The sequence below is a fragment of the Nestor notabilis genome, unplaced genomic scaffold (assembly GCF_000696875.1).
Source record: "Nestor notabilis isolate BGI_N333 unplaced genomic scaffold, ASM69687v1 scaffold14575, whole genome shotgun sequence".
Classification (NCBI taxonomy): domain Eukaryota; kingdom Metazoa; phylum Chordata; class Aves; order Psittaciformes; family Psittacidae; genus Nestor; species Nestor notabilis.
The window spans coordinates 12,741-69,970 of record NW_009928943.1 but is presented as its reverse complement, the minus strand read 5'-3'; the positions used below and the strand labels follow the sequence as shown (position 1 = coordinate 69,970).

The 57,230-nt window shown below is 42.8% G+C and overlaps 1 protein-coding gene across 1 annotated transcript; it reads left to right on the top strand.

The window, feature by feature from the left end:
* The first annotated feature begins 3,015 nt into the window (after positions 1–3,015).
* E2F7 (E2F transcription factor 7) lies at positions 3,016–16,958 on the top strand. The gene is made up of 11 exons (XM_010014766.1): positions 3,016–3,285; positions 5,684–5,852; positions 7,770–8,054; positions 8,688–8,846; positions 9,900–10,046; positions 10,817–11,008; positions 11,643–11,727; positions 12,370–12,889; positions 13,759–14,029; positions 15,239–15,663; positions 16,782–16,958. The coding sequence occupies exons 1-11, from the start codon at positions 3,034–3,036 to the stop codon at positions 16,956–16,958; spliced, it is 2,682 nt and encodes an 893-aa protein (XP_010013068.1). The 5' UTR covers positions 3,016–3,033.
* Positions 16,959–57,230: the final 40,272 nt, after the last annotated feature.

The window sequence follows — 57,230 nt, the reverse complement described above, 5'->3', positions numbered from 1 at the left end:
GGGGCTGGATCGTGTCCCTCTCGGTCCTGCTGGCCGCATTTGGAGTGCTGCCCACTGGACCACGGCACCTGGTCCAGCCTTGCTGTGTTGTGCCTGTCTTACTTGTCGGCACTTGGAGCACAAGGGGGTGTCCAACACTACCGTTAAGGTAACAAGAGAAGCCAGTAAAACAATCATGAGCCACCCCACCGTTGACAGTAAGTGAAGTGGTTACACTGGCATCATTCCCAGGGAGGCAGTTTCTAGCTTTTGCTTACGTAGAACTCACTACTAGGTGATCTCAAGCATCCCAGTAGCTACTGTTGGGTAAGGTGGAGGAGGCTTTTATACAGACTCACCCTTCAAAACCTGACCAAAACCAGGCCTGACATGACATGGGAATCATACGGTCCTGTAATCTAGTGTTTGAGCTTACTGATGCACATGCCCACTGTGCTTGCCTTCTGGACTGTATGCATACAGTGGTGTTCCCAGGTCAAAAGACTGAGCAGTGCCACCCTGCAAGGAGCAAGCTCACTGTCCCCCTCCTACCCCACCAGCCAGGAGACAAGGTGTCTAGCCACTGACATATCTTGCTCAGTAACATCTCTTGAACAGGACCTGATTCATGACCTGCTGTCCATGCTCAATCAGGAGCCCTGCAAAGATCACATAATTGTCAGATTCAGCTCCTGTTACCTCAGAGATTTGTTTGAATTCCTCTTTACATACTAAGTTCATTAAGCCAGCCTTTCCTCCCCCTTTGTATTTGAAAGCCATCTCTGCTTGGATCAAGGTGAATCTCACACTTCTGCCAACTGCCCTTTAGGTTCTGTGGAATACAGCTGGGAGTTCATAGAGCATTGCAGCTACTGAGAAGGGATAAAAGCATTTCTTACCTTAGCAGGCAGTCATGACATTCAGGAAGTAAACATCTGCAAGGCTGATAGTAGACGTGTGCTTCTTATATAGAGCCACTTCTTTTTTCGTTGTGATATTTGCACAAACATGAACATTTAAGGTAGGGGAACAGCAAGTTGCTTCAGCTGCCCTCACTGCAGTTCCATTAGTACCAGGCATAGTGAGCAGGAACTTGCGGGGAAGGTAGACTTTCTCCATTACAGTTTAAGTGTTGATTCACTGCCAAATGTAAAATTGCAAGAATATATTGAGTGCCAACACTATGTGAATGTATATTCCAAAAAGTACCATGGCCTCTAAGTTGACCCCTATTTATCACAGTGTAGTATGTTGCAACTGGCTACCTGTTAATTGTAAAAGGAGATATATTTATGACATCCTTTTGGGTAATTCATAGGTGAATGTATGCAGAAGTGTTCTTCATCAGCGCTCAGAGCATAAAGCTTTTGATGTGCCAAATTATTTTCCGGTTTGAATGCTACAGAACTGCTCGTAGTAAAAGCCACTTCAGTTGTTACTAGAACATGTCTGCTTCCTAGCTAGACTGTACCTGATGATATTTGGAATCACTTGTTTAAGTATCTTTATCAGCTGATAGCTGAATTGTTCCAAATAAAAGGCAAAACTTGGGAAAGTTTTTATAGCAAACCAGTAGTAACTTAACATTTTCTTTTGGGCTATATTCCATTTCACAGTTGACCGTCTTGCCATACAAAATGAAATACATAATATCCAGCCTCAAAATTGTCATGTTAGATTTTTAAAACTCATTTTGAAAAAAATAAAAGTGGTAATCTTAGTTGGAGCAAGAAGACTTGCTCAGTTTGAGACACCACAGATAAAAGGCACAGCTAGACTGAAGAGCTAACAACTTCAAACCTGATTAATAATTTAAAAGCAGTTAGCTTTAGTTCCAATTCCAGCAAGTTACAAGCTCTGCTAGCTTTCTGGTGATAATCTGTCTGCTTTGCTTTTTCTCACTTCACTCAAGGTGCCTGCAATCATTTTATGGGCCTAATCTAAAAAATCTAAAAGCCACTGAGTAATATTAGCTGGAGTTCCAAAAAACTTACAGTGTCCTGTTTCTAGGATATTAAGGAGAGTAAGTTATAGCTGGACTATCCAGGAACAGAACATCTCCCTGGGCAGAAAGACACAGTACAACTTTCTGCATGGGCATTTCTGGAAGCCTTGCTCTGTGCCAGTTTTAGAATACCTGGATCTCAATTTTTTTATATCCTGTGAAGAAAGCCAGTGTAACATCCTGTCTGCTTCATTCCTTTAGTCTTCACAAGCTATTTACAGTAACAGGCTAGAGAGAAGTAGTGTCACTTGTTGCTCAAAAATGGATGTCTTGGCTCAAAGATACCCTTGATGCTTTCTTCAGACAGTCCCTTGAGATTATTTGATCTGTAGTGATAATTCTTGCAGTAAGAGGAAGGGGTAAAATTGGACCCAAAGATGAAATATGAAGAAAGTTTGATTGCAGCTAGGGACTGGAGGGAGTTGGTCTTCATTCAAAGAATAATAAAAATCAGGCTTTTCCTTCTAGCAGCTCTTAGCTTACAGTCAATGAATAGTTATGGAGATTTTTCTTTGTTGTTTCAAGCAGCAGATAGTGCAGATGCAAAGCTTGCTTTACTTACATGTGAAGTTACAGCCACTTCAGTTTGACATTTTGTGACAGTGTAAGCTGCATCGCCGGCATGACTTTTCATTGGGGACTTCTTAGGCAGAACATCGTGTTTTCTTGCTAAGTGTAACATGACCAATGCATTATCTCAGTTTTGATCCGATTTGGTGATTTATGTTTGTGGGCAATGCTGTCTTATAATAACAGTCAGAGTTTAAAAGCTTTATAGGCCACAAATTTGACTGGTTGACCTCAGGTTCTGTAATTCAGGGCAGTATCTCTTACACACTGCCTCAAGTACAGTAGCATGTTGACTGCTTTACTCCTTCCAACAGAGGCAGAAGAGCCATGCTAAATATAGCTATGAATGCCAAGGCATGAGTCACTACAGTTACCTTCATAAGAACAATTAAATTGATTGTTAGACTGTTTCTTTCCTGTTGTGTCTAAAGAGCTTTTTTTTTTTTTTTTAACAGGAAAACATATTTGATCGATCCAGGATGGCCCCAAAGACTCCCATTAAGAATGAACCAGTTGATTTATCAAAGCAAAAAGGCTGCACCCCAGAAAGAAATCCAATTACACCTGTTAAGCTCATTGACAGACCTCAGCCTGATCCCTGGACCCCTACTGCTAACCTGAAGATGCTTATTAGTGCTGCTAGCCCTGACATGAGGGACCGAGAAAAGAAGAAAGAGCTTTTCAGACCCATAGAAAACAGTGAGCAGACTGACACACCTGATTCATTACAGGTGAGACTCAAAACCTGATTACCTTATGTTCAGTTAGGACTCAGACCTTCCTTAAGTTGTGCCTCATTTTTCCTCTAACTGGTCCTTTGTTTCCTATGGAAGACTGCAGAATTGTAAAACATTCCCAAGGACAGTTGCCTGCACAGCACTGGCTGAGCAGCAGGACTTTCGAAGACTAAAAGTAATTGTTTTACTAGTAACTGACCTGAGACCCTTCAAAAGCCTGAATTTTACTTAAAGGACAGTGAAAGAAGTAGAGCTTAAATGGGTCATTTTCCCCAACTTAAGTACTTTTGACACTATTTTCTGAACTGTATTAGAAAGAAAATTGCTAGGTCATTTTTTAACCAGACAGGCAGCGTTTTCAAGAGCATTTTGACAATGAGAGGGCATAGTTTTCAATGTATTTTTGAAATCTTATACCATGTCCACAACAGGCCCACAGGTTGATGAGCTGAAATCTTTCTCCCTTTTTCCACCCCAGCCCCAAATTAGTAGTCAGCCAGCATGGTCAAGTGTTAATAGAATTTTTACTTGCCAAAACTCAGGCAGTGTAGGGGCTGATCCCTGTCCTCACTTTAGGAAAGCTATCCATGGAGAGGATGATTGTAGAATCATAGAATGGTTTGGGTTGGAAAGGACCTTAAGATTATCTAGTTCCAACCCCCCCTGCCATGAGCAGGGACACCTCACACTAAACTATGTCGCCCAAGGCTCTGTTCAACCTGGTCTTGAACACCTCCAGGGTTGAAGCATTCGCAACTTCCCTGGGCAACCCATTCCAGTGCCTCACCACCCTCACTGTGAAGAACTTCTTCCTTATATCTAATCTAAACTTCCCCTGTTTAAGTTTGAAGCCATTACCCCTTGTCCTACCACTACAGTCCCTAGCGAAGAGTCCCTCCCCAGCATCCTTGTAGGCCCTGTTCAGATACTGGAAGGCTGCTGTGAGGTCTCCACGCAGTTTTTTCTTCTCCAGGCTGAACAGCCCCAGTTTTCTCAGCCTTTCTTCATGATGTCAGGTTGTAATAAGCATCATTAGTTTTCTTCCCTCAGACTTATTTTCATTCCAGCCACTGGCTGTCCTTTTCCTGGTTTGTTTCTTCTAGAATATCCTTCCTTGGTGATTTAAGTAAAAAAAAGATAGTTCTGGGGTGCTCCTATTGACAAGCATCATTTGATAGGTACAGATCGCTCTCTGCAAGTGTAGATTTTACAGGACCTACAGTGGCAGTGGTCTGGAGAATTCTCCAATTTAGTCATAAAGGAACAAACAGTTCTAAAGATAATTCGTAACATAGCTTCCAGTAAGTAAGGAAATAGTGAGTGTTAAAAGTTAGTTCATTACCACTGAAAGCCCACTAAGGTCATACGGCATTTTGAGGTGGCTACTATGAAGAGTTCAAGTATTTCCTAGTTAATAAAACTTATACTTAATTTTACCCACTTAACTTGCAAAAGATGCAAGAGTGTTACTGTAAGGTACCACTATTTCCATACCATATAAAGCTCTTAAGAATTCAATCAGAGCAACAGCCTGCCACAAGGTCACTTGCAACCATGAAAGGACAGTTAAGATCTCATAAGCAAGGAAACATGGGTTTCAACAGCTGCCGCCACTCTCAGCTTTTCTTTACCAGACGACATGATTATTTCTTTTTCTCCTTTTTTGGACACAGAGTCAAAACCTCAAAGTTACCAGTGCAGAAAAAGCCTCTATCATTCTCATTTTGTAATAAATAAACATACCTCTTCATGCATTCTTTCCATCACAGTTTTGCTGGGGTCTTTTTCTCTGCAGGGGAAGAAAGACCATATTCTGGCCATCCTACAAAGTTCACTTAAGCTGACATCTTGACTGAGTTTAAGGTTTAGACCTTAAGGCACTGGGACTTGCAGTCTCTTAGCAGCATGCCCAACACCCCAGCCTCCAGTTTCTTAAAGTTATAGAGGCACTGTAAAGGGCAGTAAAATCTCTTGAAAGAAGTTTTGCAGGAGCTCTTTGATGGCTTGTACATCTTCTGGTTTATTAGATCCAGAGGTGTCTGAGGGAATATTCCTCCTCCTCTCAAAAAGAAATATTCCTTCCAAGTAGGATCATGTCATCTGCTAGTCTTGTGTGTTTGGTCTCATTGTTTTGGTTTTTTTTCCCTGAAGCATAACCATTATTTTATGATCTCACAGATAAGATTTTCTGTAGATATCTTGTGCGATGGATTAAAAAGAGCTTGCAAGCGGAACGTGTCACCCAAGTGCTCTGTGCTTGCAAGGAGTCCATGTTCTTTTCCTTACTAGAAAATCCAAGCTTAAATACTGCTAACATCTGAAATATGCCTCGCTTGGCTATGCCTTGCATCTAAAACTCTGCACTAAAGGTTTAACATTTATTTTTTAACAGTATGATATGGTAGACGACAGCACTGTTGATGAATTTGAAAAACAGAGGCCCAGCAGAAAACAGAAAAGCTTAGGACTCTTGTGCCAAAAATTTCTAGCTCGCTATCCAAGTTACCCGTTGTCAACAGAAAAAACTACTATTTCTTTGGATGAAGTGGCTTCAATTCTTGGTATGTATACCTGCAAAAATGGGATAACTGAGCACCTGGGGTAACCCAACAGGAGGGCCATTAAAAGGTCATCCTTCTTACAGAGTACATGCAAGGACTGCCTTTCCCTGGGTCTGGATGCTCTTCTAATCATACTAATAAAGAGCTGGAAATTACTAATATTGTTAAGTGTCTTTACTGCTTGATAACTCTACCATCTTAAAATCTCCTTTCTGACAGTACTTTATACTAAGTGGATCTATCCTCCAGCTGTTTACCAACTCTGTTGCTTGCTTAAATTTTCAATTTGCTGAACACGGAAGGAGTATGAGCTACAAACTTCCTGAAGGAGGACTTACGAACAACATCTTTTGTCAGAACAGAATGTTTGGGGAAGCAATTGCAAACTAGTCACTGTAGGAAATCAGTTGGCTTTACTGTCTGACTTTAGTAACATGCCTGACATTATATATTCCAGGATCTCATGGTTCATCAAGGTTATCTTAGCTTTAAATATTGTCTTGTGAGGGCAGGTTACCAGGAGACCTGCAAGAGTAGAATGAGAAAATGTGTTGTATTGAGGTGACAGGAAGGTACCAAGTAGCCTATTTGCTGGGTCTGCTGTTAGGGTTGGTCTTAGCTAAAAGATTAATGAAATATCTGAGAGAAGGAATGAAACTTGGGAGAGAGGTCTCAGCCAGGTCACACCAATAAGGAAAAGATCCAGGTCCTTGGAGAGGTTTTCTCTTAGCTAAGCAGGACTTCACAGGACTGAACTTAAACTAAATAAATATTGTATGTACATTTAGAACTCAAATATTTAACAGGAAAGAGGTAGCAAAAATGAAATGTGTCTGTTTTGGAAAGAAAAGGAGCAGAGGAGTGATGTTCTCTGTGACCCTGCTAAGGAAGTCCTTAAAATACTCATTTATTTGCCTTGGTAATGGGAAGTGGGAATAGGAGAGAATTCAGATGAAGTAAATAGTTAAATTATTTTTTAAATAAATTGTTCTTTTAGATCTTGCAGTCACTCCTTTCTGTGTTTGCATGATATGCCTGTGCTGCAGCCTTGTACAGCTGAACATGAGTAGTGCTTTATTTTGTGTTGGAAGCAGAATTACCTTGCTTTCCTAAATACTAGAAATGTTGTTTTTAAAACCTACTGTTGTGTATTTTACCTCCCAGAAGGGGCTGTGCTTATTCTCCTCCCTTTGCTTTTCACTTCCTTGCTTGCCCATATTCACTTGCTTCAGAGACCACAAATTTATTCACTGCTGATGTTGCTGCTCTCTGTGTAACAAATGATGGCTGTAATACAGCTTTCACTACACATTTATATTGCTTTATTCACTGAAGACCTATGGAAAGACCACAAAGAAGGTTATGCTTCTGGTGCCTTACAGACACCAGGATACGTGTAGCACTATTGTTTTTCTGGAGCATGTTTCACTCCAAGAGCTCTACACACTTGGAAATACTCCTGAATTGTTTATCCTAATATCCGTTTGAGGCTGGTAAGTATTATCCATATTCTCCAGATGGGTAAACAGATGCATCAAGGCCTCACCTTCCACAGGGAAGTCTTTCAAAACCTTTCCCCTGGGCTAGCACTTGTTCTGCTCAGCTAATGTTAACCATTACGGGATTTGTGGTACAGATGTTGTCACCAGCATATAGTGCACTGTGTTATATGTAACAGCCATGCTTCGAACAGTGCTAGACACAAGATACTCGGGACAGTGAGCAGAGCCACCAGCCTGTTCATATTCAGTCACCAACCTTGCTCACATCAGTCAGGCTGAACCTGAGTTGGACATATTTCATAGATTTCCCATTGGTGCAGACCCAGACAGCACTGAGGACTTCTTCTGCTGAAGAACACATTAGAACTCGATGAGCATCTGTGTCTTTTTTATTCTCCCCCCAACCTTAAAACAGGAGTTGAGCGGAGACGAATTTACGACATAGTGAACGTCCTGGAGTCATTGCACTTGGTTAGCCGTGTGGCCAAGAACCAGTACTGCTGGCATGGCCGGCACAACCTCAGTCAAACTCTGAAAACACTTCAGGAAGCAGGAGAGCTGCAGTATGGAGAGCTAATGACCTTCTTCCAGCAAAAGGAGCAGGACTTGGAGTACAAATTTGGAGAACAGAAAAAGGAAACTATTCCAGAGTCTCGAGACAGACCCTTAATGGACTTCTCAGAAGCAGATTGCGCCTCTGGTAAGATAACTGATGTGTGTCATGTGATACACAGACACAGGTCTCTTTCTCCAGTTTACTATGTGGCTTCTTCCCTTGCTTTGCTTTTAAATTAAATAATAAAAAATATTCTTTGCAAAAAGGTGCTGAATTCATCACGTAGGTGACAGAATTCTTCTATCCTGTCCCCAGCATAGGTCTCAGAACAGATTTTTTCCTCTGTCCAATAGACTGGCAGGAATTTCTGCCAGACATCCTGTTTTTTTCCCCACCTGTACCTGACTGTAAATACTTTATCCTGACTGAAGGTACCATCTTCCATTTGTCCACTGTTTGCAAGCTGCCCATATAATACCTACTTAAAAAGTCCATTGGAGTCACATAATTATAGCGGTGCAGAACTGTGTAACATAACATGGAATCACCTTTGGAATCTGACGTTCTAAAAGCTATCTCTGTAAGTTTTATTTTTTTATTGCCTTTCGAAGAGAGAATTCTGTCTGCACTACTCAGTTATTTGCTGCCTTTCAAAAGATTTCTGCTTCCTGACAAGGAAATGCTTTACCCTTTTTGTGTGTGAGAAACCTACTTGCTAGTTTTCTGGCTGTGATGGATGACATATGCTAAGAGGCTTGGGTATTATTTGTAACACAGCATCTGCAAACAGCAGAAAGGACAAGTCGTTGCGGATTATGAGCCAAAAGTTTGTCATGCTGTTCCTTGTCTCCAAGACCAAGATAGTCACTCTGGACATCGCAGCAAAGATACTGATAGAAGAAACCCAGGATACAGTGGACCACAGCAAGTTTAAAAGTAAGCTGGCTGCTGAGAGGCAAATCAATCAGTCAGTGAGTAAAGGAAACCGAGGCATGTTTGAACTGACACCAGTTCAAGAGCAAGAGCAAGGCAGTAGCAAGAGCAGGTCAGGAATCTTCTGCTGAAATATGGTTTGGGGTTTTTCTTAATTGAAAATGGCAGTTTGTGAAATCAGAGCTTGGAGTGGGGAAGAGTCAATTTGACAATTATCTCCAAGTTTTGTCTTCAGAATGAAGAAAAATCTTCTTTTGTTTGGATATTTTTTTCATACTTTAATCCTCTTTCCTGTGCTGTTCTAAATGATGGTTCAGGACTTGTTGAAATGAAACATGTTGTTTAATTTAATGGAATTAATTCTCTTCTCTGCAGAAATGTGTTAATTCTCCTTTTTACCCCAGAAATCTTTCAGAGCTGGATGGTATTGTTTGCTTTTCAGTTAGTGAGGATTTGTAATTTGATCCCTTGGACAACATGAAAAAACTCAGCTTTATTTTACTCTTGTAAAATAAAGACTTTCAAGTCTTTAAAGTACTTAACAAAAAAAAGTACTTGCACTTCAGTCTTAAAATTCTGCTCCAAATGCTGGGAGGGATGCGAGGAGCTTAGCTGGACAACCTGTGGGTATCATATTCGGTTTAAATGTTATTTATTGGAGTCACAGAGATTTTTCTAAGTGGGTTACAGAGAGCTGATCCTCTTGTGATCAGCTGTGCTCTCATGTGCCTCTTGCCCCCAAGTGCTTGTTTTCATCCCATGTGGAGGTATCTGCCATTCCTGGGCAAGCTGATGATACAGTCACTCCCTAACCCATTTGCTTGAACCTGAGCAGCTAAGATGCATGAGCAGCTAAAATCTGAAGAAGCAGTGACAAGCAGGTGGCAGCTGGCATGGCAGGCTTCATAGGAGGTTGCTTAAGTCTGTTGCAGTTTGATTTTACCCAGCTCAACTATGAAAGCTGTCATGCTATTCTGGAATGAAATTACCATGTAAATATGTACTGTATGTGCTGTAAAAGTAACTGTCCTGACTATTTCTGCCCCTTTCTGTTAGCAAAGGTACGAAGACTGTATGATATTGCCAATGTTCTCACCAGCCTAGGCTTGATCAAAAAAGTTCATGTCACAGAGGAACGAGGACGCAAACCTGCCTTCAAGTGGATTGGGCCTGTGGAATTCCCTGGCAAGACCACTAACTTGGGTAGTGCACATCTCTCTTCTTTTTGACAACCCCTTCCCAGGGTAAAAAGTTGCTTTCCATTTGTAAAATTCGTTGTCCACCCTGTGATGGTTAGCTGCTGGCCAGTTCAACATTTGCCCTTGTTAGACTTTAGGCCTAAGGGCTGGAACTGTGGACATATGTTGAAGAACACTGTCTTGCTGATATTTTTACACCAACTTACATAACTATGAGTTGTAGAACAATGGCAGATAATGCCTACATCTCCAAATCTGGGTCCACAGCTTTTCTGGGTTGCAAAATCTCAGTAATTCTGTCATAATTAGACAGTGAATTATTTCCTTCATAAGGCGACTTACCAAGGTAGAGCAGGGCTGTTTCTTGCATGCATACCTTAGTACAAAAAGTTTGCCTGCAAAGGAGGTGGTGGGTCAGAGCATCTCTGAAAACTGCATGGCTAAGAGCCAGAGCAAAAGGAAGCCTTTTGCTAATAATATTTGGGTCAGGCCAGTGCCAGGACCAAGTAAAAGTAAAGGACAGTGTTAACGCCATCTTTTTCCTCCTGGTTACGCACACTAGAGTGTAGCTGCTGCTGCAGCTGCCATTGAGCGGAAAGGAAGAAAGCCCTTATCTTGTCTCCAGTGCATACTGAGCTTAGGTCTGCTTCCATGTTGTGGGGTTTGAGATGAACTAGAGGTTACCTCTTATCACCAAGTTTGGTAACATGGCAGAAGCCTAAATTATGAGCTGTGTTCCGGGAAGGACTATTGTACAAAATCATGTTCCTACAGGTGAGCTGAGAGGGCATAGCCCAACATCTGATCCTCTGCTAGGGACACAAGGAGCCTGTGCCACATATCAGATCTGTGCTACTGGAAGACAAAGGTTTACACGTCACACTTCATTTAACAGTGCAGAGTCCTGTGAAGAGACCAGAAGGAAGGTCACTTCTGAGCCCAGCAGCCCACATCAAGAGAGGCAAGGTAATTACTAATGAAGCATGTTCTTTTGTATCCCGCTGGATCTGCCCAAATGTGGGCCTACCAATGTAAGGCATTTGATTGGGTGAGTCAGCCTAATTAAATATGAGAATGATGCTTGGGAAGTGCTTATATTTCTCCTGTTCATGTGATGAGGCTTCTGGTTTGGACCCTTCAGTTATGTGCCTAAAGTTAGTTGAGATTAATCTGTGCCATACTGCCTTGAATCTGCAGTTTGTCTTCTGGTAAATGTTTCTGTTCTCCACTAACTGCAACTATACTACAGTTTCTTCTGTTAAAATTTGTGCATCTTTCTTTAGACACACAAAAGCTTGCTTTATTTTATGGTTTCTAATATAGTGGAATTTACTGTAACAATCTAATGGATAGCTGTTAAAAAAGACAAAGCAATTACAGGGCTTTTCACAGTTCCCTCTTGTAGGAAATGATGATGTCGAGCACCTCTCCAGTGGGACTGAGTTCTGAGTGTCTTGCAGATTCTGGCTCTAGGTCATTAGTGGACGTTATAAAAAAGTGCCAGGGTAGAAAAATTATACCAATTATTTTATATGGCCAGTATCAAAATATGCTTGGTAAACAGATCTGTTATTAATTGAATGCTCCTTTGTTCTTTCAGCCTATATTGTGAATTCAGATGAATATTGCTCTAAAATGATAAATCTAGCGGCTGTCTGCAGGCAGAAAATAGAGGAAGATACTAGGTAGGTTGGTCTTAACTCCTGTCCAGTTTCGGATTTGTGCTTCTCATGTTTAGTTCAAGGCTAGATTCCATTGATGTGCCTGAGATAGAAAATAACTACACGGTCTCATTATTACAATCTTATTGCTGATAGGTCTCAGCATGGCTTTCTTTTATTTTTTTTTAATTGGCCAATTTATACTCATCTGTATACTAATTTATACTCATCTGTATTATACTCATCTGTACTTGTACTAACTGCTTCAGCAGTTCTTCATCTCATGTGTGTTTATGTGGGTCATCCTTGCCTCCTTTACCCTGTTGCCTAGGTAGGCTGAGCAGATCATAATTCTCTGCAAGGGCCTTTCTGTCATATCAGTGCGTCTTCTCTACACCTAATTTGAATTAATTTCTGAATGGTTGATTCTAGTTAAGTGCAACCAAAAGCATTATTGTTCTGCCCAAAACCTGATAAGTCTGCTTCTCTGTAATTAGAAATAGTAAAAAGTGGTCCTTCTTGTAAACTGTGTAATGTAGGGGTTGGGGGGGCAGAATTCTTTCACATTTATGTCCAATAATGTACCTGTTTGCTTTCAAGGATAAAATAGGGGGGTAATTTTGGACTAAATGTTTTTACTCTTTTCATTACTTTTTTTTTTTTTAGGAATGAAGTTTGTGCCACAGAACCAATATTGAAATCGTCAAGGAACCCAAGTGTAACCTCACCTCTCTCCCTTCTTTCAGTTCCTGGGGACTCTGATTTTTGTGTTAACCCTTTGTCTCAGGCAGTGTTCCCTGTGGTTCAGGCAGATGTGCCAAGCCTCTCACTGCCAAATGGCATCAGCAGCCAAGAACCGCATCCTTCCACGCTAGCAGCCTCCAAAACAGAAAATGGAAAACCTACCTTGCTCCCCAACCAACCGTTCCTCTGCTTCCCATCTTCATCCCTTTTTATGTTGTGTGGTGGTCTTCAGGAAAATAACTTGAGGGAGAGCCTGCCCAGTGCAGGAGATGTGGGAAACAGGAATGCAGAAGCTCAGGCTGCCGTACCTTCAGCTCTCTGCCAGAAACGCAGCTCCCACAAGTGCACATCACCCTCTGCACCTGTAGATGATGAAGAGCCAGCTGCTAAAAAGCAGACCGTGGAAGAGAGTGATCTGCCTCTCTCACTTGTGGTACCCAAGGTAAAGAAGCAAATTTCATTATCATGTAGGCTTCCTGTTACCAACAGGAAAAGGAAAGACTTTTGCCCAAGACAGTGTTTTCAGAAGTGAAAATTCACTGCACCACTATTGTTACAGGTACAAATTCTGGCTCCCACATGTTAATAAAATTGTAAGAGGGCTGTGTCAGGAAGTATAGGCATTAACTGGGAGATGTTTTCACGCTACCAGGGGAAATTGGAGTGTCATTGCTTTGGAAAGGGATGTGATGCTCAGCTGTTCTTTAGAATTGGTGTCCTGATCATTGTCTTCAACAAAGCAACCTGCCCATGGGGAAGAAATCAGTCTATTACTCGTCATCTTCCCCTTGGGCTTTCCCAATTAACAGCAGCATTGCTTATGCCACTGAGCAAATGTGATTTGTACTTCCCACTACTCTCCAGCCTGAGTCCCTCTCTCTCAAGCCTTGTTGCCCACAGCAGGCGTGGGGGGAAGGATGATGGTAAAGGTGAAGTGCAGCTATCTCAGGGTTCTCCTAACTCCTGAAAATAGGGGTCAGGCTCAAGGTCATATCAATGTTTGAATATGAGCCAATCAAAACAGGTGTTTTTCTTTATCAGTAAAAAATCAATCCCCAAGCTCAGGTACTTATCCAGTGTCTCTAAGTACTGAAAATGAAATACAGCACAGGGCACAGGGCTTGGGCATTGCTAAGATGGTTCTTCAAACCCTCAAACAAAACTTTTTAACATGGTGACTTGTTAATCTGTTTTGTGCTGCTTGTTTGCACAGACGCATGTTTTACTCCGTAGCTGAGGAAGGTGCATGAGATATATTGCACTGTGTTATTTCAGTTTGGACTTTTCATTTCCTCTTTTGTTTTTGCTTAGAAACCTTTAGAGTCACCCAAGGCTGAACTTACCCCAGGAAGCAGCTGTACCTCTGCTGTACATGTAGAAGCTTTTCATCTTGACCTCACAAATCCTGCTGCTTCAGAGGCTTCAAACGAGGAGCCTACTAAGCCTTTATATTCTCAGGAGCAAGAAAGAGGGTCTCAGAATAAAGACCCTGATGAACCCTCTCCAGGAAAAGAGCACATCTCTACAGAAAACACCAATCAACCTTTCCTACCACAGTATCTCTGTGTTCAACCTACTGCTGGTAAGGACAGCCATGAGATCCAGAGGCACCCAAACTTCTGCATCTGTTCACTGAGTAAATAGAGAGACCTACAGATAGGTGAATAAGTCTGTATTTGGCAGAAAAATCCTGTCATCAGTTCTCTGTAGTAGTTTAATAGCTCTAAATTCTCTTGACTCCAGATGAACTGTTTGTTTCTCTGAAAATACAATCATTTTTCTGAAGTACCCAAACATTAATAGCAGTGAATAATGTGGGGTTTGCATGATTGAATTACGTGCAGCAAAAAAAGACACTTACCCAGCATTCAAAACTCAGAGGAGCTGGAAATGCATGTTTGGCAGTAAGGCAGCCAGAATAGTGCAACAGCGTCCTCCTGAGTGAATGAATTTAGTCAGCTGTGAACTTTGTACTGTCTTATAACACACATCATCGAGATAACCCCACAAAAACTTAGGCAAAGGGAGTGTATCCATGCCTACCTGTAGGACATGGGAGAGATGGAGAGGAAACAGCTCAAAATATTGCAGGAAGATTTCATGTCCACCATTTTTTGTCCTGTGTTTGTGTGGAATGGAAGACTGGTTTGTGGGAAGAGGCTATGTGTGGTAGATTTCCATGACTACTGCTTTAGTATTTGATTCAATTTGATTCATTGTTGGCACAGTTGGGTCTATGGGATTTCACTTATAAGATGGAGACGCTCAGGTTGAAAATGTTGATGCTGGTGTTTTGGGAGGTCAGACAAATAGGGAACGAGAGTTCTGTTTCAAAACAGTATTTCAGCTGTTGTCAGGCAAATGAGTGTCCTTGGGTGTTTTGTGGGTTTTTTCTCATTTGAAGCAGCATATATGTTTTCGTATCACAGAGGATATGATTCCCATTAGTGAAAAAATGAGGCTTTTAGACAAGATGTTGTAATTGAAGTTAGAAGCAGAAAACAGCAAGGTGTGTGGTTGGTACTTAACATTAACAAAGAAAATGGATGTAGATACAGTCAACAGGCAGTAGGGGGGGAGGTGGAGGTAAGGAAAGGGAGCTTGACGGGAGAGTCACAGGTTTTTACAGTTTCCTTGCTGCTTTTTTAGTATTTTTGCCGCAGTTTACTTCCTGGGCAGCCTATCTCTTTCTTTGTTGTCGGACCTCTTTCCTGTTCTAGTTGAAGCTATTATAGCTTAATTCTAATTTGTCAACTGTATCAGTGCTTTACTTTTTCTCTCTTTGGTTTAGGATTGAGCAGTTTTAATTTCCTGCTGCCTGCAAACCAAGCCCCTGGTGCCATCAGTCTCACTGCGAACCAGTTACCTTCTCTGAGCGTCCCCTGTGTCATGGTGCCGTCAGCAGCCTTGGCTTCCTTCCCTCTCGTTTGTTCTACCACAATCACCAGTCCTCTTTCCACAGTTCCCGATGGCTCCTTTTCAGCTGCCACCTCCATGAATTTCAGCATGTCCAGCCTGGCATCAACAACACCTGTTTTCATAGGCACCACGGCAGTGGTCACCCCCAGGGTCTCACCCGCCCCTTCAGTGGATCCTCAGCAACCAGCTCACCCTGCTCAGCACCTGAGTCCTGCGCATCCAAGATCTTGTGGTGCTGTTAAACTGGACTCCCATGTGTGTATGGGGCATCCAGTGACCCTTCTCAAGCTGCAGCAGGTAAGAGGGAAAGGTGGTTGAGTGACAATGAAACACCATGCCAGGTCACTGGGCCTGAAGGCATCTTGTGCTGCAGGCTGGTGCCGGTGTGTCAGAGCGGTAAGTTGGCACGCTGTGAGATGGTGTCTTCCACTTAGCGTGTGCATCCATCCATAGTGGTGGCAGGGCTTGGGACAGTGTTAAAGACATAGCCCAGCGAAGCACATCTAGCCATGAATGGTGAAGTGGTGAGTTTTAAAAATCTCACGGGCATTTGAAAAACATAAAAGTCATAATCTTTAGAAATCTTACAGGAATAGATAAAAAAAATCAGTTACAGGGTTTTTTTTCCCCAGAAATCCAGGTCAGTATTTTCTCTCCATTTGACACTATCATTGTGTGTTACACAATGGCTACAGAAGCACATTAGGACAGGAGGATTGTTTGTCAGCTGGCTGCAATGCCTCTCAGCTAGTAGTGTCATGGGTTACCTCCTCACCCCTGTTCTGACCTCTCTTCACTAAATAATGGAAAAGTAATAGCAGTATCAGAACTGCGGAGAAAAATTATTTTTGAAGGTTTTGTTGATCTTTTTTATAAAGATTTTTCTGTAATTACCATACAAACAGACTTTTTGAGTAAAAAAGATGTGAAATTCAAAAGTAAAGAAGGACCCATTGGTCAGAATTACTATGAGTGACATAAAGCAGTCTTGTCACACATGCTAACATTAGAGATTACAGTAGAGTGGCACTTAAAAGACAAGTGGTCAGGGTTTAGAAGTCTAATTTTAGATCTATTTTGATGCTAACAAACAACTAAACTGAGTAAAACATGAAGGAAGGGAAAGCCATTTAAGCTAAAAGGCAAGACTGGCATAAGATGGAATGAATATGAACTAGTCATGAATACATTTAAGTTGGAAATGGGATAGAGGCTTTCAGCTTCCAGCAATGACGTGCTGGCAGACAGTTCCAGAATAAAAGCAGGGGCAAAGCCTGTGGAGCTTCTGAAAGGATGTCTGAAGTCATTCCCTATAGTAGCAGGGTACAGAGGTTAATACCTACAAGCTGTCTTATGTTTGCATGTAGGCTTTGAGAAAACCCTACTGAATCCCTTTGGTTTTGTTTAACAACTAGCCTTCGTCAACTCCCCTCACTCCCAAGAACATTCGTCCTGTGCATCAAGAGGCATTTTTCAAAACTCCTGGAAGTCTTGGAGACCCTGTTGCGTGGAAGAAAAATGAAGGCAACCAGACCAGAAATGCCAGCTCTGTGCAGAGGAGACTGGATATCTCTAGTACCAGCCCTGACTAACTCCACTCATCGCAAATGGTGGGCAGATTGTCCTAAGACTCTGTATCTATTACAAGAGGTCAAGCTCTTAGTTGAGGAGCATGTTAAAATGTCATCCCTTTTGGCATGCTTCCCCATTACCTATTCACCCACCGGTTCTGTTAGCCACCTTCTTCACAAATAATCCTTGGTACTAAAAACCTTTTACTGAGTTATTCCTTCAGTACTGACTTGAATTCAGATGCCATGCTTCACATACCCTTGTGGGCATCAAACTGTATTTGTGGTTTTAATTTGGAAAACTTTATTGCTGTGAGGAGATGCAAACAGATTTTCTTGGAGTCTCCAAGGGTTCTTGATTCATGGTTTGAAATGAGATGTCTAGCACTTATCTGGGGTAAGCATTTTTTTTTTTGCATATATTCTCTACTTACCCTGAGTAAATCTGTGGTAAAAGTGATAAACTTCAGCAGCTGTGAGAGCTACTGCTTCCTCAGTTCCAATCTGTCAAATCCTGCCTCCGCAGTGCAGCCTCTTGCTATTTATTTTGTACATGGGAGTGGGATTTAGTGCAAAAAAGGGGGTTTTATTCAGCTTCAGAATAAGAGATTTTCTCAGGGTAGGATTACTTGAATGTCAGTTGGTTTTTGTACAATTTGCCCAGCACTTGTGGTTAGAAAAAGCTAATAATAACTTAACACAGTATGATTGAATGTATACATGTGAAAAAATATTAAGACCAAAATAACTGTGAATGTTAACATTTTTATATTTGTGTTAATGAACTGTAGTAGTCCTTAGGTTTTGTTTTTGGGTTCTTTTCTTTTACTCTGAGCAAAATGTACAAGTTAGATGTAAATAATACAAAACCTTAATTACATTTCACAGAGTGACAAGCCACTGAGAGGGCTGTGCTAAGATTTCATCTCCCATTTAAATATATAGTCTAGATTTTATGACCAGGGAACACTGGTAAGTCATTAACCACATGATTAGATTCAGTCTAACCTGAGTCTACTTAAGTGCCTACTTAGTTGTTTACTTAAGTCTCCTTAAGGGGTATGTACTTAAGTGCCTAACACCTCACAGGGATTTTGTAACTAGTTATTAGTGCATTTGAGCATACTTGGAAGACAAGGGAGATCTTATTTTTTGGCATGTATTTATTTAAACCATAAAAAGAAGCTGAAAAGAGCAGGAGTCGTGAATTTGGGAAATGATAAAAAAAAAGATCTGTATTCCTTAGGAGAAGGTAAAGAGGAAGAAACGTCTAACAGCTAACATGCAGAGTCCTCAAATAATGGATGGTACTATTAATGATGTAGGACATAAAAGAGTTAATACTCTTATGCTTGTGTATGTTTTCACTCGTGTAGCAGTCCACAATTACATTTGTGCAGTTTCCTGTTTAAAAGACAGAAAGCGTTGCTGTTGACATCACGTTTCTCTGGAATTAGCAAACATAAGGCCAGCATTATCAGCTCTTCTCTCATCGGTACTGGTACTGGTTTTCCAAGAGCAGATACACTGTTGGATGTGCTACTTTGTTGGTCCAGGGAGACTAGGACTTTGGGGGCTAGGGGTTTGATGAGGCTTTTTATTTTTATAAGATGAAATGTATTATGAAAATTGAATTTAAGAAAGAATTTTAGTGAAGCTGGGAGTTTGAGTGGTATGGCCTTACTTTAGAATAGACCAGTAACGGCCTTTTAAGGAGGGCTAGTTAGCCCTCATTGAAAGAAAATCTGTAGTAGATATTATAGGAGATTTCAGGGGTGGTAAAGAGAAGTCTTCAGACTGTTAAATTTTAAGGGGTTTGTTATTGGTTGGTTTGTTGGGGTATTTTTTTAATGACACTACAGTTATGAAAGTTTACAATTTTTGCTTCTGAATTATTTCTTCTTATACACCCGCTTAAATGAATTCACTTTGAAAAGCAGTGTGTAACTGGTATGGTGCTGCCCCTATGCTTGTGTTGCTGTTGGGGCTGGAAACAGGCTGCTAGAGTTCAGGATGACATGGTGGATGTAGATTCTCTAAACCTTGTCTTTTTAACACAGTGCAGCCTTTTAGTGAAATGGCAGCTGGGAGCAGAGGGGAGGATTAGAGCTAATATTGGCTCTTCGCCCCAGTTGAAGCATCATTGCAAGAACTGTCTTTCTTTGTCAGTGATGTTACTCTGTGCCATAACTAACCTAACTATACTTGAAAATGCAGGGACTGAAAATGGATCTTCAGTTTCCAATTTCTGCTTCCACTGTCAAGTTTCCATAAATAACAGCAGGTCTGGAAATGAGGATCAACTCCCTCACGATGAAAGCTGTTCCATGGCTCATGGTTGCGAAGGCAGATTTGGGCCTGGGAGAAGAAGAGGGATGATAAGCTGTCTTGTTTTTGTCAATGCAAAATTGTCACTAAAATAGGAACAGGACCACCAAAGCAGTTGGGCAGTGAAGGGATCAATGCTGCTTGCAGTACTTAAGCTGCTGAACTAAACTGGTGAGGGGGAAGGGTCGGTTGTCAGAGGGAATGAGTTTATCTTTCCCATCTTCACTGAAAGCTAAGAAAAATAAACTAGGAACAAGTCTTCAGCAATGTAGCTTTGGAAAAGCAGAATTTTGTATTTGCACTCAGGCAAAGTGCGTACCCAGGATGTTCTGCAGGGTTTGTGAAACCTACCTGTCCCAAGACAGTAGCTGAAGAGGGTGAGCGTATAACTTATACTTGAATCTATCTGCCACGTTTACATTTCTGATTGTCTTTTGTAAATCGGTGCTATTTCTGTATTTAAAAAGCTGTATTTTTAATGTAAAGCTGCTTCTGGTTTGTATCTTTGCACTGCTAGTTTAATATAGATATTAATTTTATTGCTGTTTATGACTGTTCTTCAGTGATTAGACATCTTGCTTTTCCTGCTCTCTAGCCATCTTGTTAGCTGTCTGCATATAGCTTTACTCCAGTCACACTGTTGAGTTGAATATTTTTTTAATACTATCTTTTAGCAAAATATTAAACTTTTACAGAATAAAAATGGAATTGAAATCGAGGCTGAGGCTGTGATTTCTCTCAGTATGGAGAGTGCCCTTGAAAAGAAACATCCATCCACTGCGTGTCCAGGTGAGCAGTCCCTGTTGGATGCGAGCTCTGACTGAGTAGCAGGGAAGTGGAATGAGTAGGAGCTCTCGCGTCTGGCTGTTTTGTGCAGCAGGGGCACAATTCCCGCTCCAGCTGTTTGCAGGCATGAGGACCAGTGCACTGCAAACTGGTTCTTAAAAGTCCTGGAGCTGCCTAGGGGAATGCCTGGTGACCCTGGCCCAAAACCATGCAAGGTGGTCCCCAGCCCCACCACCATGGGGACCCATTCCACCACCACTGTGGGGTCCCACCGCCACTGCGGGGCCTGTCCTGGGCATCCCACAGCTGTCACCCAGCCTGGCTCTCCACATGATGGCAGCAATGGCTGCCTGATACCCAAGAGCAAGGCAAGCCCTGATGCAGAGGCCAATTTCCCACTGGCATTTGCTTGTACATGCTATTGACCACTAACCGCTCATAGAAGTGGACGATGCAGCCATAGCCCTCTTTCTCTTCCCTAATCATGCACACACACACAAGACACACTTGACCCAAACTCAAGTTTGCTCCCATTAAAATCAATAGCAAGTTCGCTATTGATTTCAGCAAGCCCAGTATTGCTCCCTTTGCCCCCAAATAATTAAAGTTAATGTTGTCCCCTGTCATCAACAATGGCTGCAAAATGCCTGTGAGTTGCAACTGACCAAGTTCCTCAAAACTCGTTTCTAAAATCGTAGCTCACTCAGTACTGCTTAGGGGGAGTTGCTGATCTGTTACTCCACCAATACTAACTTTCCCTTTCGACTGACAGAGAAGGGATGATTAAATTAATAGATTAAATATGGTATAAGAAGCACTAACAAGTACTAAACCTGCTCCAGCTCCACTGGCAGGACCATGGCCATCATTACCTTATGGAGGACTAGGGCTGTAGTTCCAGCAGTTCTCATCACTGACGCACTTAAAACTCCCCCTTTTGAAGTAAATAATTAGAAAGGAGCATCCAACTCCCTCTGCATTCAGTTCTCCCTATAAAATGGGAAAACTAAAAGCAGTGCCATTGTGGATGAACACCTTAATGCTCCACAGCGTGGGTTGGGCAGCACAGAGCCAGCTGGGAGACCAGAATTGCCCCTGACACTGGAAGGTGTTGAACACTGCCAGCACAGCTGGTCAGAGGCAGCAGCAAAGAGGAAGACTGATGGGCAGCAAAACAGCTTGCTTCTGCTATGTCCAGGGAAGCATGTCTTGACCAGCCATCAACAATGAGAGTTTCCTGAGAGATGCTTGGGTCGTAGCAATGCTTTCTCCTTCCAGCCCAAAGTGTTCCTGAGCACAGCTCCATGGCCTGCGTAATAATTTAAAGGTGAGTAGCTCAGGATGTAAAGGGGTGAAAAGAAAGGTTTCTTTTCTTTTTTACCTTATCACAGATAAGGCAAATTTAAGCTGTGTCAACTGTGATACTCTGCCTGAGAAGATCCATGTGGTCAGCAAGCGTTAACATCCAGATTCTTTCCAAATTCATTCATCGCACCAGAAATGCTATGAGAATTGAAGATACTTTTTAAAGTGCTTTCTCCCAGGCCCCCTGGAGTGATGAAATGAATCCTAATGGTGTCAGTCAGCACCAGCTTAAGGTGCGAGAGCCTAAAGCCTTCCCCTGATGCCCTTGGAGGCCACGGCCACTTTATTGGTGAATGGGCAAAAGACTGCATGGCAGAATGCCATGACTTCCAAGTCTCGTATCATGGGACTTCCCTGGGGACAGAAAGATCTGCCTCAGTTGGAATTCCTCCATTTTAGTCCATTTTCCAAGTAAAGTTCTCCTTTCCACCCTGAACGTGAGGCACCAGACTTCACGCCTTTCCTCCGTCTCTGGCTGGGTATTTCTCCCCCTGTGCATGACACCAGTGTGATTTCACAGATGTCATACCAAATTTGGGGGGGAGGGGAGCATGAAACTGTTTTATTTTTTTCCCAACAGTTGCTTTTTTGTTTGAACACTGACAGCTGTGAACCAGCAGTTTACAGCCTTACCCCCTACGCGTGGTGTGGTAGTGGAGGCGCTGAAGGGAAACCAAGCAAATCTGCAATACGTGTAACATGCACCTTGGTATGTGCCTGTAACAACAGCTGAAATAGGCCCATTTGGAACAGGTTTAATCTTTTGGGAAGTGAAGGGAAACCACTTAAAGCCTAGAAAATAAGATGTAGGTACAAAAATGTCATTCCACGGCAAAAAATTGTGCAGAAGGAAACAACAATTGGCTACTTTGCTAGCCAGTCCTTCAGCATTGGGAAAAATGCTTTGCCTCTCCAGTCTCTGCATCTCACTGACAGCCAACCAACATGTAATTTATCACCCTACACCCCTTTAAAATCTTGACTAACTGGTAACAGTAAGTTCTGTGCCTGAAATGCACTGGGAATTTAATGAATCTAAGGTAGAAGGTGTTTGGGAAGATGTGTCTGGAGCTCTGCTCTAAGGCTTGACAGGAGACATGACAAAACCAGCCACCAGCACCTCACCTACGTTTGGGTTCCCATCATTACTTCACTGAAACTATGATGTTCAGAAGATGTTGGTGAAAAATGTCTCTGCAGACACTTTAGGCCTAAGTGGCAAATACTCAAACATTTGAGTGCCTGTCTTCCTTTACATTAACATGATGTCAGTGGCTCCAGTGGACTCCTGCTTGATTTATACAACCTTGAAGGGGAGGAGGATCTGTCTCCTGGTTCTGGGCTTAATTGTACTCGTCATCTACTGCACGACACCACGCAAATCAGTCTTTGACTTCTCTAACACCAGTGCAATGACAAGTCAACCAGGAACATCACCGAACCTCACAAAAGCTGAGAATCTAGCTGGTGGTGGTGGCGTGCAGGGAAAAAAGGAGATGGAGAGAGGGCAGAGGGCAGCCCCATTGAGAAGGCATTAAGAAACAGCTGGACAAGTAAATTCACTGATTTGAAACTAATTCAGGGCTTTTCTGCTCAGCCTTGCTTGCGACCCCACATTATCTGAGGCTGCCCCTGAGGACATGTCAGAGCCTGCTAGCTTGGGATAGCATCAGACTTGCCCTCATGCTGCTGCAGTACAAGCCTGATGGTCTTGCAGTGACCTTCTCTTGCTGTCTGGCCATTGATTTTTAATGTAAGATTCCTCTTTGTAACGGTGAGGCTGAAATCACATAGATCAAAGCCTCTTACGCCTGTAAGATTTACAAAAACATTGGATGCACTAGATAAAAGATTATTTTAGGAGGTTGAGGAAGCAGAAGTTTTTTCAGTCTTCCCAGCATATACAATTAAAGAGTAAAGAACATTTCAGATGCAGTCAGGGAATATATTTTGCTATAATCGGATAACTATGCAGTGCCCTGCCAGACTAGCTAGGGCTGAGCTCCAGGAGCCTCTGCAGAGGATAAAAGGATTCACTCAGGCATCAGCCTCCCTCCTCCCCCACTTAAGAAGTCTCTACAGATATTTCTTCAAGCTAGTGCAAGCTGCAAAGTCCTGCACAACCCCAGTGAGTTGTTATCTCTGATAAACCAGAGGACAGAAAGTACCAGCCCACCAGATCTTTTCCTAGCAAAGTCCCCACCATTTGTTATGTATGTCAGGTAAAAACACCCATAGTCTTCCTTTGGCTTTCTCAAATGAATCTCAGAGGCTCATAAACCTTTTAAGCCTGTTGAGGCCCAGGAAATCTTGGTCTGGATAATGATTTTGCATAGAAAAAATGATATTTCTGTAATTCTACACAAAACCAGGTCACAGTTATTTCTTCTGTTTCATTTTCAAGGGGGGATTCTGCCTGGCCAATATGAAAAGGAAAACCGGAGACGCAATGATGAGAAGCAGAAACTCCTCCCAGAGATATCTCTCTGTGTGGGGCTATGCAGCAGCGCCAAAGCGCATTGTTGGAGTCAGTCACCGGCAGGCAGCCCGTCAGCAAGGGCAGGCCTCTCCAAGTCCCACAGCAAAAAAACCCACCAAACATTTCAGCATGGTCAGCACATCATAGAGGAGATGAAAAATGCCTGGATGGACTAAAGTCAAGCCAAGAGCCAGGCCAGCCCCTGGACAGGGTACGCTGGCTGCTGTGGGGTTGTGAGGTCTGATGTATGGCACAGACCTGGATGCTTTCAGGTGCTGAGGAAACACTGGAACATTTGCACAGCTCTTGAGCCACACAGCTCCCAGGGCCACCTGGAATGGGGGTCCTTGGGTCCGTATCACCAGATGCAGGCTATCATTTCATAAGGTGCAGGCAGCTGGGAACAAACCAGCCCTATTCACGTGTCTCCCACCTGGCATAGCACAGCCTCTCCCCTGCCCTTGGACTGCCTGTGCTCAGCAGCATTGCCTTCTCTCTGCACCATCTACCTCTAAATTCCTTCTCAGAGAGGGCAGGTGAAAACAAGTATCAGCCTTTCCTAGAGGAGGTTCACATCCCAGTTTCTTCTGCTGTTGCTCGTGCTACTTGCATCTCAGGGTGCCTGCTCCTCTGGTGTGTCTGATGGCATGCTGTGGTCCCTCCTCATTCAGAACTGCTGGGGAATGCTAGTGCTACTCCCTGCTATTCACTGTAACACCCACTTGCCAATGTAGGATTCTCCGTGTCATTCAAAACATGTCTAGATCAGGTGAAATGGAGAGGACTTTGTTGTTTGCAATCCAGCTATAAATGACTGAGTACTGGACAGCCCACAAGTGAGTGTGTTACTGGTTTGTGGAAGCTGGGAGGGGGTGAAGGCATGTATTTTGACAGGGGTTCCTCCATTCCACGTGGTCCCTGTGTTACCGCAGCAATCTAACTGGGATTAAGTGAGGCCTGAGGAGGCTGCAAAAAACCCCAAACCACTGAAAAGCCTGAGCCCATCCCTGCTGCAGAATATAAACTGCAGCAGAATTGCACAGAAGTCTCTGCTTTGCATTGCAGTTCTTCTGCCTTGTGAGTAATATCAACGCTGAACCTGCTTCCCTGTGAGGTTTTGTGACAGTATGGGTCCCCTTGCTGCGGTAAACCCAGGCTGTCCTTCCTCTGTTCCCTCCACGGTCAGCTTCCCTTGATGGAACGCAATGCCCACCAGAATATAAACTGCAGCAGAATTGCACAGAAGTCTCTGCTTTGCATTGCAGTTCTTCTGCCTTGTGAGTAATATCAACGCTGAACCTGCTTCCCTGTGAGGTTTTGTGACAGTATGGGTCCCCTTGCTGCGGTAAACCCAGGCTGTCCTTCCTCTGTTCCCTCCACGGTCAGCTTCCCTTGATGGAACGCAATGCCCACCACAATTGACCACACAGCACAAGTAGGAATGGTGTAATGGACACCAAATGCCTGGGGGGGATCAACTGAGAAGCAGGAGGGTAGGTTCTGTGACTCAGTAGATCTTGATTTGTTGAAATAAAACACAGGGCTAAAGGCTTGACTTATGTTGAAATAAGACACAGGGCTGATGCTGGGCTAGGACAGATTATGGTTTTCAGGGTTGCCTGTTGCTCAGGTGAAACTGCTTTCAGACCTATCTGAGAACTGGGTTAAGGAGAGGAGACAAAGGGAAGACTCTCTGATTATTAGCAGACTTAGGTGAGTCCAGAAAGCTTGTGTCAGGGTGCAGCAAGGGCTAACTGCTCCCCAGGGAAGGAGAGCTGGTAGCCAGGTGTGGAAGCGAGGCTTGCAAAGGCACCAGCCCCAGCAGCAAGGAGGCAGGACAGCGACCAGGGTCAGACACAGCCCAGCAATCACCCAGCTCAGCGACCAGGCTGGTCTGAGGCCAAGCCAGGGTGCTGAGTCGGTGGGTTGGATGGAGGTATGAGCCCAGGCACAACCGCTACCCTGCTGCCACCTAGCCCACCAGCAGCTCCCAAGGGGGAGGCCCTTGCCTTCAGCTGTCCACCACAGCCCTTATCAGCAAAGGAGACAACGCTGGACTCGGCCAGCCAAGCTCCTCAGCTCAGCCAAGGAGGCGCCCCGTGGGAGGATGCTTTCCAAGGCAGTGCTTTTAACATGCCAGTCAAGTTCAGGGGACTGATGAAAAACCTAAAATTGACTTAATACTAGAAGATCTTTGCAGAGCCGTGTCCCCACAGACACAAAATCTCAGTCACATCTTCCAAAGGAAATTGGCTTTATTTGTGCCAGAGTAGATTCCAAGATATGGAGGAAGGTTAAAATGACTCTATTTATAGTGTGATAGTGAGACAAAGTGATTAATTACACCTCCATAATGAGAAAGGGATTGCGTACAGACTTGAAACATCTTTAACGTATCACCTTGTAAACTGACTCCACGTTCGCATATACTTACTGGCATTTCTGTGCTGTAATTACTAATGTTTCTGTGTTAAACCAAAGGGTAGAGGCTGTAATTAAGAGGGAGAGACACCATTCTTGTCTTGGGCCCCTCACTGGCCAAAGGGAGCCTGGCTGAGGTTAATCATAACCAGATGGGAATAAAAAGAACTTACCTCTTCAGCAGTACTTCAGACAGAGGACATATGGATCAACAACTAGCAGCATCATGAGCTGGGTTAAATGTCTTTCCACCAGAGGATTTGAGGTCACTCTCTGTATCATACCCACACAGCACTAGTTGAACGCAGCCATTCCTGGGATGATGGCAGCAGCCACTGCTCACTGAACAGTAGCTTACCCCTGGGAAAGGAATTTTGCCCAACCACATCTGGCTAAAGCTCTCTTCTAGCAGATTCAGAGTATGTTTAGCTTTTGCTAGAACTGAAGGATTTTTGTTCTTAGTAGCTTGTCAGAAAGTGGTGTTACAAAAAGTTTGTATATCCCCTCTGATGGCCCGGCGCTGAAGGGTCTAATTACTACACCAGAAGTGCAAATACCTGCGTAACCACAGCTGATGGTACTCAAGCTCTCTTCTGATGGGAATTCATTTTTACATGTCCTTCATATCCTTTCAAGCTGTTTCCTGTCTGCTCACCAGCAACACAGCTTGTTTACAGCAGCTTGAAATGTATGGGGGAGGGGGAGATAAAAAAGACATTGAAAGCACTTTAGAGGACAAGATGCTAAACTAAAATTGATGCTATGGAGGAGGGGAATAAGAAAAGTAATTCAGAAACCTTTGCAATAACAACTGCCAGCCAACAAGTCAGCTACAGCTGAACCAGAATAGAAGCTAGGTCATTTCCATTTCAAACTAGGAAAATGTGAAGCAACTGTAAGATGATCACAGCTTTGGAAACAAGTCTGCAAAGAATGAACAGCGTCAGCAAATCCAAGCAGTCAGCTACTGAGTGTTGCACTGTGATGCTTTTCCATGACAGTCCCCTGTAAGTGTTCACCTGGTCTTCTATGGGATTGTAATAGCTGGCACAGCTGTGTGGTTCATGCAGCGCTGTACAACAGCTGGAGACAGTGCTGCTGCTGCCTGTTTATATTAATTGAGGGTGAAACCCTTTGTGTCAAACTGCCTGCATTTCCAAAAGATAGCCCCTTGTACAAACATCTGGTCTCCTCCTATGTGTTCCTTTTATGTCACTGCATTATGACATACCCTATGTTTTCCTGTTGTGTCACTGCATTATGACATATTCTGATGGGTCCATCCTTCTCCGCACTGCAAACCAGAGGAGCATCCTAATTCAGTTCTCTAAAGTGGGAAAGATGTTACAACTTCAGGTAAATCCATAAATGTGCTGCCTGGAAGGTGGTTCAGGGCTGTTCAGGCATAGCCCTCTGGGGCACAACCATCCTCACCCATACATGTTGTTTCGGGGGCTAATTTGCTCTAGGACTACCCACTTGGTACTATCTTGTTGGGGAGTAGAGAAGATGGTCTCCCATGTCCTGTTCACATCCTTTGAGAGAGGACTAAAAGGGGCACATAACTATATTGCTTCTATATAGACAGTCCCTGCTTTCTTGTCCCAAGTTGGCAATTCTAATAAACAGGACATATGGAGAAGGGGAGAGAGGGAATTACAGCAGTTCTTGAAGAAAGCAATAAAGAATTCATCTGAAAATGAGAGATCTTTTAAATCCCATCCTTCTGGTAACAGAGGACAGTCCCACATAGTATTTTCCTTAGAAGAATATTTGTATGCCAGGTAGGTACTTTTTAAGGAATCAAATGAATCTGTGTCAGTCTGCTCTCAGGAGATTTTTCTGCTCCATTTTAATTGAGTCCTTGTTGCATGTATGATTGAGCTTCCACAAATAAAGGGTAACAATCCATTTTATTTTCCTTTTCCCTATATTATTGAGTCATTGTTTCTGCTGGAATTGCAGAATAAAACTTTTGGTAGTTTAGATAAATCGTAAGTTCTGTCAGTAGAAATCTGTAGATCAATTTGAATCCATAAATCATATTTGTCATTTCTGTTTGAGAAGTCAAATCTTTTTGTGCTTCCTCTCAAGATACTAAAAGTCACACTACGAATAAAATATCTGTATGTATTTATATATAAGACACTGGAGGTAATTTTTAAGCTCTCTGTATAATGGATTAATCACTCATCCTTACCACAATCACCTCCTATTTCTGAGACTGTAACTCAACAGTACAATTTTGGTTTGTTGTTCAGGGACAGACTTTTTTTAATGAATATCCTGTTGTCTAGTGGCACTATTCCAGGAGATTTTTAGGGATGAGTGAGTCACTCATATGGGACATCCATCATGACACAGTGCAGATGAAAAAGTCCTACTTAAGACTTCAGAATTCATATTATAACATACTACAAGGAGAGAATTTGTTTCTCAAACAGCAAAACTATAAAAGGAGCTTGCTTTGATCTCTGCTTCCTAACTGCTTTCGATTTTGTGAGGCTATCACACCACTCTGAGAGCATTTAAGCACCCAAGAGTGCCAAAGTCACTTTATGCCATTTTTAGACTATGAAGACAGTGGACATCAAGGTAAGGAATAATCTTACTGAGGCTGTTTGTTAATTATGTCAGTTATACCTGATTAAATTGGTTTATTTTCTCTTAGGGATTGGTGAGCAGACCAAGACAATCCTTGGTGATAATGTGCTGAAGCTGATGAAGTTGCATCAGGAACTTGACATGCTTCAAAACTGCAGCTCCTGCAGCATCATCCCACCACTATGCCTTATTGACAGCTGCTGAACATGTCAGTCACTGCTGGAAGCAGAATTGTCCATTCAGTTATTCGCACACACAGAACTGTTGGTGTGAGTAAGGAAGTAAAAATGTGGATTTAAAAAAAAAAAAAATCACCTTTTCCTCTTCCGTGAAAACTACATATTATGTTAAAAGGAATGAATAAAATGCAATGAAGAGTGAATGAATACTAGCAATGTATGTTAAAAGACATAAAACCACATTTATAATAGAGATGGTGGTGGTTTAGGAAGCTTTGCTATTTCCTGCTTTTGGACACTTACCAGTAGCCCATAAATCCACCAGCCAATACTGGATTTTTGTAAACCTGTGCCAGTTAACTCTGTGTTGCTTGGGTGAACTAACTGGGCAATATCATATACTCTCTACAAAAGGAAAGACATAACTTTCTGCTTCTTCTGTTTAGCTGTATTTATTGCTCGTGTAAAAAGTTTCCTAGGACCCTGTACTGCAAAAGAGTCCCATTACCTGATACACACATATGAAAACGTAATTCCTGCCCTGAAAATTTAATTCAAGCTAAAGTATACTCAGAGGATCACCAATAACATCCTACCATTAAGGAGACTGTGCTGGCCTAGCCACGCTCCATTCCAATCTCTAGAGCAAGTGTAAGTAAATTATCACAGAAAGTGCTTACAGGGCCTTGAGCGATTTAATAGAGGAAAAAGCAGTAAGTCAGAATAATATAAGGAGCATTCACGTAACTCTACTTTCTTTGAATCTGATTGATTGGCAGTTAGGTTTACAGACCCTTTTAGAGGGTGGGTTTGGATAGCAAGTGCAGCTCTCGCTTCAGAACAACCCTAATTCCGCCAGTCGTGATCTGGTGGACATGATAGAGGAGCACCCCCTGGAATTCTTAGTTTTTCCCAGTCCATGAAGAAAACTTGCACTGAGACAGACTTCAGAAGGATTGAAATGATTGTAAAGGCACAGTAGTTTGATGCAAAAGTCAGTTTATTTTAGTCTGGTTTTAAATCATAATTGTACTCCTACAGCAGTGTTGTTTGGATGACTAAAAGGCACATTCCTGCAGCATGAGACATTCTCATTTTTGCAAAATACTCTATTTGGTGTAACTTTACTGGATTTAAAACCATTATTTGGGTGCCACTGACAATATGTTTTTTTGCATATTTTGTTTTAAAGCTGAAATTATTGTCTCAGTTTCTCTCTTGGTTAAAGTCATCTATTTCACTTAAGCATACATGAATGTTTCCTTCTCAATTAGGTGCAGAAGCTAACCATGACATTCTGTTAGGTAGAGTCCCACCAAGAGCCTATGCAGTCCGTGTCACCACATTGCAGACACCATCCTAGAGGGGGTGAGCTCCTCAGGGCTGGTTACAGGTGCACATCTGAGCAGAGACACTGTTCCCTTCTGGTCTACTGGACTTGACGAAAACAAACAGTTGAAGAAGGCTTGTGCAATAAAATATTTTAAGACTATCCCTACTATAAAGTTAAAAGGAGACTAAGAGGAGGAGAACCCAACACCTGCAGTGTACAGGGCAGGGTCCAACAGCACCCAGGCTTTTCTTCTGAGCAGCTCATTCATCCTGATGGTCACGGTGGTTTCTTGGACACCCTCTGTGGTGTCTATCCCACCCTAGTCACAGGCCCTGACAAGTGATAACCTGACACACAGCACTCTCAGAAGAGTTGTGGCTCTGGAGGTGCTGAACGTGTGAACCAGCCCCCTCCCCTGGCGAGCTTCCCCAGGCTCTCCTGATGGGGATTGTCCAGCTGGCAGCTCCAGCAAGGAAGGTGAGGCATGCCTCGTGCCCTTTCTCATCCACTGGCACCTGAGCATGTAGGAAGGTTGATCAACACCTCTAATGCCCCATGGTGTTTCTTAAACTACTTCACACATACTTGCATTCACATGACATGTAATATGGTTTAGAGACCTACAATGTAATTTAGTGCTGAATTCATAATCCCTAGGGAAAAACAGCAGCCCAGAAACTCAGCTGAGTGTGGGTCTCACTGCTCCTGACATACTCCTCACAGACAAATGACCTTTGTCATATTCTGATGTCCAATTAAAAAAAAAAAGGTAATACAGCTTCTCACTTTAAAAAACCTCAGTCTAATCTGATCTGGCAGGAAAAATGACTTACTCTCAATCATACAGTGAACACTGCTGCAGGGCAGACTGACCCAGGTGATTTGTCTGTATATTCCTGTATCTTAAATTACCACAGTTTCTTCTAAAGCTTAATCTTCAGGCTGATCTGGGGAATCCTTAGTTTGAGCCTAATCGCAACCTTCTCATAATGTTTGTTAGCCTTATAAGCACATTTCTATTACCTCAACTCAGGTTTAGCAGGTTTTTTTGCCTTCCCTGGAAAATACATGTGAACTCAGTTGTTCCAGAACATGAAACATTTCTCTTTCTGTGAATGTTTAGCCTGTGTTACATTAGCAATAGAACTTTCCCTCAGTAATAAAACCGTAATAAATGTTCAGTTTCCATTGAAGTAAAGGAAAATCAGAGTAGAGTCTGCTCAACTTCCTTTTCCTGTGAACTAATGAACTCAGACCGTAAATGACTGCAAGATCTAGTTATCTGTCTCTGCGAAAGGAATATACACTGCAGGAGAAAATGAGATTGCAGGAAAGAGGGAAGCTGGAGGATTAATAATTACAGGAAAGGAAACTCATTTAGGGGCCTAACATGATCATTACGTAAGTAAGCTTTGTTCAGGACAATTCAGATGATAAAGCAGTGTAAACTCAGAATCAGCTAATGACTTGCTTGAAATGCTTTAGAAGCTGAAGTAGGTTTTTTTTAGCACGAGCCTTGACCGAACCTAGATTAAGAAGAGTTATTATAAACTGATTATTATTACATGTGTTCTGTACACATGTGTAGTGCTTTCCCCAGGAAGCAAAAAGGCTCTGGTTCTTGCTGAGAAGGTTTGTCTTTAGAGGGCATGTCTGAATTCTTTTAAGTCTCACTTCTGCCATGTATTTTCAGTGTAACAGCACTGGCGGGGCAGCAGCAGCCTGGCTCACTCCTCCAGTGACATGAGTGAGCCTCAGCTAGTTCTGCACTTGAGGGAGGCTTCTCCAATTAGGTAAAGACAAGCAGGAAGGAATGGCAGCCACCTTTTGAAAGCCACCTTTTAACAGTCGATGAGCAACATGCTGAGGCCTTAGGCCAGAACGGCCAGCTGAGACCTTAGCCATAATCCACGCTGTCTCCCACCTACCTCAGTCATTTGATCTGCTTCTCTGTCCCCGGGGGTGGATGGGTGTCAGGCTGTCTATCTTCTGCTAGATGGCAGCAAAGCCAAAAAACCTGTCGCTTCCAGTTGATCTTGTCGTCAATGAATAGACGCTCATGGTTTTCCTGTTCTTCCTTCCTGATAATGCTTCCTGGTAAAGGAAAGTAGCCTCATCCAGTTTTGCACGGCCCATTTCATGCCCGGCCAAACAACAGCTGTTGTTGCCCATATCTCTACATATCCTTTCCTTCTCCATGGTGGAAATGAACTCATTCGACCCCAGTACAGAACACCACAGTGAAATGCAGGCATGGACAATAAGTGTACACTAACTTATCATTAGCATTTGTATGTTCATCAACATACAAATCAGAGCTATGTTGAACTACTCTTAAGAGTTGACAGCTCCTGCTTATTTCCGTGGTACGACAGTTCCTTTTGCCAAACAGACAAAAGAAAGATGTTACCAACCAACTTGGGACAAAGTCTGATTTCATTTTCATTGGTGGAAATCTGAGGTTCAGCAATATATATGATTTCTAGTCAGACATTTATGAGCATTCACAGTTTTTCAATAGCTCTCATCAAGACTTCTATTGCTTCGCTGTGCGAGAGAGATCTCCTGTAGCATATTAAACTACAGCATAAGAAGCAGAGGTGCATCAGTTGGGTATATTCATCTGGGAGTTCAGAAAAGACATTTACAACAATACCTGCCAATGTCTTCCAGAGATTCAGCACAAAATAAACTTATGAATTTCAATCTTATTTCATTTTAGTGGCACCCCCAGGTCCAGGTAGGAGTCTGCTGTTTGGCAGCGAAATGAGGTACTCTAGATTATATGAATAGAGGAATGACTGAAGAAAAGTCCCCCTGTAGCTGCTCGGAGTGACAAATCATACTGGTGCATGCAAAAAACCCTCATCTCCTCATCTGTAGTGTGAAATTTTTGCAAAACTGAACATGATCTGTCCCTTAATTGCTATACAAATTTAGGCACTCAGAGAGAGTGGACAGCCAGTGACCATGTCCAATTATATAAAGACACTTAGTAGCAGATAACAGCTATGTGAAAAGGCTGATGTGAATGATGCATTTATTTAAGAGATGGTTACCGCAGCCCCCAACTGGTGAGTAGGATGCAAAGGGTAAAATGCCCTCTTAATCTTGTAAACTTCAGAGTCATTAAAGTAATAACTTTGTAAACATTAACTAATGAATCTTCACTATGTATCTGAGAGGAAGACATTTTAAAGATGAGGATGCACAGAAAGAGATGCCATGATTTATTGAAGTTAACAGGCACAGTCAATGTTAACAAAGGTTGGTACACGGTGTTTATTAGACCACATTCCATTGGGAACAGTGTCTAAAATATTTAATTAAAAAATACACTGCACACCCTTATCATCCAAAGCAGAACAGTACTGCAGCTGTGACAAATGTCCTGTCCAGAAACAGAATGACATTGTGCAGGGTCATCTCCTCTATATTTTGTCTAATATGCCAGTCTGCTTGGTTTATTCCCCTATGTCTGCTGGGTTTATTCCCCTAGTATGTAACATAAAGAGACATTTTAGTACAGTGAAATTACCTGCACAGTCTTCCACGACTTGACTTATTTTAATGAGTGCTTTATATAATGAGTACTTTATACAAAATACAATGATTGCTTGAGAAAAATTGCTTTCACAGATCTGGCTAGTTTCTCAGGTGCCATAGCTAAACATCCTAATGCAGTTGTAGCTGAAGGAGTTGGTAAAATCTTTAAAATTGTATTCCTGCTCATTAAATTTACAGTTGGAACCAGCTCTATGTTTACAGGGTGACAAATTCATGGGGCCAAATTCACTGGGGGCCTGATACCAAGGAGAAATTCAACTGCACCAGCCAAAGAGATGAGTGCCCTTAGCTTGCTGCAACCACTCATCACCACTGTCCCCTGCTCCTCAGGAGAGCATCTCCTTAATCACTTCTTTTAGTCTAAACAGCTCCATTCCTAGCTATTGGCTAACTCAGCTCACACGGACCGGTCTAAGGAAGGGACTTTCATGAAATGCCCTAGTAGCAGAACTGAGCAAATAGGAGCTTTTGGCAGCCCAGTAATAAAAAAAAAGGAAAAAAAAAGTAGGGAAAAAAAAAGAAAAAGGAGCAGGAGCAGGCAATGGCCTCTTTCACTGCTGCGTCTGTCTGCAATGCATGCTTTTTTGCACACTTGGGCATCAGACCAATGTCACTTGCACCTTCAATGATCACGTATGAGGGATGCTTCAGTCCCACTCCCACTTCCACCCCATTGTAGCATCAGTTCGATTGTGCCTGTAATCCTGTAATCCCTCTACAAAAGGGCCAGATGATGAGGAGAAAGCAAGAAACATTACACAGGGTGGTGTGTCAGAGCACCTCAGTCACGGCAGACATTCCCATATTTCATCTTAAAGGTAGGTACAGCCCACTGGCACATTTTACTGCAGCTTCAGCTTCTTGATGAGAGCTTGGCAAGCAGATGAAGGCCACCTAGGATGACATATGGGAGTTTAACCTGCACCTCTTCTGTGACTGGCATACTTGCAGCACTGCTCAGTTTTTAATTTCCTTTAGTCAGGATCCCCATCTCAACATTGTCTTTGAAATCTTTCACTGATATATGTATCTCATAGCACTTTTACATAGTTAATTCAACCCTGAAGGAAAAGAAGAATGTCCATCCCGTTTTACTTCATCATTTCACTTTTTGAAAATTTTCCTTTCCTGTCTATGGTGGAAACTGGTTTTGTTTCATTTTTTGTTAGAGTTTCTTATCGTACTCTTGCTGTATGCTAGACTGTAGCCTGCTTTCTTCCACCTGTATTTAAGGTAGTTAGAGACTTGAAGGCAGAAATTAGTTTGAACACTGTCAAAACGGTACAGGGATAACTCTGAAACAAGAGATATCTATGTGCCTACCTGGAACATCTGTAAACCATAAGGTAGTTTTAGTAAATTTTCCTTCTTTTCCCCTCCCAAAATATGTTCCAACCTGCTCACTTTTTGGTGTTTGTTGAATTATAGTAGGAAAAAACCCTGGAGATTAATGCCAAGAGAAAGAATTTTTGTTTCAGGCAAGAAGAATTTTACGTCTCTTCATAGTAAAGCAACATCAGTTCATTTCTTACCAGAGGTCCTTCCTTTCCATAAACTTCTGCATGTTCTGCCTCAGGTGTATGATTAATAAAGGGCCAGAGTTGGATGAGTTTATTTATCCAAATAATCCTATTAGGAACAGTGGGGGATCCAAAGGCTGGTGAGGAAAACAAGCCACTTGTTAAAATGTTTGGACCAAGTAAGAGAAAATGAATCCCATCTGTTTTTTCTATATTCTTGTGGCAGAATGAATACCTATGCAGGAAAATACATTTCTGGTGTATTTTAAATTCAGCACAGTAAAGTAAGAAACCATTTTCAGACAGTAGGAAAAAAAGAAAAGATTTCTGGAAATGAATACTATACCAGATGCCTAGTTTTTAACAGTAGGGCATGGAGATTCAGTTTGACAAAGCCACTGCCCATCGGTAGGTGTGCAACACTTGTAAAATGGAGTTCTCTTTCTCTGTGACATTTCTAATCACCTCTTATTATAGATACCAGCACAGTGGCCGATTGTGTCTCCTAAATATGTTTAATTATATTTATTAGTGTTTCATATTTATTAGTGTTTCACCTCAGACATTGAAAGTTGGGAATGAAGGGAATGCCTGGGAATGAAGAGAACTGCCTAGCTTGCAGAAGAGAAAGCGATGGAGAGCTAAGGGACATTTGTAATTTGGGAATTACTTCAGAACAGGATCAGTCACTGCTCGGTCTAATTGATTCATTTTGTCCAGTTTCTGACCAATTCCATAAAATAGAATATTATTTCCTACGTATGCGTTTCTACCAAGAAAAAAAAAAAATGGTAAAATTCCAGAAGAAGAAAACAATTGCCAAGCCTCCCGTCCAAACCACTGAAGCATTACAGATTCTATTACAGTTTATAACAATTGGGATTAGAAATGCCACAGAGTACCCTACTGCAGTCCTTTTACAGACAAATCTGGGCTCTTCCAAAGCAGTGACTGCCAGATTAGGCCCATAGTATTGATTTCCAAGGAGACATTTCAGAGAAACATAGAAAGGTTTGTGTTGGAAGGGGCCTTAAATATCAGTCTACTTCCAACCCCCCTGCCACGGACAGGAACAGGTTGCTCCAAGCCCTGTCCAACCTGGCCTTGAACACTGACAGAGATGGAGCAGGCACAGCTTCTCTGGGCAACCTGTGCCAGTGTTTCACCACCTAATTTCTTCCTAATATCTGATCTAAATCTACCCTCTTGCAGTTTAAGCCATTCCCCTTAACTATCACTACATGCCCTTATAAAAAGCGTTTCCAGTTTTCCTGTAGGTCCCCTTTAGGCACTGGAAGCTGCTCTAAGCTCTCCCCAGAGCTTTCTCTTCTCCAGGCTGAACAACCCCAGCCCTCTCAGTCTGTCCTCACGGGAGAGGTGCTCCAGACTCTGATAATCTTTGTGATGACATTCAAAGTCCCTATCACTTTGAATAGGCCCTTCATTTTGGATCAGTATCATCGCCTAATGGATAAGGAGGGCAGAACAATCTATTTCTTTTTTTCAAAATATTGGTTTACTGCAGCTTACAGACCCATAATTTTCCAAACCATTTTCCAGAGCCAGTATGAGCTGCCAGCATCCAAACAGAAGCTTTGTGCTACATCTTTCTGGCTTCTTTCTCTTTTGTAGTTGATAGCATCTAAGCTATTCATCTGTTCCACCTTTCTGACATGTATGAACTGTCTGTGTACCTTGTCCCATAAAATGTGACCCACTAATACTGTTGGTAGGTAATGGTAAGGGACAGGGGCTGCAAGGCACTTGCTCCACACTGTCCCATAGATGCCCAGGCTGTGCCAACATCTCCTTGGAGACTGGAGCAGCTGGGCAGGCACAGAGGTCCTGGACCCCACCGTTCATGTTGCGTGATGTGTGGTAGTGCCGCGCAATGTGTGGGCATCACACGGACTGTGGGTGCAAAGCTGATGCCTTCCAGGTCCTGCCAGGTCCCCTGGAAACGGGACTTCCCAGTCTGACCAGACACAGATCCAACCTCCAGGCAGGCTGCTGGCCGTTACTCAGTCTCAGTGCTGGTGCAGCTACGGCCCCTGCAATTAATTTTCTTTGGCATCTCATGCACAGCAAGCAAAAAGTAAAACAAAGGGAAAACTCCAGCCCTGAAATACTCTTGAGTTCCAGGGCATTAGCACTCTACCCACTTGATGTAAAACCTTTGAGTGGCTTGCACTAAGTTCCCACAGACCAGCACAGAGCAAAAAACTCCTCACCACGCCTGCTCACCTCCACAGATGATTCCTTCCTGCACGCAGGCACGTGGGTGTCCTTGGGAAGTAAACCATGTTCCATTCCTCTTTGGAGGAAGAAGACAACTATCTATTTATGAAAACATAAAAATGCTCTTCAAAGGAAACACTTGGCTACACAGTCACTGTTGACGCTGTAATCCTACCAGGAAAGGTCCCCCATGCTAGCCCCGGCTGGGTCAGCCCTGCTCTGGCTGCTGCAGGCTGTGCAGCTGCTCCGGGTCTCTTGTGTTGTACAGCCAAAAGGCCAAATGCTGCAGCGGGAAGCTCCACTGGCCAGTTACAGCCTTCTCCATCACTCCACAGCCTGGCTCCAGATGATTTCCAGTGAGATGGAGCCCACCCTGTTAGAGGCCAGGCTTACCCAGCCATCCGAGTCATTCCAGATTAATCGGATACCTTGAGCCCCTAGGGGCTTTGGATCCCTCAGGAACATGTGGAAAGTTTCACTGCAAAATGATATAAGTACAGTCTACTGAAAGGTGAAAAATGAGTTAATTCAAGTAAGCACTTGGGATTTTCCACTTTTTCAAAATCGGCCTTTTTTGTTTACACAAATGGATAACATGTCCAATAGATGCACAATGAAAGGAAGAAGGATTTCCTATGCTTAGAGATACTTTTATACAGACATGCAGTGTACACTTTGAAACAAGGAAAGAAGGAAACTAACACTCGGCGTGTGCTTGCAACTTCAAACAAGTGGGTAGCTGTATGAAACAAAAGCTGAATGTGTATTTTGACATCTGTACAGGAAAAGCAGCATCTTTTGTGGGTACCAACGTCTTTATTTCATAGGAACAACTCTTGAGGTTTAGGATGTGTTTTCCAGGCTCACAGCAGGAAAGAGGATTTCCAGGATGCAGACAACCTTCTTTAACACCTCAGGAGTCACAGCACGGTCCAGCCCTGGCCCAGGGAAGGTGGACAATAGAGGAAGATCGGCATTTTCTGATGGTACCTGAAGCAAGCTAAAAGGAAACAACTGCCACCTGTAACAATCTCTGTTGACTGGGGCCCTTGGTACTGCTTTTAAGTGCCTGCAGAGGTAGGAATCCAGTTTTAAAAAACCTTTCCTGATGTCAGAGCTAAAACTTGTCTCTGTAGTGCCACTTTCTCTTTCCATCTGCACACTGGCAATAGATACTCCTGCTAAAGCATGGCAGAACTAGTGCACGCAGAAAAAATCCTGGTGAGCATGGGAAATGGAAGGGGAGCCTTGGAACAGGGGGAGACAAAAGAAAATGCAGTGCCATTGTTCAGAAAAAGTGTTTCGAGATGTCTTACCTAGTGCTGAGAAATAACATGGTTGAATGAGTCCTCAAACAGAGCAGCTGAGATCCAGAAGGAGCCCAGATGAGCTCCTGGTAAAGAAATATTTAGCAGGAGGCAATCCGCCAGGGCTAAGGAAAGTCTAAAGGCTCAACACAGTTAATGTGCGTCAGCACCTGCATGCAAAATGATGACCTGAAGTTTGATACCCTGATCATCTCATACCCCTTCTGGAAAAGCTCACTTAACAGGAGGCACAGACTCAGGGAACAGCCCATCAGCTCATGCTTGGTTGCCTCTCCAAACAGATTGGTTCATAGAATCATAGAACCCAGGGCACTGGAGGAAGGCATAAGTAAAAGAGTGGGGTAAGGAGACAAGAACAATTAGGTGTTATCAGACCTCTACATCAGGTTTCCTTCCACCTAGGTTAGAGTTTCAAACAGCTAGCCATGGAGTCAGAGGTCTTGTACATGGCTGTACAAAAAAGCTCATGGAAACCTTGGAAGTCTGTCCACTTAATATGTGCAGAAAAAGGCAACAAAACATACCTGCTCTCACAACAGGTCTCATTGCCTCCAAGAAGGAAAGAGAAGGAAGCAGTGGAAGGAGGACAGCTGCAGCATGTTAACAGTATTTAGCTGTTGTGCTGGCTCATTTGTGGAACTGCTTTTCAAGTTCAGACCTTACCTTTTTGGTTTATCTGTTGTCAGTCGGTTCACAGCAGAGTCACTGAGGTTAATGACTCTTTTGTGTCCCCTGTAGTACCCTTTAGAATGTCTGGGTAGTGTGCATCAGCAATGTGTCAGCCCTAGGCTGACTCATCACACCAAATCATTCAGCCAACAGAATTAACCACAACTTGCAAGCTTAACATAAACAAAATATCTAGATCCTCACTTTCAGGCTGATAAACAAAAAGAAAGTTTTGAAGTGCCTACATTAGTCATCCAAAGCTTCCTTAGCATCCAGAGAGAGACAGGCACCCTGCAAGAGTAATTCAGGTTGTAGGAGTGCTAAATTGCATTCCAGAGTTCTTTCTACACAGGAATAAGAGAGCTTAAGACAACAAGACTCTTAATTTAGGTGTCTCATTAAGTGTCTGTGATGTGATGGGATGAATCTGGGTAACAGTGTTCGTGCCACTGCAACAACAGAACCCTGGGAGGGTTGCTGCTGAGTTTTTACTTGGAAAAAGGCTAGCTTATCATTTTCCCATGAGCCTTTGATCTCATCCCAGTGGCTCTGCTCAAGTCACTAATCTCCAAACCAGAAAGCATTCCCTTTTCAATTTAGAAGGAGAGTGGGTGTATAGATGAGTTCACCGAAAGGGTTTGGGGAGACCAGTGCAAGATGGAGAACATAATTTCAAAACCCTGTCTTCAGCAAGGGATGCTCTTCTTTCTCCTCTTATATGATTCACAGAAGAATATCAGACTTTCTGCTGTTGGTCTAAAGGCCAAGTGTTTAACCAGGCATGCTGTCCTCTTGGCTGAGGACAGCTGCAATACAAAGTGCGTTTTAAGAAATCATTGCTTTTATTAACTGCAGTTCTACAGACCAGTAATGAAAACAAGAAATGACTATTACCCTGCCCTCCCAGCTATCAAGATTCATAACAACCAGCATCACTTTACTAAGCTATAAAGCAAATCGTTTTAAGCCACCAGAAACACCCAGGGTAGGAATGTAATTGACCAAACCCCCGACTTTCATACACCACGTTCAGAACCTTCTGCCTACCTTAGGATTTCATGGTAAGTGTTCTTGCCTGGTGAAGGAGATGACTCTGTATGGAAAATTACTGTCTCAAGTTCACACTTAGATATACAGATCAGAGGAATCTTTTATACATATTTTCCGGAACAAAACAAACATTAAATTATTCAGTGACTAAGATGCTGTTCAGATTGAAGTTACAGCATTATGGAAATGTAGCCTGGAGTATACTTGAGAGGTCATCCACTCCAATCTCCTGCTCAAAGCAGGACTGTTGCCATCTCAAGGCTCTTCCTGGTTGAGAGCTACATTAGGTCTTCCTAATATAGTCGAGTGTATGGCTACCCTTATTTGCAGTAAGAGTGCCCTGTCAGCACCCATCCACCATAAACACCAAAGGCTTTTTTAACAGGGTTACCACTAGCCAGTTACTTCCCAGCCTGTGCTGATGCATGGGGCTATTCTGCCACTAGTGCAAAAGTTTGCATTTCTCCTTGTTAAACCTTTCAAGCTCTTCAGGCTGGCCTAGTCTTCATGCTCAGCAAAGGTCTTTTGGATTGAAGCTCTGCCACTCATCTTGTCAGCTGTTCATTCTAATTAAATATCTTCTATAAAGTTGCTGGAGGTTCATTCTGTGATATCAGTCAGGTTGTTGATGAAAATGTTAAACAACCCCCGCAGTACTCCTCTTATAAATAAATGATCACCAACCAAATGTGAGACACCCTTTGAGCTCAGAGGTTCACCTGCATGAAGTTAACAGAATACATCATGAGACATTTCAGTTGTTTATTCATTTTTGTTTTCCTCTGGTGGTGCAGAATTAGGCCTCCTATACTCTATTCAATCACATTCTTAAAAGGATATGTATAAGAGTGTATGCATTTACTTGCAATGCATACAATAAAAAAAGACCTCCGATGTAAAGAACTCCAGAGTAAAGTGCAAGAACTTACCCTCTCTTGGGGGTGTGGGGGTGTGGGGGAGAAGGCCATAATCATATAATCATCCAGGCCTAGCGTGCAGACTTGATGTGATTGTAGACCAACAACAACAGCAGGGAGGTTGTTATGTCACAGAACAGAGTTTACGCACACCTGAAAGTACCAGTGTCCTGGCAGTGTCAATGTCCTTCTGTCTAGGTAGTTCAGTCTTTTATTTCCCTATAATCTGTAAAGATATAAAATGCTTTTTGTGTATGTGTGTGTCTGAGCTTTTCAAATAAAGGACTGGCAGGACTTACTCCCTGCCCTGTCATCCTTCTCCTTCCCAAAAGCCTATGCTTTAGCAAGAAAAATGACTGAGTATAACAGAATTAAGGGCTCTGCCTCTGCTCCTTTCTACTCAAGTGGTTACTTTTTCATTAAGAATAAACTCTCTTGTCCTACTTGTATCCCGCACCTCAAGTTGGGAAAATTAGAATCCCATTACCCTTGGAAGCAGGGTCTCCCGCAGCCTTAGCAGCTTTTCAGATCCTCTTCCTGTCTCTTAAATCACTCCCAGTGCCTTCAACAGGACTGTGTTTGTTGGCCTCCTTCCTTATCTTACACACACACACAGAGTTTCTGTAATTCCTTTCAAATGGACTTTTGAGGTTTTCTTCAGAGCTTTGAGTAACAAGTTATCCATTAACAAGTTATCCATTAACACTCTTCGCTAAGGTCTAAGTGCCCAATGGTTATACTTAGGGCTGGTTCTCCAGCCTCTCTCCCTAACCAGGATGTTTATTTTCCATAAGACTCTTACAAGTTTAACCTCCTCACTGGAATTTGCATTTGTCTAGTGAATGCAAATTCCCTCCCCCTGGCACCCTAGTGCTTCTGACAAGGTAAGCTGTTGTTATGGGGTGTCTAGTTCCCAAGCAAAGCCGAAAACTCATCTATCTAAGACCTCTTTGAATTCTGTACTCTGCTGCCTCTGGGAACATGTTGGTGTGAGCGCATTTTGCAGGGTCTTGAGCGTGCTCAGTGTGGAGACATTTTCAGGACCAGTTAGCTGAGCCTGCTTGAACCAGCTCATTGTGCTTTTTCCAAAGTGGATGTTTAGCAAGACTTACTGCTCTTAGCAGGATTTCTGTAAGGACTTATCAATAATAGGGATTAGCCCTGATTTGAGCTCTCAGAGACCAGACTCTGGTACAGCATATCCATGCAATTCCCAGTGCACAGGAGGAACCAGCACACCCACAGCCTGTCCTGATCTGAAGGTGCAACCTTCTCCACCAGTGGGATCTGTGTATTTCTGAGGCTGTGCTCAGAGTAGCCACCATCCCCTGGCAGGCATATTATGCCCAATCCAGAGAGGATAATGCCACCTCCAAGGCCTCTGCTCTTCAGCTTGCACAGGAACAGCAGATGCTTCTAGCTCAGTTCTCCAAGTAGATGCCAAGAGCTGGAAAGGGACTCTCTGTTGCTGTTATACTTTGTATATGCTGTGCTGGAAAAAGCACTTTTTGATAGCATGACTGCATCTCCACTACGGCTGCTGCTGGCACAGATCTTATGTATTAAAACACATGCCTCTGCCACAGCCAACATTCCTGTTGCAGCTAACATTTCTAGTGTGAGCCTAGCTGGAGCTCTCAGCCAGCTGTGATCGTACACAACCAGCAGTGTCTGCCTGCTCTTTGGTGAATGCTCTGTCCTGCAGCAAGATGTTCTAGCATGGCTCATCAGTAATACTTACCCAAGCATGGAAATGCTTCTGAGCTTTTCCATCTTTCAGCCTAAATAAGTTATGTCAAGATAATAGTAGATTTACATTCATTACATTGCTACCTTTCCCATAATTCCTGCCTCACCAGGAACTTTTCTGGGCCTCAGAGAGAATGGAAAGTTTGGAGGATAATTGTTTTTAAAGCAAAACCACTCCAAAATACCCATCTTCAGCCAAACAATAGAGGTTTGGCACCATCCATCACAGTCTAGCCAGCTTCCAGCTGCTTCTGAGCATGCTTATGAGAAAGAGCCACACTGAGAGACAGCTACCATCACATACAGCTAAGGAAAATGAGATACAGGGACAAGCTCTGCTTCTCACCTCCCACTGGTTCCCCCACCATAAATTCTTCCAGAAAATTAATTAAAGTTCGTTATGTCTTCAATTCTATATTTGGCTGCAATTCATTGTGCTTACATATTCTGTAAGTGCCACAGGGAAGAAAAATGTGATAAATTGTTGCATGTTATGTTGTAGCAAAGCTTTCTTCCCAACATGATAAAAATTATACTCACTTGAGCTTAATCAGCCTATCTCCTAGGGCTTGCACAACAAGAAACCTTCCTGAGGTTACACAAATGTTGTAACAAGATGCAATATGTGGTGCAGTGATGGTTGTAGACAGTCAGTGTGAACAAGTCCAGTTATTTTAAGTTTGAGGACACCTGTCTAAGAGGTGTCCTCCTCAGAGGACAAGAACAAACAGGTATATCAATCAAACCATGGCAACCTTCCTGCACAGACAGGGAAGGGTAGGGAAGGTTGGGGACTATGCGTGTTGGAAAGTCTTTAGCTGCCCCACTAGTGCTGGCCAGGCCTGTAGGTCTTCTCCAAGTGGAAAGGGCAATTTTGGTGGCAAGGCTTTACACCCAGAGTGCAGGAGAGCAGCAAGAGCTGCCCTGGGGATTCAGGCTGTGCTGTGATTTATGACTGTTTCTTGTCACTGCTGAAGGGCTACCACCAAGCTCACCGGTGCCACCAGAGAAACTGTTGTACAAGCCCATAGGGAAGACCTTGTGTTGAAGAGGAAGCACAAGTGCTGAATGGCAGCAATGGCCACGGAAAATGGAAGAGGGCCCATCCATTTAATGCTCAGGACAGAAGACAATAACCTACTTAAGACAATTTTCTTTACGTGGCCAGGAGTCTCTCAGCTTTCCTTTTTTTCTTTTATAGCCCCTTAGTCCACCTAATTCTGACTGGGATTTATCTTTTTTCCACAAAACCTGGACATGTGGCCCATCATACGTGAGGCAGAGCTGCCAGGAGCATCTTTTGAATAGGCAAACAGACCTAAAGCCACAAAGAGAGCTGCAGCAGTAGTGACCAGCTTTCAGGTGGCTGCCTCCCAGACAGGGATTTACAGTCCTTGACTATGCCAACATTGAAGGGTAAGAGGCAGAAACCTGAGCTAGCCAAAAGGAAATGCTTGAAGGAAGAGCATAATATAACCTAACCTCCCCACACCTCCTGGATTTGGATGTCTTACCACAGGATCCTGGAGCTGGGCTGCCAGCCTGAGCCACCTCACAGCCTGCTGTCTGCACAGGGGTGCTCACTCCTCTCTCAGACACCAACTCACTGCCTCCTCATCCCAAACCATGGCCAAGTAACTTGTGCACTGAGCTCTGATCTCCCTCCCATTTCTTCTGCACCTACTGCTCATGATTGGTACCTTTTTCTTCCCTTTCTGGCATCATCCACCAGCAGCCAGTGCCCCAAGGTCTCCCTAATGCAGAGGTGTCTGTTGCTTGCTCAGCTGCCACTAGGACTCTGGGCCACCCTGCCCTCCAGGAGAATTGGTTCTTACTCACCTTTGTCCTAACAGGTTTCATGATTTCTTTCACTGTATTGGGCGTGAAGCAGAGACCCAGCCACCAGGGCACCCCCAGCGCCAGCCTCCAGCAGGCTAAGGAAAGCAACAGGAGACACAGGAGAAGACACAGGGGTAGGAGATACCTGAAAGGAGGCAGAGGAAACACATGAGAGGACATTGTTGGGGACATGGCTGGAGACACATTCTTGGGAGGAGCTGCTCTGTGCCAGAGGAGGTACCTCAGAGGGATCATGGCCATGCATGAGCCACACCAGGGCAGGGACACCCCTGCAGCTGGTGGACAGAAGGAACAAGTAAGAAGGGAAGAGCAGCTTATGCACAGACCCACATCGAGCACTGCCCATCACCTCAGTGGAGCTGCTGAGAGGGACGGAGAGGGAGGGATGGTGGGAACAGGGGGAGCTGAGGCTTGGGAGGTGTCTGGTTTAACTGAGTATGGGGAATGGAGAGGAAAGGTGTTTCCTAAGTGGCTGTTTAAGTGTCTTCTTTTCCTAAATATCCAAATCAGTAATTAAAGTTTTATGTTAATTTGACAAAAAATTAAATGAAGTAAAATTCCCCAAATCAAGACTGTTTTGCCAGTGACACTCAATGAAAACTGCTTCTTTTATTAAACAGTAGTTTACAGCCAGTCCCATCGGACTACTTGGGATTCTCAAGCTGAGAGACCATGGCCTGCAAACAACACTGCACTTGTGCCAAAGATAGGCTTGAAAAATGCCTGCAAGCCCCTTATATGCCTCAATACTTCAAAAACTCCCTTTACCCCTTTTGCCTAGTTTTGTTCTCTGCAGATCTTTCAGTCTCTAATTCTACAAATACTCCTCTTGAAATGTATAGTTCATTTTCTCCGATACTACGTATTGCCTTGATCTTGACAGCTTGATGCACATAGGCTGGAGTCAGGTAAGTCAGGTTTCATCAAACCCCATCACCTCCAATGGACAACTTTGCACATTAAAGCTTGTCCACTCCTCCCATCCCCTCACTTTTTGCAGTGGTGGAGGTACAGCCCACCTCACCAACCAGGAAGGTATTTTAGTGAGTAGGAAGGACAGTATCACCATGCACAGCACTGCCTCATTTTATGCAGAATATGGGGAAATAGTTGTGCAAACCAGTTATGCATATGAAAGCTATCATCCCCAAACCTTGGCTAGCTTTACTGGAACATAAAAAAGCTCATCGCCTCTCCAAGGACTATTTTCCTATAGTGTTTCAGCCTTTTCTTGCTCCCACTCCTGTCGACACTGAAGCTGTTCAAAACAATCTATCACTTTCTTCTTTTTGTCTTTCAGATGAAGGGGCAATATTTCCCCTGTCTACAGGACTAGTTGCACTTTGTTACTTACACATTTAGGTGGAATTAATCCAGGGCAGAAACCTGGTCTGGAAATCTTCAGCTCAAAGGCTCAAAGTTTCAGCAGGCAATTAGCATCAGAAAATAGAGCTGTTAAACAGGAACAGTTTGACTGTGATATTCCAAATATACATCCCAAGAATGAGGAACAAGGGGCAGAAGGACTCTGTTCCAGACTGAGCAGAGATATCTATCCCAGTGGAGAACTGGGGGGAAAGGAAGCCTCTAGTGAACAGTGCCACTTCACTGTGAGTCTGAGCCTGGGGAAGGACTGTGCCTGCAATAGCTCTGGCAATCCTTATTTGGTGGACCTCAGGCATTTTTATGCCCTTTCATTTCTACCATTGAACCACTTGCCCTCTTCAGCAAACTTAAGGTATCTGAAGTAGGAAGTACTGGTTTTTTTCCCTTTTACCGGTAGCAGGCTCTAGGTCAGGGATACTGAGATAGGAGCCCTCAGAGGTATTTTGGTTCCTAATTCAAAGGAGAGTCGAGAACTCAAGTGCACATAAAGGTTTGGGACTAACCACCCTGTGAAGGCTGTGTTCCTATTCTGTGCCTGAAAATCATGCTGGGTTTCCTGAGCACTGGGCTTGTACTTTGACACCTGGGAATGCTTTCTTCTGTTAGGACAGCTGCTCCTGAACTCGGTGTACTTCCTGGTTGAGTAGAGGAGTGGTACCACCACACTTAAAACATGGGCAGACAGGTGCAGGGCATCCCTCCACTGCAGATTTCTGCCTTTGACACTTTGGCCATGACCCCGCATCAACTCCTCATCCACTGCAACGCTGAATCTCTCTGGGCAATAGGCCAAGGGCACGGACATGATCACGCACGGTGCCTCTGACCCTCAATGGCAGGTCCCATCATTCTTGCCTGAGCATACCCTCACACCACGTGTAAAATTGGGCACTCACTCCTTGTGAGCTCCAAGAACAGTGGGAAGAGCTGTACCTCACAGAGAGCTGTTTCCCCTCCCCTCAGACTTCTAAAACGTCATGAAATGTCCTAAGCAACCACAGTTAGACCCAATGGCAGCAGGTTTTCAGAGAATTAGTTCAGGTGTTTTGGAGCTGAGCCCTTTGTAAATCTTCTTGAAACCACACGGATTTATTCCTAATGTGGTTCCTGAGAATCGCACCTTCAACCTCCGAAGTATCAAAATGTGTCTTTTGTTAGAGGTTTAAACTACTGCTTAGTTTTATTAGCAAAGGTAATTTTGGCCTAATTACCCTTCTAATTTCTATGTTATCAGTTGTAAGAATATGCCCTCAGAAATTAGTAAAATGGTTTATAATATATGCTAATCACCATAATCTGATTTGTCTTTAATTATACATGTAATAGGGAAATTAATTGGAAGATGAAGATACTCAGAAGGGCCAAAGTATGTAAATCAGGAAAAACCCAGAATATTATCATTAAACAACAAAAAAAATGATGCTTTTCAGTGTATGGAAGGATACGTGTTTCCTATAGCAGAAATGTCAGATTGTTTCATTTCTTATAGAGCTTCTTATTGTAGCCAAACTGATTCATAAATCTAGTGACGACTGAGGTTTTGGCCTCAAAACATCTGCCTGGCCTGAAATGGAACACCTGTCATGAGGACAAAAATATGGGAAGCTTATTTGCAGAATAGAAGGCAAAGTATAAATAAAGTTGCAAATTATAACAGTGGTTTCCAACTGAAATTTTATTAGCTTCAAAATTTCCTGCTTGCAGAAATCATGTCACTGAAGTCTCCTGAAGTTTCCTCTGTGCTTAAAAAACAGATTGGGCTGGTGGATCTTTTAGCAGCTTTGCAGTATTTTTTCCCTTTCCATGGGTTTATTGGACAATAATAGAAAAACCAGCAATTTCCTGAGCATTTATTATTTCTGTTCCTGAAAAGTACATTTTTTATGAAGTACTGTCAAATTCTAGCCATGCTTTAAATGTTGCAGTGTAATGTGACTTTGCAAAGCACAGTGAGGGAGGGAGAAAAGAAATTACAGCTCTTCTAGGAAGTTGTCAGAAGGGAGTAATTTAAAAATATCTTATTACACAAAAGGCCATAAACTAGCAAAAAATGAAGATACTATAGTTATCCATGGGGTTTTTTTTGCATAAATATTTGAAAGGATAAGCATTTTCTGGCTTGCTTGCTTTCTGGCTATAGAAGGATTCAGATGAAGATTTGGCATTTGTCTGGATGAAAACCAGGTTTTTGTTTCATCATGGGTTTTATTATGGGTTTTTGGTTGGGTGGGGTTTTTGTTTTCCTATTATAAGACTACAGTTGACAAATAGCAATATGTAATTGCACCTTGACCTCTCCAGTTCAATAAGTACCTCACTGAATGCTTGTCCTCAGTGGCAGAGTCTACTAAGAGGCTGCAGTGTAAACAGGGGAAGCTTTGCCCCTCTCAGCCCAGCATTTGCCAAAGCTTGTCTGACAGTCCTACTTGTGCTGGCTTTACTTTGTGCCTGACCCTGGAATTCCATCTGTAATAGATTTTCCAAGGCCAGGTTGGACGGGGCTTTAAGCAACCTGGTCTAGTGAAAGGTGTCCCTGCCCATGACAGGGGGATTAGAACTAGGGGATCTTTAAGGTCCCTTCCAACCCAAACCATTCTGTGGTTCCATGATTCTATGATTCTATTAAAAAAGACAAGTTGCTAACATTTGCACCAGTTTTCAAACATTCAGTTTAGGTTGGCTGGTCCCATGGGTAAGCTGCACATCTTTGATCAAGTATGTGGATAGCACCCACACCAGATTTTCAGGTATTTTAGGAAACTTGAGTTATCATTTAACTGAATGTTCAAGCACACAGTGAAATCCAGAACATCTGTTTGGGCAGAAGCTTTCAGAAACCAGAGAAACACCCTGGCTCTTCAGCTCTAGCCCATAAACCAGCTTGTGTAACTTCACACAGAAGGAAAACTGCTATCCCCGGGGAAAAGCACACTGGCCTCTCTTCGTACAGCACGCCGCTATACCTGGTCATATTCTCATCCATAGAAAAAATAGACCAACACATCCCCTCAATGTGTCAGTGACATTTACAAGCCACTTTCTTCCTCCAAAAGTTTCCTTGAATAACAATCTGCAGGTTATTTTTCATCAAAATACAACAGTATCTGATATTGTTCAGCATTTCAAATCAGAGTACATTTAAATTATAAGAAAGAGACTCAAACATTTAAAATATCTCTTTGGTACCTTCACTCTGACATATTGCTGGAGAGAGTGGTGGCTGCACCAAAGCCAGGAGTTGGAGTGGACACCTTAAAACACAGCACAGTAAACCCCCCTTACCTACATAGCCATCATGTATAATGTGTGATGTAAAGAGTCTCTCATTTACACTACCCTTGGCATTTAAAGACAAAAAGACAATGGGTGATACTTAGAAGTCTTGTACTGAAAACTATTACAGATCTTCAAAGCACTTCATTCTGTGGCTTTATGTCAGCAATGGATTTGGCCTAATTGAATATTGTGCACATCTCCCAGTTTAGGCAGTATAAGGACATCTCCTAATTTAGGCAACTTAAAGCGTCAACAATTATACTTTTTAGTGACTTACGTGTACATGAGGGGAGATCCCAGTCTTTCAGCAACCAGCAGGTGAGATCCCAGCACAGCTAGAACTGGGATGCCATAATGTCTGTTAATCTTCTTAAGAGAACTAACCACGCAGCAGGACATGCCTTAAAGTTTGCTCTTAATTTTTTGATATATTTTATTAAATAGGGAATTAGGGAATCAGAGCACATTCATGCATTTGTTACTCCTCTGCCAAAGGACAAAACCAGGCCAGCTATGCAGAATAAATTAAACATAAGCCAGTTGAAATACTAATTTAAAGTAACATTCTGTATAGACACAGATCTTTTATGATGACAAAACATCCAAAAGATTTTCTAATTGTCAGTGCATTTGCAACATTTCCTAGATAATTTGAAGAATTAACTTTCCCATGAGGTACTGCAAATTGCCTTTTTGCAATCTATCCACCGGTCTTGTTTGGTTGGTAACTGAAGTCATCTGGTATTGACTACTGCTAGTGGAACTTTATATGGCAACAAATTTAAGCAAACCCAACCTCTACCTTTTAAAATGGCTCACAATAATGAAACAATATTGCTACAATTGGGAAGCTTTCAGCATAGCCTTACAAATAGCTGGTAACTTTCTGAACACTTACAGCATCAAACAACAGAATCACAGAATCATAGAACAGTTAGGGTTGGAAAGGACCTTAAGATCATCTAGTTCCAACCCCCCTTCTATGGGCAGGGGTGCCTCACACTAGACCATGAGCAGCACCATCCAAGCATGAAGAGGTGGGTTTTTTTCAACAAGCATATCACCTTATTTAGCATGCCCCAGCACAAAGAGAAGACCTCAGTAGATCAGTGCAAGTCTCCACAGACCACAGTGGGTCTTGAATCAGGCCTTTACACGGGAAGAGGTTGGTGCGGATGTAATCTGTCTACAAATGAAGCCGCAAGCTAGAAGATAACTTCAGTACTATTTAAAGAAGAGTCAAATGGGAAAGATAATCACCCATGCCTTGTGGGCTTCATTTGACCTTCATCTAACATTTTGCCATGGATGTATAACTGAGCAAGCCCAAATGTGGCCACACACTGTAAATTATGAAAACACCCACAGAAAAAATACAGCGTGCTGAAGAATGATATGAACCAATCTGGATGACATTTTACATAAGAGTTAATGGTCATATTGTTCTTGGGGCTTATTGAAAATTACCAGGCAGGCTCTGGAAAATATGCGCTGTTGGGAATCCGTTCAGAGTTTTTATCAAAGTGTCTTTGCAATTAGTGGCAAATTACTGTCCATTCCTCTGGAATTCCTTGAAATAAGATCACCCTGATTTCAGCCCGACACTATTCATGGCCTCGCAATCTGCAGCTCCATGGGAAACATATTCTAATAACAAATGTAATGGCAAGAATTTGTGTGGCAAGCAGCAGTGATAAAACATTAGCACCATTCAATAGCATTTTCACCATCAAGGGGCTTAACTTGCCAACCTAATCTTTACAGCTCCCCGTGAGGTGAGTGTGTGATCGGTTTATCTCAGTAAATGCAGTGGTAGGAGTGGCTAATCTCTGTGTCCCAAGGCTGGAAGGTCACACCCTGATAAACCCAGCATTGGCATCCCAGGGTCCCGCAGCTCACTCTGTCATCTCAGACGTAGGCTCAGCTGATGGAGGTGCTGTTCAAATACACTGTTTTTTCTTGTTCAAATACTTCACAGCCTGTGAGTTAATTATTACCACATTTTTTCTGGCCAGCGTGAAGGCACACACGAGGGAGTTGCTTGTCTGAGACCAGGGTGCTGGAGCTGAATCAGGAGCCAGCAGTTTAGGGATCCTGTTGGCCTCATCCTCCCAGTGCTTGCAAACATCCCAGCCTCTGGGCTGCTTCTCCATTGCACCTCAAAAAGGGGAAATCTTTGACTTTCCAAGACTGATTTCTCCCTGGGGGTCCCCTGAAGTCCCCAGTGGCACTGGAGGTATATGGTCTGGCTGGACCCTGGACAGGCTACAGAGGGTGAAGATCCTCAGTGGAGATGTGGTGGAGGGGAGCTCCTTGCTCTTTCCTTCCCACCACAGTTGCTGTCAAGGACTGCAGGTAGAAGTGTGGAGGAAGGAGAGCAGAGACACCTGGCTAGCCTTTTACCCTAAGGGAAGGTTTCCATCTGCCTGTCATCATGGTCTGTGCCACTCTCTTCTTTCCAAGGGGACAGTGCAAAGTCACTTCAGGGTGACAGAAAATTAGAATTACATGTTCCTTTATTGCAGAGCTGCACAAAGTCCTGATGCAGCAACATCTACCTCATCTACAAGCACGGTGATGCCATGACGGGCCACAAAGGTTCACTAATGGAAAAATAGATTATTACTAGCTGCATCATTGAGAAAAAGGTGGCACTAGAAGTATTACAAATAGTTGTTTGTTGTTTTTATTTCAAAGCCATAAGGCATGAGACAAAGAAGATTAACCATGAGGGAAATAGTGGGAGTGGTGTCACTGCTTTCATGGTTGTTCTCAACAGCAGGAACAATGGGAAAGCTTTGTTAATTTAAGATGCAAGATATTTTCAAGTAATTCATGCAGCAAAAAAGCCTCTGACTTTTGCAACAGCCATAGTGAAGGCATGCAATGATTTTAAAGGCCAAGATGTTACTGTTCCTTTGAATGGATAGGATGTATACTGTTTATACTATATTAATTTGATTAATGATGAACCTTCAGAAATTAAAAATGCAGCATGGAAATCTTGATCAGCAGTCATTGCTACCCGAAGTTAATGATTGTTAATGATTAATTAACAATTGCTCAAATGAGTTCCTGCAGCAATTGAATGAAATTATATAGGAAATTACTGTGCCATGCTACACTAGACAAATGATACCCCACACGTGTATTTATAGAATTAAATTGCACAAAGAACAATTCTCAAAACTAATCACTCCTGGACCTTGGGATATTGTTTACCTTTTATCTGGGGCTGTGAAATGGACAGATAATACCCCTGAAAAGCGATATCACCAGCAGCAAGGTTTAGCATCTGGTGATAGGTGCTCACCCAGAGTGCCAGCCTTGCAAAAAGAACATTTGCTTTTCATGCTCCCTCATAACCTTCTTGTTTGGAGACTCTGTTCTCTTCAGTGATCACTGTCAGGGATTGTAATGATGATTTTTTTTCTCTTCAAGGGCTGTATCCAGCAGAGAAATGCAGACAGGCAACTTTATGCGCAGCTCTGTGACCACTGGTTTCAAGGAGCACTACAGATCTATTTGCATTTATCCCACTGCAGGATCAGCTCTCGGTCATTTGTTTTACTTAGGTGTGCTTGCAACAAAGCGAGGATGGAAAGTGCTTTATATTATGTTGAAAAGAAAATGGGAGGGGAAGAGGAAAAATGATGCAGTCATCAGAAAATTATTTGAAACAGCAATAAAATGTTATTAGTCTAATGAAGCGGAGAGATGGAACACAAACCTACCAAGCTTGTTGCATGGTTGTATTTTGTTTAATAAGAGAATTTGGTTTTAAGTGAATGGATGATTCACATGGAAAAATATGTTCTGAGTGTTCATCGTCTGTGGGAGAGTACTGTTACAACATGCATAATGTGGTTTCGGAGAGAACAGTTTGGATTTGTAATAAAGACGTGGGCTTCAGTGGTAAGAAAAGTCTATGCTACTTCAAAAATCTGTCAAGGTTCCAGAAATAAAACTTTCTTTAATGGAAAAATATAGCCTCATTATTCCCAAGCTGTTATTACAACTTGGTCTTATCATGCAGAGAAATCCGCAGTTAGTTATCCATGCTACTGAATCATTTGATAGTCTCCTTGAAAGATACCATCCCATCCATTTTATGACATTATAGTAACACAGCTACAGTGTAATCATATTCCCTTTCACAATATATGAGGGTCATAACATGGCAGTGGGGGAAAATGTCCACATCCTAAAACTTTCATTGCTCCTTCTGGGCTATAAACTCCTTACCTACGTCTGCTGTTGTACTTAGTTTCCCTTCCCTCCTGCATTCATTTATTCAACATGGAGATCTACTGGCAAATGAGCTTCTCATTCAAGTTTCCAAAGGCAAAAGCTTGTTCCATGGATGCAAAAGGAAGCCCAAGTTCATTGCTTCATCCAAAACCAGTTCTGTCAATGACTGCATCCGATGAGAACACATGGAGCAGCATTTATTCACCACAGGGTGTTTGTATGCAGCATGTGGGGAAGGTGCATGTGATCCTGGACATATATCAGCATATCAGTGTGAGATAACCTCTAGTGCTTTAGGCTGAGGTGACTTGCTGAAACAGGTAGCAGAGACACAAGCAGGATCCAGCTTCTCCGTAACTCAGAACCAAACCCAGATGAGTATTGAACAGCAAATAAATGTGCCAGTTCATCTTTTTAGTAGCTTTCTCTAAGAAAAAAATTGTAAAAGGGTGGTATTTATCACTTCGGTTGCTTATTTATTTAAAACATTGCAAGTGAAATGATCTGCTGTAGCACAAGCACAGTTATTACTTGTACAGCATAACTTGGGCAGATCTCAATTGCCCTTCCTAGCTATGCTAGTATCTGGAAACAGAATTTCTCAGTATTTGCAATTAAACATAGTTACAAGTAATTAGAGAAATGGATAGATATATTCAAAACAAAGAGGTAAGCTGGAAAAAAAAAGTAAAAAAAGAGAAAGGATCTGTTATGGAAAAGCAGCCATTTCCATCATTCCTGCATTTCAGGCCTGCCAGAGATCAGGACAAGAGAAAATAATTTGTTTAAGTCATTAAGAAACAAAGCAAAGATGGTGCATCATTTCTGCTCTTTGATCCAAACTTCCTGAGGAGTACTGTTTATAGCCAGAGCAAAGATGAAAATGTCCATATGCCTCTCATCCAATCTAAAAAATGAAATACGTTTCATTTCTTGACAAAATAAAATGCTAAGAAATCTTCAAGTAGGAGAATGAAAACATTGCCAGGTACTGTAGGACACTAGCTATATTCCTTCAACATTACTTTTGTGTTAAAAGGCATAAAGAATGCATTTTAACTTGCAATTTGTCCTGACTTTGGCCCAGGCTTTAGCTTTGTTCAATAAACATCACTGACCACACCATTAGACACATATATATCTATAGCCAAAAAGGTAACCCATTCAGTATGTATTTTTGTAAGTAATATTCAGGAAAAAAAGATGAAGGTGAAAACTCTAGAACACTAGCAGCCACACCAAAGGAGAAAATGAACCTTTTAGTAATATTTATATTAGTGACTTGCATCAGCAGTCCTGATGCAGACTGAACTGAGATCCCAGCAGCCAGCTTTAACACATGCTGCATACAGTTTGGAAAGATCAGTATTTTGACACCTTTCTTTTGGCTAAACCTCAAATTAATACCCAAATCCTATTATGGAAAGTTTCCATACACTACAGAGTGCTCCCAGTGGGGTGCCGTTTGCACCTGCTTACAGTAATTCAGAACCCCCTTTATGGCAGATGTTTGTGAAGATGTGTTTAAAATAAAAGAAACACGGGTTCCAGTTTCCTCTTGGGTATCATTCTAGGCCTGGGGAAATTCAAGTCAGATACAGACAAGAGGAAACCTAGTTCCACAAAAGGAAGCTGCACATAAGACCAGAAACATGGGACAGCTGCACCAGATTTGGCATGTAACAGGAGTGCAGAGCATGAGCAGTGTCCCTAATGATGAAGGTCAAGGAAATGGCCTTAACTGATGAGCCAACAATGACCATGGAAACAAGCCACTACAGCCACTCAGCCAAAAACAAGCAAAGCAATGAGATGGCCAAAACACGGAATCAAGAAGAAGCCAAGACTTCTTGTACCCTTAGTGCTCTTATGTGTTGAAACTCATTCTAGCTACGGAGCGAAAGACGTGCCTTCCTGTCCAACTCCTCACCCTTCTTTTGCCCTTCAAAAACATGCCCTTTTGTAAAGCTTTACTCCCCCACTATGAGACATCAAATACTGATGCTCTCATTCTGTGTATACCTCACCTTGTACAGACAAACCCTCTGATGTTAACAGTCTGTTTGAGCAAATAGTAGCATAAGGACTTCAGGATCTGGCCAGGAATAGCATACACATGTGCCTTTCAAACCCACATTGATATGCTGCTCACTCCAGGATCAGGGGCTGTATGTAGGGCTGGTGGTGTATGTCCTCCCTCTCAGGCCCTCCAGAAGTGGAGGGGTATGGGGGCCAGTTAGGAGCCCTGTGCCTTAGGAGAACAGGGACATGGCGGTACTGCAGGTGCCTGTGCCACAGCGCTATCCACGTCTGATACTTCAGCTGAGATTTCAGAAGATCCAGACACCTCAAGCAACCACTGGTGAAGGACTGCATAGTTCAGCCCTACATTTTAAGCAACACAGAGAGCTGACAGTTAGCATCTAAACTGTACACACTGGGAACACGTTGGATAAAAATTTGCCTTTTGCTGAAACATATTTTCATCCTGAGCAGGAATTTGGAGCTCTCCCTCTTTCTCATCCCTCTATAAATCATTTAGACTTTTGTTTTCAGAGCACCTCCAGCACAGGGCACTAGCAACACCCACTTGCTGCTGGTCTGAGGGCTGGAATGGGGTCCACGTGCTGCTGAAGTGACATTTCCAAACAAATGCTGTCAAGCTGTTGTAAGTATTTCCAACATCAGGTCTCTGTGTTCAGACTCCTCAAATACATGCTAGCACAAGCCAGAATGGTACTCAGTGAGGCTCCCCTGGGGCTTAAGGTAAATTTGTGGGTTTGAGTTTGCTGAGTTGGGCCTTTTGCAGCATAACTTTGTGCTCAAGATGAATGAGGAGCTGTATCCTGGAAAACTGGATTCCTGGAGACATTTTCATTGATTGCTGTTTTAAAAAATGCTTTCAGAAAATACGGAAGTGCTTCAGTTCAAAAGGCTGAGGAGTGCAACATATTTTATGAGCTTCAAATGCATAAATGTTCTAAGTC

Bases quoted from the DNA above. Each gene is read 5' to 3' on its own strand.
- E2F7 (XM_010014766.1), top strand. From the start codon at position 3,034: ATGGCCCCAAAGACTCCCATTAAGAATGAACCAGTTGATTTATCAAAG. The intron at 3,286-5,683 runs GTGAGACTCAAA...ATTTTTTAACAG, and splicing joins ACACACCTGATTCATTACAG to TATGATATGGTAGACGACAG. The intron at 8,055-8,687 runs GTAAGATAACTG...TTTGTAACACAG, and splicing joins AGAAGCAGATTGCGCCTCTG to CATCTGCAAACAGCAGAAAG.